This window comes from Pseudorasbora parva, chromosome 15 (genome assembly GCF_024679245.1).
Source record: "Pseudorasbora parva isolate DD20220531a chromosome 15, ASM2467924v1, whole genome shotgun sequence".
Taxonomy (NCBI): Eukaryota; Metazoa; Chordata; class Actinopteri; order Cypriniformes; family Gobionidae; genus Pseudorasbora; species Pseudorasbora parva.
The window spans coordinates 32,682,178-32,754,266 of record NC_090186.1 but is presented as its reverse complement, the minus strand read 5'-3'; the positions used below and the strand labels follow the sequence as shown (position 1 = coordinate 32,754,266).

At 43.5% G+C, this 72,089-nt stretch overlaps 1 protein-coding gene across 1 annotated transcript; it reads left to right on the top strand.

The window, feature by feature from the left end:
- The first annotated feature begins 19,840 nt into the window (after positions 1-19,840).
- On the top strand, positions 19,841-59,206 carry LOC137041473 (adhesion G protein-coupled receptor F4-like). The gene is made up of 16 exons (XM_067417825.1): positions 19,841-19,961; positions 40,372-40,434; positions 50,292-50,351; positions 50,698-50,798; positions 51,362-51,426; positions 51,534-51,688; positions 51,773-51,970; positions 55,599-55,799; positions 55,907-56,050; positions 56,145-56,320; positions 56,421-56,591; positions 56,969-58,315; positions 58,594-58,635; positions 58,790-58,852; positions 58,945-59,011; positions 59,097-59,206. The coding sequence occupies exons 2-16, from the start codon at positions 40,422-40,424 to the stop codon at positions 59,177-59,179; spliced, it is 2,886 nt and encodes a 961-aa protein (XP_067273926.1). The 5' UTR covers positions 19,841-19,961; positions 40,372-40,421; the 3' UTR covers positions 59,180-59,206.
- Positions 59,207-72,089: the final 12,883 nt, after the last annotated feature.

Here is a 72,089-nt window from a genome sequence, read left to right as displayed (position 1 = left end):
CCTTTAATTATTAGCTAGAGTTTATCCTTGTGATTTTTTACTTTGGATAACATTTTTGTAAATAAATCAATCTGTTGTAAAGATGCCAAAGAATGAGTGATCCAAACTGTTATTTTCCTCTGAACTTCCTTTTACTAAAGATGTGGATGAATGTGTCGAGAGATCAGAGGTCTGTGGTCCAAACTCAATCTGCAACAACACTTTTGGGAGTTACAATTGCTCGTGCAAGATTGGATATAATGTAACAGACCCAAACCTCCCTATAAACAGCAATAACACATGCAAAGGTATGATTTATGGAAAAAGCTCATAGTATACATGTGATAAAGAACAGTATTTGGAAATGGATACAGTAATTATTTTTCTGTTAGTTGTGTTCGTTTTTTTTTTTTTTTTTTTTTTTTCAAATCTACTGTTAACAGTAACATCTGAAATTATGCTTTGAATACATACAAATTGGTGATGTTAGTCAAAAATCTAAGAATTCCCCACACTCCCTCAATAATTTGTCATTTTAGTGCAAGTGTTACCATACAGGAGGTATGAAAGTGTTTTTGGACATTTTCTTTAAACAATTTGACAAAATGTAGATGCATTTTTAAAATCTTAGTTTTCTGGGGGGGGGTTTGTGTTTAAAAAATGTTGATAATGTCCTTTGTTGGTTCTTATTCTTCTAGTATACACTCACATAAAGGATTATTAGGAACACCTGTTCAATTTCTCATTAATGCAATTATCTAATAAACCAATCACATGGCAGTTGCTTCAATGCATTTAGGGGTGTGGTCCTGGTCAAGACAATCTCCTGAACTCCAAACTGAATGTCAGAATGGGAAAGAAGGGTGATTTAAGCAATTTTGAGCATTGCATGGTTGTTGGTGCCAGACCGGCCGGTCTGAGTATTTCACAATCTGCTCAGTTACTGGGATTTTCATGCACAACTATTTCTAGGATTTACAAAGAATGGTGTGAAAAGGGAAAAACATCCAGTATGCAGCAGTCCTGTGGGCAAAAATGCCTTGTTGATGCTAGAGGTCAGAGGAGAATGGGCTGACTGATTCAAACTGCAAGAAGAGCAACTTTGACTGAAATAACCACTCATTACAACCGAGGTATGCAGTAAAGCATTTGTGAAGCCACAACACACAACCACGAGGCGGAAGGGATACAACAGCAGAAGACCCCACTAGGTACCACTCATCTCTGCTACAAATAGATAAAGAGGCTACAATTGGCACGAGCTCAGCAAAATTGGACAGTTGAAGACTATAAAAATGTGGCCTGGTCTGATAAGTCTCGATTTCTGTTGAGACATTCAGATGGTAGAGTCAGAATTTGGCATAACAGAATGAGAACATGGATCCATCATGCCTTGTTACCAATGTGCAGGCTGGTGGTGGTTGTGTAATGGTGTGAGGGATGTTTTCTTGGCACACTTTAGGCCCCTTAGTGCAATTTGGGCATTGTTTAAATGCCACGGCCTACCTGAGCATTGTTTCTGACCATGTCCAACCCTTTATGAGCACCATGTAGCCATCCTCTGATGGCTACTTCCAGCAGGATAATGCACCATGTCAAAAACCTTTAATCATTTCAAATTGGTTTCTTGAACACGAGAATGAGTTTACTGTACTAAAATGGCCCCCACAGTCACCAGATCTCAAGCCAATAGTGCATCTTTGGGATGTGGTGGAACAGGAGCTTCGTGCCCTGGATGTGTATTCCACAAATCTCCATCAACTGCAAGATGCTATCCTATCAATACGGGCCAACATTTCTAAAGAATGCTGTCAATACCTTGTTGAATCAATGCCACGTAGAATAAAGGCAGTTCTGAAGGCGGAAGGGGGTCAAACACGGTATTAGTAGGGTGTTCCTAATAATCCTTTAGGTGAGTGTAGATGTTGATGTTGTTAGACACAAGATGTCTATCCAGTTCTCCTGTGTTGATATTTGTATGTACATTACATTTGCTTCCCCCGTAGATATAGATGAATGTCGGTTTGGTCCATCTGTATGTGGTCCACATTCCAACTGCACAAATGAAATACCAAGTTACAATTGCTCATGTTTGGATGGATTCACTGCAACAAACTCAAATCTTACCATCAGCATCAATAACACATGTAGAGGTACAGTTCATATCTGTTTATTCTAACCTTACATAATTATCTACAGTTTTTGTCCTTATCATTTTTACTTTGAATTTTGTAAATTAAGCATTCTATTGTAAAAATGGCAAGAAATAAGATTAAACTGACCCAAACTGTTAATTTTCCCTAAACTTCCCTTTACTAAAGATGTGGATGAATGTGTTGAGAGATCAAACGTCTGTGGTCCAAACTCAATCTGCAACAACACTGTTGGGAGTTACAATTGCTCGTGCAAGAGTGGATATAATGTAACAGACCCAAACCTCCCTATAAACAGCAATAACACATGCAATGGTATGATTTATAGAAAAAAAAACTCTTATTCCAAATTCATTACAAAGATTCTGTGTACTGTGAGTGGAAAAATAATGTTTGTTAGTTTGTTACTGTTGCACATGCTAACGCAGCTGTTCAAAATCTTTATTTTCTGGTCTTTTGTGTTTAAAGATGATAATATTATACTTTCTCCATCCATATTCTTCTTATATGCCTATAGTTATGTTAGTGTATTACTTGGTGAGATGCCACTTGTTTTTCATATTTTATGCCTTTATATGTGTATGTATTAAAACAAATGACAATTATTTTTCCACTCTAGATACAGATGAATGTCGTTTCAGTCCTTCTATATGTGGTCCAAATTCCAACTGCACAAATGAAATCGGAAGTTACAATTGCTCATGTTTGGATGGATTCACTGCAACAAACTCAAATCTCACAATCAGCCTCAATAACACATGTAGAGGTACAGTTAATATTCAGATTTGTTTACTCTAACCTTTAATTATTAGCTAGAGTTTATCCTTGTGATTTTTTACTTTGGATAACATTTTTGTAAATAAATCAATCTGTTGTAAAGATGCCAAAGAATGAGTGATCCAAACTGTTATTTTCCTCTGAACTTCCTTTTACTAAAGATGTGGATGAATGTGTCGAGAGATCAGAGGTCTGTGGTCCAAACTCAATCTGCAACAACACTTTTGGGAGTTACAATTGCTCGTGCAAGATTGGATATAATGTAACAGACCCAAACCTCCCTATAAACAGCAATAACACATGCAAAGGTATGATTTATGGAAAAAGCTCATAGTATACATGTGATAAAGAACAGTATTTGGAAATGGATACAGTAATTATTTTTCTGTTAGTTGTGTTCGTTTTTTTTTTTTTTTTTTTTTTTCAAATCTACTGTTAACAGTAACATCTGAAATTATGCTTTGAATACATACAAATTGGTGATGTTAGTCAAAAATCTAAGAATTCCCCACACTCCCTCAATAATTTGTCATTTTAGTGCAAGTGTTACCATACAGGAGGTATGAAAGTGTTTTTGGACATTTTCTTTAAACAATTTGACAAAATGTAGATGCATTTTTAAAATCTTAGTTTTCTGGGGGGGGGTTTGTGTTTAAAAAATGTTGATAATGTCCTTTGTTGGTTCTTATTCTTCTAGTATACACTCACATAAAGGATTATTAGGAACACCTGTTCAATTTCTCATTAATGCAATTATCTAATAAACCAATCACATGGCAGTTGCTTCAATGCATTTAGGGGTGTGGTCCTGGTCAAGACAATCTCCTGAACTCCAAACTGAATGTCAGAATGGGAAAGAAGGGTGATTTAAGCAATTTTGAGCATGGCATGGTTGTTGGTGCCAGACCGGCCGGTCTGAGTATTTCACAATCTGCTCAGTTACTGGGATTTTCATGCACAACTATTTCTAGGATTTACAAAGAATGGTGTGAAAAGGGAAAAACATCCAGTATGCAGCAGTCCTGTGGGCAAAAATGCCTTGTTGATGCTAGAGGTCAGAGGAGAATGGGCTGACTGATTCAAACTGCAAGAAGAGCAACTTTGACTGAAATAACCACTCATTACAACCGAGGTATGCAGTAAAGCATTTGTGAAGCCACAACACACAACCACGAGGCGGAAGGGATACAACAGCAGAAGACCCCACTAGGTACCACTCATCTCTGCTACAAATAGATAAAGAGGCTACAATTGGCACGAGCTCAGCAAAATTGGACAGTTGAAGACTATAAAAATGTGGCCTGGTCTGATAAGTCTCGATTTCTGTTGAGACATTCAGATGGTAGAGTCAGAATTTGGCATAACAGAATGAGAACATGGATCCATCATGCCTTGTTACCAATGTGCAGGCTGGTGGTGGTTGTGTAATGGTGTGAGGGATGTTTTCTTGGCACACTTTAGGCCCCTTAGTGCAATTTGGGCATTGTTTAAATGCCACGGCCTACCTGAGCATTGTTTCTGACCATGTCCAACCCTTTATGAGCACCATGTAGCCATCCTCTGATGGCTACTTCCAGCAGGATAATGCACCATGTCAAAAACCTTTAATCATTTCAAATTGGTTTCTTGAACACGAGAATGAGTTTACTGTACTAAAATGGCCCCCACAGTCACCAGATCTCAAGCCAATAGTGCATCTTTGGGATGTGGTGGAACAGGAGCTTCGTGCCCTGGATGTGTATTCCACAAATCTCCATCAACTGCAAGATGCTATCCTATCAATACGGGCCAACATTTCTAAAGAATGCTGTCAATACCTTGTTGAATCAATGCCACGTAGAATAAAGGCAGTTCTGAAGGCGGAAGGGGGTCAAACACGGTATTAGTAGGGTGTTCCTAATAATCCTTTAGGTGAGTGTAGATGTTGATGTTGTTAGACACAAGATGTCTATCAAGTTCTCCAGTGTTGATATTTGTATGTACATTACATTTGCTTCCCCCGTAGATATAGATGAATGTCGGTTTGGTCCATCTGTATGTGGTCCACATTCCAACTGCACAAATGAAATACCAAGTTACAATTGCTCATGTTTGGATGGATTCACTGCAACAAACTCAAATCTTACCATCAGCATCAATAACACATGTAGAGGTACAGTTCATATCTGTTTATTCTAACCTTACATAATTATCTACAGTTTTTGTCCTTATCATTTTTACTTTGAATTTTGTAAATTAAGCATTCTATTGTAAAAATGGCAAGAAATAAGATTAAACTGACCCAAACTGTTAATTTTCCCTAAACTTCCCTTTACTAAAGATGTGGATGAATGTGTTGAGAGATCAAACGTCTGTGGTCCAAACTCAATCTGCAACAACACTGTTGGGAGTTACAATTGCTCGTGCAAGAGTGGATATAATGTAACAGACCCAAACCTCCCTATAAACAGCAATAACACATGCAATGGTATGATTTATAAAGAAAAAAAAAACTCTTATTCCAAATTCATTACAAAGATTCTGAGTACTGTGAGTGGAAAAATAATGTTTGTTAGTTTGTTACTGTTGCACATGCTAACGCAGCTGTTCAAAATCTTTATTTTCTGGTCTTTTGTGTTTAAAGATGATAATATTATACTTTCTCCATCCATATTCTTCTTATATGCCTATAGTTATGTTAGTGTATTACTTGGTGAGATGCCACTTGTTTTTCATATTTTATGCCTTTATATGTGTATGTATTAAAACAAATGACAATTATTTTTCCACTCTAGATACAGATGAATGTCGTTTCAGTCCTTCTATATGTGGTCCAAATTCCAACTGCACAAATGAAATCGGAAGTTACAATTGCTCATGTTTGGATGGATTCACTGCAACAAACTCAAATCTCACAATCAGCCTCAATAACACATGTAGAGGTACAGTTAATATTCAGATTTGTTTACTCTAACCTTTAATTATTAGCTAGAGTTTATCCTTGTGATTTTTTACTTTGGATAACATTTTTGTAAATAAATCAATCTGTTGTAAAGATGCCAAAGAATGAGTGATCCAAACTGTTATTTTCCTCTGAACTTCCTTTTACTAAAGATGTGGATGAATGTGTCGAGAGATCAGAGGTCTGTGGTCCAAACTCAATCTGCAACAACACTTTTGGGAGTTACAATTGCTCGTGCAAGATTGGATATAATGTAACAGACCCAAACCTCCCTATAAACAGCAATAACACATGCAAAGGTATGATTTATGGAAAAAGCTCATAGTATACATGTGATAAAGAACAGTATTTGGAAATGGATACAGTAATTATTTTTCTGTTAGTTGTGTTCGTTTTTTTTTTTTTTTTTTTTTTCAAATCTACTGTTAACTGTAACATCTGAAATTATGCTTTGAATACATACAAATTGGTGATGTTAGTCAAAAATCTAAGAATTCCCCACACTCCCTCAATAATTTGTCATTTTAGTGCAAGTGTTACCATACAGGAGGTATGAAAGTGTTTTTGGACATTTTCTTTAAACAATTTGACAAAATGTAGATGCATTTTTAAAATCTTAGTTTTCTGGGGGGGTTTTTGTGTTTAAAAAATGTTGATAATGTCCTTTGTTGGTTCTTATTCTTCTAGTATACACTCACATAAAGGATTATTAGGAACACCTGTTCAATTTCTCATTAATGCAATTATCTAATAAACCAATCACATGGCAGTTGCTTCAATGCATTTAGGGGTGTGGTCCTGGTCAAGACAATCTCCTGAACTCCAAACTGAATGTCAGAATGGGAAAGAAAGGTGATTTAAGCAATTTTGAGCATGGCATGGTTGTTGGTGCCAGACCGGCCGGTCTGAGTATTTCACAATCTGCTCAGTTACTGGGATTTTCATGCACAACCATTTCTAGGATTTACAAAGAATGGTTTGAAAAGGGAAAAACATCCAGTATGCAGCAGTCCTGTGGGCAAAAATGCCTTGTTGATGCTAGAGGTCAGAGGAGATTGGGCTGACTGATTCAAACTGCAAGAAGAGCAACTTTGACTGAAATAACCACTCATTACAACCGAGGTATGCAGTAAAGCATTTGTGAAGCCACAACACACAACCTCGAGGCGGAAGGGATACAACAGCAGAAGACCCCACTAGGTACCACTCATCTCTGCTACAAATAGGTAAAGAGGCTACAATTGGCACGAGCTCAGCAAAATTGGACAGTTGAAGACTATAAAAATGTGGCCTGGTCTGATAAGTCTCGATTTCTGTTGAGACATTCAGATGGTAGAGTCAGAATTTGGCATAACAGAATGAGAACATGGATCCATCATGCCTTGTTACCAATGTGCAGGCTGGTGGTGGTGGTGTAATGGTGTGGGGGATGTTTTCTTGGCACACTTTAGGCCCCTTAGTGCAATTTGGGCATTGTTTAAATGCCACGGCCTACCTGAGCATTGTTTCTGACCATGTCCAACCCTTTATGAGCACCATGTAGCCATCCTCTGATGGCTACTTCCAGCAGGATAATGCACCATGTCAAAAACCTTTAATCATTTCAAATTGGTTTCTTGAACACGAGAATGAGTTTACTGTACTAAAATGGCCCCCACAGTCACCAGATCTCAAGCCAATAGTGCATCTTTGGGATGTGGTGGAACAGGAGCTTCGTGCCCTGGATGTGTATTCCACAAATCTCCATCAACTGCAAGATGCTATCCTATCAATACGGGCCAACATTTCTAAAGAATGCTGTCAATACCTTGTTGAATCAATGCCACGTAGAATAAAGGCAGTTCCCTTTCGTTCAGTCACTCCGACGTAACGTCAGTGACTGACGAATGGGGGTTTCGCTTAGAAGCCTGTCATCTCCGAGACTAGAAAGCGCCCAATGGCAGTGCCAATGCCATGGGCATGCGAGATTTGCATGCGTAACTCCGCCTACCCACGTGGGTATATAAGGAAGTAGCTGGCATCATCGCATTATGTTTTAATGCTTCGGAGCCAAGGGTTACATACCTTTCACTCCTACAAGCCTTCTGAGTTAAGTCAGTTCTTCGAGACGATCAGGATCTTCCAGTCGGTGTTGGTGTTCGGCGCGTTCCAGCGGTCACATACTTCCTGCCTGCTGGTCAGACGATTGGTTTCCAGTTGGTGTGTGGTCCCCTGGGCGCTTCGGCATCGACTGCGAGGTTAATCCTCTCACAAAAAAGCTCACACGTGGCACGTCCTTTTCAGGATGTCTCGCCCGTGTGCTTCTGGGTGTGGCCGGTCTCTACACTCTTCTGATGGGCACTCGCACTGTCTGGCATGCTTGGGCTTCCAGCATGCTCAGGCGGCGCTTGTGGATGAGTCATGTTCTCACTGCGGGAACATGGCCATCTCCGTGTTGCGGTCGAGACTCAATGATCTCCGTGCGGCCGCCGGAGTGAGAGTCCCCTCCGTCACCCCCCGATCTGACGTGTCCGCGGCCTCGGTCTCATCCGGTCCGCGGGGCGTCTCTTCGGCTGGTGGCCAGGGTGACCTGAGGGTGATGGTGTGGAATACAGCTCCGACGCTCACGCCTCGGCCCACACCCCCCTCTGTTGCACCGGTACCCGCGAGCGTTGTGATGGAGCCCGCGGCCTCGGTCTCGGCCGGTCCGCGGGTTTCGTTCGGCGCTCCAGAGGAGGACGAGATGTCAGTGACCGCATCGCAAGGTGGGCTAGAGTCCTCCGAGGATGAGGATTCGGCTTTGCTGCCGCCTCCGGGCGCGCCAGCATTGTCCGAGTCGGACCCGGAGTTGACAGCCATGCTTGCCCGGGCTGCCGCGGCGCTCGGTCTGGAGTTGAACCCTCCACCCCGGCCGGAGCGTTCGCGGTTAGATGATTGGTTTTTGGGTGCGCCACGACAGGACAGCCGTCCTGCCGTGCCCCCAATTCCTTTCTTCCCGGAAGTGCATGAGGAGGTTGCGCACTCGTGGAGGGCCCCCGTGTCTTCTCGCGAGCGTTTGGCAACCTCTTCCGCCTTCTCCGCCCTCGATGGGGCGGCGGCTAGAGGGTACACTGGGGTCCCCCCGGTGGAGCGTTCTGTGGCGATGCAACTGTGTCCCCAGAGCGCCTCCTCCTGGCGTGGCGACCCTAAGCACCCCTCCAAGGCCTGTAGATTCACATCTTCAATGGTGTCGAAGACCTACAGAGCTGCGGGGCAGGCCGCCGCTTCTCTGCATGCCATGGCAACCCTCCAGGCCTACCAGGCCAAGTTGCTGTGCGACATGCACGAGGGTGGAGCCGACCCAGGGCTCAGAGATGAGCTGCGTGCCGCGACCGACCTCGCTCTCCGGGCGACGAAGGTTACCGCACGCACCCTGGGCCGGGTGATGTCCACATGCGTGGTCCAGGAGAGACATCTATGGCTCAACCTGGCCGATATGCGGGACGCCGAGCGGACTCGTTTCCTCGACGCCCCCATATCCCAGGCTGGGCTATTCGGCGGTGCGGTCGAGAGCTTCGCCCAACAGTTCTCGGCCGCCCAGAAGCAGACTGAGGCTATTAAGCATATACTGCCCCGGCGGCCCGCTGCTGCACCCCAAGCGCCGCCGGCACAGTCGCCTCAGCTGCCTCGCCGCCGAGGGCGGCCTCCTGCGGTCCCCCCCGCTCCCGCGCGGCCACAGCAGCAGCCTTCACCCGGGCCGCGCCGCGGAGCGCGCCGCAAGAAGCCGCCCCAGTCCGCGCCAGCCCCGCGGCCCGCTAAACGCCAGGCCAAGCGGCGCTCCTGACGCGGACAGCTCAGAGATGGGCAGTTCTTTCCAGGAGACGGCAGCAGGGCCGCTCCTTCCCCCGGTGGAGGGCCGGGGGAGAATCTTTCGTTCCGCTGCCGCCCCCCGGGGTGGCAGCACCCTAATGTGGTTAAAGAAAGAACTGACATACCCATCTCTGAGCACACAGAGACCGGTGACGGCAGTGTGCGCCGCCCCCGTGCCACGCCGCTCTCGTCCCTCTCTGTCGCCAGCCCCCTCTCAGAGCAGACCCCAGTGGAACGCGAGTCCTTCCCTGGTCTCCTCTGTCAGGGCGCAGCTGTTACCGCCGCCCCGACACCGGGCCGCTACGCCACCCGAGTCCGGGCCGGTAACGCTGCCTCGCTGCCCCACCGAGGGTACGCCGGTGCTCCGCATGACCCCGTTGGTACACTCCCTGGGAGCGTAACTACAGCTGCCGGGACTGTCCCGCTGGGTCGCACGGACCATCCGGCTCGGCTACGCGATTCAGTTCGCGCGAGCTCCTCCCCGCTTCCGGGGTGTCCGGTACACCGTGGTGGGGTCCAATGCCCCAGTCATGCGTGCGGAGATCGCAACCCTACTGGCGAAGGGTGCGGTCGAGCTCGTCCCTCCAGCCGAGATGAAGTCCGGCTTCTACAGCCCTTACTTCATTGTACCGAAGAAATCCGGTGGGTTACGACCGATCCTGGACCTTCGCGTCCTGAACCGATCCCTTTACAGGCTTCCGTTCAGGATGTTGACTGCGAAACGCCTTTTCGAATGCGTTCGTCCATGCGATTGGTTTGCAGCGATCGACCTGAAGGACGCGTACTTCCATGTGTCCATCCTTCCGCGACACAGACCGTTCCTACGGTTTGCGTTCGAAGGGCGGGCATATCAGTATGCTGTACTACCATTCGGGCTAGCTCTGTCCCCTCGCGTCTTCACGAAGATTGTCGAGGCAGCCCTTGCGCCACTCCGGCAACAAGGGGTTCGCATCCTGAACTATCTCGACGACTGGCTCATACTGGGCCACTCTCGGGACCGGGTGTGCGAACACAGAGACCTGGTTCTCCACCACTTAGCTCGTTTGGGCCTTCGGGTCAACTGGGAGAAGAGCAAACTCTGCCCCGTGCAGAGGATCTCTTTTCTCGGTATGGAGATCGACTCGGTCGCCATGTGCGCGCAGCTTACCGGCTTGCGCGCGCAGTCGCTGCTGACTTGCCTCAGGCAGATAGAGAGCAAGCGTGCGGTTCCACTGAAACTGTTTCAGAGGCTCCTGGGGCATATGGCATCTGCAGCCGCGGTAACGCCGCTCGGATTGCTTCATATGAGACCGCTTCAGCACTGGCTTCGCGATCGAGTCCCGAGATGGGCATGGCGGTCTGGCACGCTCCGGGTCCCAGTGACTCAGGCCTGCAGACAGACACTCACCCAGTGGTCGAACCTCAGTTTTCTACGGGCAGGAGTGCCCTTAGAACGAGTTTCCCGGCATGTTGTTGTGTCAACAGATGCGTCCACCACGGGTTGGGGTGCCATGTGCAATGGACATGCAGCCGCCGGCTCTTGGTCAGAGAGCCAGAGCCGCCTGCATATCAATTGCCTCGAGTTGCTGGCAGTACGGTTCGCCCTGCACCGCTTCCGAGCGTTGCTGAAGGGTCAACACGTACTAGTCAGATCGGACAACACGGCCGTAGTAGCGTACATCAACCACCAGGGCGGTCTACGCTCCCGCCGCATGTCTCAACTCACCCGCCATCTCGTTTTATGGAGTCAGAAGCGCCTGAGGTCCCTTCGTGCTGTCCATATCCCGGGGATCCTGAACCGTGCAGCCGACGAGCTCTCACGGGTTCAGCCAATCCCTGGGGAGTGGAGACTCCATCCCCAGTCGGTCCAGCTGATTTGGGATCAGTTCGGGGACGCACAGGTAGATCTGTTTGCCTCCCACGACTCGTCCCACTGCAGCCTGTACTATTCCCTGACCGAGGGCACGCTCGGCACGGATGCACTGGCGCACAGCTGGCCACGGGGCCTACGCAAGTATGCGTTTCCCCCAGTGAGCCTTCTTGCACGTGTTCTGTGCAAGGTCAGGGAGGACAAGGAGCAGGTCATTTTGGTCGCCCCGTACTGGCACGGCCGGACCTGGTTCCCAGAACTAGTGCTCCTTGCGACAGCCCCTCCCTGGCCAATCCCTCTGAGACAAGACCTACTCTCTCAGAGACGGGGCACCCTGTGGCACCCGCGTCCCGATCTTTGGAGCCTCCACGTGTGGCTCCTGGACGGGACGCGGCAGGTTTGAGTACCCTACCACCTCCGGTGGTGGCTACTATCACTTCCGCTCGGGCCGAGTCCACGAGACAGGCCTATGCGTTGAAGTGGAACCTCTTCGTCAATTGGTGCTCTTCTCGCCAAGAAGACCCCTGGAAATGCCCGATCGGGTCGGTGCTCTCTTTCCTCCAGGAAGGGTTGGATCGAAGGCTGTCTCCATCCACCCTGAAGGTTTATGTAGCCGCTATCGCCGCCTACCATGACCTCCTGGACGGGAAAACGGTAAGTAAGCACGACCTGGTCATCAGGTTCCTGAGGGGTGCGAGGAGACTACATCCTCCTCGTGCTCCTCTCGTACCCTCTTGGGACCTCTCAGTAGTTCTAAGTGCTCTGCAGAGGGCCCCATTTGAGCCTTTGCGGTCAGTAGATGTTAAGTTCTTGTCTATGAAGACAGCGCTCCTGACCGCACTGGCCTCCATCAAGAGGGTAGGGGACCTGCAGGCATTTTCGGTTGACGAAGCGTGCCTGGAATTCAGGCCGGCCGACTCTCACGTGATCCTGAGACCCCGGCCTGGATATGTGCCCAAGGTTCCCACCACTCCGTTCAGAGACCAGGTGGTGAACCTGCAAGCGCTGCCTTTGGAGGAGGCAGACCCAGCCTTGGCACTGCTCTGTCCAGTACGCGCCCTTCGCGCTTACGTAGACAGGACGCAGTGTTTCAGGACCTCAGACCAGCTCTTTGTCTGTTATGGTGGGAAGCTGAAAGGGAAGGCTCTCTCAAAGCAAAGGTTGTCTCACTGGATAGTGGACACCATTGTTTTGGCTTACCAGCAGCAGGGACGCCCATGTCCCCTTGGGGTCAGGGCCCATTCCACCCGGAGTGTGGCCTCCTCTTGGGCTTTAGCACATGGCGCTCCGCTGACAGACATCTGCAGAGCTGCAGGCTGGGCGACACCAAACACATTCGCCAGGTTTTATAACCTCCGAGTGGAGCCTGTATCCGACTATGTACTCGCCTCTACAAGTGGCCGGTAATGGATTGGCTCAGGTGTCTTCGCTTGCTCGCCATTCCACTCCACGGACTGGATACGTGCGATATTCTTCTCAGGTGAGTTCCCCGAGAGCCCTGAGCTCCTCCAGCACTGACGACGCCGACGCCAGTAAGTCTGCCCTTAGCCCAGACACTCGTGTCCGGCCAGGTGCCCCATGTGCATGGTTCCCCTCTGGCGACCCCCACATGTGTATTTCCACCGTAAGCCTCCCTGAGCGGGTGTATTCCCTTGGCAACCTTGCCACCTCCTGGGGTTAAAAATCCACCTTCGGCTGGTACCCCAGTGATCTTCCGTATGCAGCCCCCCGGGGTCATACGTGTATCCCTAAGTCCTCCCTACGGGCAGGCATCTTGGCGCATATCTCCTCCTGGAATATGCCTCCCAGTGTACCTTGGTATTCCTGCGTTAAGTAGAGGCCTTTGACCGTCCTAACTTGCATCAGGGTTCTCACGCTTGCGCAGGGCACTGGAAGACAGCCGAGTGGCGTTATTGCATTGGGACCCCCATTCGTCAGTCACTGACGTTACGTCGGAGTGACTGAACGAAAGGGAACGTCTCGGTTACGTATGTAACCCTCGTTCCCTGAGGAGGGAACGGAGACGTAACGTCCCGTTGCCACATCCGCTGTACCGCTGGAACGGAGTTCAACTTGGCTCCTCAGCAGGTAAAACATAATGCGATGATGCCAGCTACTTCCTTATATACCCACGTGGGTAGGCGGAGTTACGCATGCAAATCTCGCATGCCCATGGCATTGGCACTGCCATTGGGCGCTTTCTAGTCTCGGAGATGACAGGCTTCTAAGCGAAACCCCCATTCGTCAGTCACTGACGTTACGTCTCCGTTCCCTCCTCAGGGAACGAGGGTTACATACGTAACCGAGACGTTCTGAAGGCGGAAGGGGGTCAAACACGGTATTAGTAGGGTGTTCCTAATAATCCTTTAGGTGAGTGTAGATGTTGATGTTGTTAGACACAAGATGTCTATCAAGTTCTCCAGTGTTGATATTTGTATGTACATTACATTTGCTTCCCCCGTAGATATAGATGAATGTCGGTTTGGTCCATCTGTATGTGGTCCACATTCCAACTGCACAAATGAAATACCAAGTTACAATTGCTCATGTTTGGATGGATTCACTGCAACAAACTCAAATCTTACCATCAGCATCAATAACACATGTAGAGGTACAGTTCATATCTGTTTATTCTAACCTTACATAATTATCTACAGTTTTTGTCCTTATCATTTTTACTTTGAATTTTGTAAATTAAGCATTCTATTGTAAAAATGGCAAGAAATAAGATTAAACTGACCCAAACTGTTAATTTTCCCTAAACTTCCCTTTACTAAAGATGTGGATGAATGTGTTGAGAGATCAAACGTCTGTGGTCCAAACTCAATCTGCAACAACACTGTTGGGAGTTACAATTGCTCGTGCAAGAGTGGATATAATGTAACAGACCCAAACCTCCCTATAAACAGCAATAACACATGCAATGGTATGATTTATAAAGAAAAAAAAAACTCTTATTCCAAATTCATTACAAAGATTCTGAGTACTGTGAGTGGAAAAATAATGTTTGTTAGTTTGTTACTGTTGCACATGCTAACGCAGCTGTTCAAAATCTTTATTTTCTGGTCTTTTGTGTTTAAAGATGATAATATTATACTTTCTCCATCCATATTCTTCTTATATGCCTATAGTTATGTTAGTGTATTACTTGGTGAGATGCCACTTGTTTTTCATATTTTATGCCTTTATATGTGTATGTATTAAAACAAATGACAATTATTTTTCCACTCTAGATACAGATGAATGTCGTTTCAGTCCTTCTATATGTGGTCCAAATTCCAACTGCACAAATGAAATAGGAAGTTACAATTGCTCATGTTTGGATGGATTCACTGCAACAAACTCAAATCTCACAATCAGCCTCAATAACACATGTAGAGGTACAGTTAATATTCAGATTTGTTTACTCTAACCTTTAATTATTAGCTAGAGTTTATCCTTGTGATTTTTTACTTTGGATAACATTTTTGTAAATAAATCAATCTGTTGTAAAGATGCCAAAGAATGAGTGATCCAAACTGTTATTTTCCTCTGAACTTCCTTTTACTAAAGATGTGGATGAATGTGTCAAGAGATCAGAGGTCTGTGGTCCAAACTCAATCTGCAACAACACTTTTGGGAGTTACAATTGCTCGTGCAAGATTGGATATAATGTAACAGACCCAAACCTCCCTATAAACAGCAATAACACATGCAAAGGTATGATTTATGGAAAAAGCTCATAGTATACATGTGATAAAGAACAGTATTTGGAAATGGATACAGTAATTATTTTTCTGTTAGTTGTGTTCGTTTTTTTTTTTTTTTTTTTTTTCAAATCTACTGTTAACAGTAACATCTGAAATTATGCTTTGAATACATACAAATTGGTGATGTTAGTCAAAAATCTAAGAATTCCCCACACTCCCTCAATAATTTGTCATTTTAGTGCAAGTGTTACCATACAGGAGGTATGAAAGTGTTTTTGGACATTTTCTTTAAACAATTTGACAAAATGTAGATGCATTTTTAAAATCTTAGTTTTCTGGGGGGGGGGGGGGTTTGTGTTTAAAAAATGTTGATAATGTCCTTTGTTGGTTCTTATTCTTCTAGTATACACTCACATAAAGGATTATTAGGAACACCTGTTCAATTTCTCATTAATGCAATTATCTAATAAACCAATCACATGGCAGTTGCTTCAATGCATTTAGGGGTGTGGTCCGGGTCAAGACAATCTCCTGAACTCCAAACTGAATGTCAGAATGGGAAAGAAAGGTGATTTAAGCAATTTTGAGCATGGCATGGTTGTTGGTGCCAGACCGGCCGGTCTGAGTATTTCACAATCTGCTCAGTTACTGGGATTTTCATGCACAACTATTTCTAGGATTTACAAAGAATGGTGTGAAAAGGGAAAAACATCCAGTATGCAGCAGTCCTGTGGGCAAAAATGCCTTGTTGATGCTAGAGGTCAGAGGAGAATGGGCTGACTGATTCAAACTGCAAGAAGAGCAACTTTGACTGAAATAACCACTCATTACAACCGAGGTATGCAGTAAAGCATTTGTGAAGCCACAACACACAACCACGAGGCGGAAGGGATACAACAGCAGAAGACCCCACTAGGTACCACTCATCTCTGCTACAAATAGATAAAGAGGCTACAATTGGCACGAGCTCAGCAAAATTGGACAGTTGAAGACTATAAAAATGTGGCCTGGTCTGATAAGTCTCGATTTCTGTTGAGACATTCAGATGGTAGAGTCAGAATTTGGCATAACAGAATGAGAACATGGATCCATCATGCCTTGTTACCAATGTGCAGGCTGGTGGTGGTTGTGTAATGGTGTGAGGGATGTTTTCTTGGCACACTTTAGGCCCCTTAGTGCAATTTGGGCATTGTTTAAATGCCACAGCCTACCTGAGCATTGTTTCTGACCATGTCCAACCCTTTATGAGCACCATGTAGCCATCCTCTGATGGCTACTTCCAGCAGGATAATGCACCATGTCAAAAACCTTTAATCATTTCAAATTGGTTTCTTGAACACGAGAATGAGTTTACTGTACTAAAATGGCCCCCACAGTCACCAGATCTCAAGCCAATAGTGCATCTTTGGGATGTGGTGGAACAGGAGCTTCGTGCCCTGGATGTGTATTCCACAAATCTCCATCAACTGCAAGATGCTATCCTATCAATACGGGCCAACATTTCTAAAGAATGCTGTCAATACCTTGTTGAATCAATGCCACGTAGAATAAAGGCAGTTCTGAAGGCGGAAGGGGGTCAAACACGGTATTAGTAGGGTGTTCCTAATAATCCTTTAGGTGAGTGTAGATGTTGATGTTGTTAGACACAAGATGTCTATCAAGTTCTCCAGTGTTGATATTTGTATGTACATTACATTTGCTTCCCCCGTAGATATAGATGAATGTCGGTTTGGTCCATCTGTATGTGGTCCACATTCCAACTGCACAAATGAAATACCAAGTTACAATTGCTCATGTTTGGATGGATTCACTGCAACAAACTCAAATCTTACCATCAGCATCAATAACACATGTAGAGGTACAGTTCATATCTGTTTATTCTAACCTTACATAATTATCTACAGTTTTTGTCCTTATCATTTTTACTTTGAATTTTGTAAATTAAGCATTCTATTGTAAAAATGGCAAGAAATAAGATTAAACTGACCCAAACTGTTAATTTTCCCTAAACTTCCCTTTACTAAAGATGTGGATGAATGTGTTGAGAGATCAAACGTCTGTGGTCCAAACTCAATCTGCAACAACACTGTTGGGAGTTACAATTGCTCGTGCAAGAGTGGATATAATGTAACAGACCCAAACCTCCCTATAAACAGCAATAACACATGCAATGGTATGATTTATAGAAAAAAAAAACTCTTATTCCAAATTCATTACAAAGATTCTGAGTACTGTGAGTGGAAAAATAATGTTTGTTAGTTTGTTACTGTTGCACATGCTAACGCAGCTGTTCAAAATCTTTATTTTCTGGTCTTTTGTGTTTAAAGATGATAATATTATACTTTCTCCATCCATATTCTTCTTATATGCCTATAGTTATGTTAGTGTATTACTTGGTGAGATGCCACTTGTTTTTCATATTTTATGCCTTTATATGTGTATGTATTAAAACAAATGACAATTATTTTTCCACTCTAGATACAGATGAATGTCGTTTCAGTCCTTCTATATGTGGTCCAAATTCCAACTGCACAAATGAAATAGGAAGTTACAATTGCTCATGTTTGGATGGATTCACTGCAACAAACTCAAATCTCACAATCAGCCTCAATAACACATGTAGAGGTACAGTTAATATTCAGATTTGTTTACTCTAACCTTTAATTATTAGCTAGAGTTTATCCTTGTGATTTTTTACTTTGGATAACATTTTTGTAAATAAATCAATCTGTTGTAAAGATGCCAAAGAATGAGTGATCCAAACTGTTATTTTCCTCTGAACTTCCTTTTACTAAAGATGTGGATGAATGTGTCGAGAGATCAGAGGTCTGTGGTCCAAACTCAATCTGCAACAACACTTTTGGGAGTTACAATTGCTCGTGCAAGATTGGATATAATGTAACAGACCCAAACCTCCATATAAACAGCAATAACACATGCAAAGGTATGATTTATGGAAAAAGCTCGTAGTATACATGTGATAAAGAACAGTATTTGGAAATGGATACAGTAATTATTTTTCTGGTAGTTGTGTTCGTTGTTTTTTTTTTTTTTTTTTTTTTTTTTTTTTTTCAAATCTACTGTTAACAGTAACATCTGAAATTATGCTTTGAATACATACAAATTGGTGATGTTAGTCAAAAATCTAAGAATTCCCCACACTCCCTCAATAATTTGTCATTGTAGTGCAAGTGTTACCATACAGGAGGTATGAAAGTGTTTTTGGACATTTTCTTTAAACAATTTGACAAAATGTAGATGCATTTTTAAAATCTTAGTTTTCTGGGGGGGTTTTTGTGTTTAAAAAATGTTGATAATGTCCTTTGTTGGTTCTTATTCTTCTAGTATACACTCACCTAAAGGATTATTAGGAACACCTGTTCAATTTCTCATTAATGCAATTATCTAATAAACCAATCACATGGCAGTTGCTTCAATGCATTTACGGGTGTGGTCCTGGTCAAGACAATCTCATGAACTCCAAACTGAATGTCAGAATGGGAAAGAAAGGTGATTTAAGCAATTTTGAGCATGGCATGGTTGTTGGTGCCAGGCCGGCCGGTCTGAGTATTTCACAATCTGCTCAGTTACTGGGATTTTCATGCACAACTATTTCTAGGATTTACAAAGAATGGTGTGAAAAGGGAAAAACATCCAGTATGCAGCAGTCCTGTGGGCAAAAATGCCTCGTTGATGCTAGAGGTCAGAGGAGAATGGGCTAACTGATTCAAACTGCTAGAAGAGCAACTTTGACTGAAATAACCACTCATTACAACCGAGGTATGCAGCAAAGCATTTGTGAAGCCACAACACACAACCTCGAGGCGGAAAGGATACAACAGCAGAAGACCCCACCGGGTACCACTCATCTCTGCTACAAATAGGAAAAGAGGCTACAATTGGCACAAGCTCACAAAAATTGGACAGTTGAAGACTATAAAAATGTGGCCTGGTGTGATAAGTCTCGATTTCTGTTGAGACATTCAGGTGGTAGAGTCAGAATTTGGCATAACAGAATGAGAACATGGATCCATCATGCCTTGTTACCACTGTGCAGGCTGGTGGTGGTGGTGTAATGGTGTGGGGGATGTTTTCTTGGCACACTTTAGGCCCCTTAGTGCCATTTGGGCATTGTTTAAAGGCCCTTTATGACCGATGTCCTCTGATGGGTAATTCCAGCAGGATAATACACCATGTCAAAAAGCTTCAATCATTTCAAATTGATTTCTTGAACATGAGAATGAGTTTACTGTACTAAAGTGGCCCCCACAGTCACCAGATCTCAACCCAATAGAGCATCTTTGGGATGTGGTGGAGCTTCGTGCCCTGGACGTGCATCCCACAAATCTCCATCCGCAAGATGCTATCCTATCAATATGGGCCAACATTTCTAAAGAACGCTGTCAATACCTTGTTAAATCAATGCCATGTAGAATAAAGGCAGTTCTGAAGGCGAAAGGGGGTCAAACACGGTATTAGTAGGGTGTTCCTAATAATCCTTTAGGTGAGTGTCAATGTTGATGATGTTAGACACAAGATGTCTATCAAGTTCTTCAGTGTTTATATTTGTATGTACATTACATTTGTTTCCCCCATAGATACAGATGAATGTCGGTTTGTTCCATCTGTATGTGGCCCAGATTCCAACTGCACAAATGAAATAGGAAGTTACAATTGCTCATGTTTGGATGGATTCACTGCAACAAACTCAAATCTCACCATCAGCATCAATAACAGATGTAGAGGTACATTTTATATTCAGATTTGTATACTAACTCTCTGTATTAAATGGATAGCTCTAGACTTCACTTCTTAGTGGTCATTAGAGTTTAGGCATCCTCATAATTAAGTCTTTAACTGGCAGTAAGAAATTAGACAGATTTAAATTTCTTTCTAAACCGATCAATGTAATTTTTCAATTAGTTTGCTGCATGGTTGAAAATATGCAACACATATAATTTTTTTTAAATAAATAAAAAAACAGCATTTTATTATATTAACGAGCCCCTATTATACATTTTTGAAAATTACCTTTCATGTAGTGTGTAAAGTCCTATTCGGACTGGATTAGATTAACATGAGGACGTGGGGGTAAAGTAATTATTACCAGAAGTTCTTGGTGATTTTAGTCCCGTCCAAATGTGCCATCTCGGTAATCATTACGGAAAATAGCCCTATTCGGACTGGATTAGATTAACATGGGGACGTGGGGGTAAAGTAATTATTACCAGAGGTTCTCTGTGATTTTAGTCCCGTCCAAATGTGCCATCTCAGTAGTCATTACGGACAATGTCAGTAAAGATTACCAAGACTCTTACCTTCTGTAAAAAGGTCCGGAAAAATGACCTGGGGTAATACTAATCCGGTTCGAATAGACCCGCTGTAAAAATGTGAGGTAAAATTCCATCATTTCCTTTTTAAAACTTTAAAGCTTTTTTAAAAAACGCATTTTGCGAGATTTGAGGCGCTTGAAGCATTCGGTTGCGTTGTAGGTGGAGGGACAACTCTGTGGCAAACCTCTAGTATTTTCATTTAAAACAAAAGATCAAAAGCACTTATTAGAGGCACAACACTTATTTTAGCTCTAGGAAAGTGTCTATTACCAACACAATCCAATCAGAACCGTTAGTCTGGATCTAACTGTTTATTAAAACGAACATTATATTGTAGACGGAGTTCAGACTGGTGCTCATGTTGTGTTTGCTCACAAGATAACAGCAACGTCATACGCACATGACGACACGGAGGTTACCCTGCTGTGTAAAGCGAGTTACTCCTCCCACTTCTGCTAGTTCCCTTTCGAAAGGGAACTCGCACTGCGTCAGCTGACGCTACGGGGAACGCCTTCAGCGTGACAGGTGTCTGAAATCGCTATCAAATCACAATCCTACTGACCGTCGGCAGCTGGTGATGTCATCACCGTGCGACCAGGAAGTATAAAAAGGCACCGTGCCAACATGACAACATCCTTTCGTCTTCAGGGACTGTTTTGTCTGGTTCGCTAGAAAGTCTTTCTAAAGTGGAATGAAGTGCACACGCAAAGTGAAGGGAGCGTACAGGAAGTGCGCTGATCCGTGTCCCAGGTTTCTCACGCCTGGGGACACGCACACCCTTTGTGTGCTCTGCCTGGGGGAAGAGCACGCGCGGGAGGTTCTCGAGGGGGCTTCCTGCGCAAACTGCGAGCGTTTTTCCGACTGAGGACGCTCCGCTCTCGCTTGGCCTTCTACTCGAGGGAAGAAGAGCCAGCATTTGGGAGCGGTCCCGCTCATGCCGAGGCTGAGCGGCGCCGTTTGTCCTGGGGCTCCCAGATGGATCTGGCTCATCGTCTGGGGAACACAGTGCTCGCGGACGATCAGCCAGGTCGCGAGAGCAGGCGGACGGAGGAGGAGTCGGATGGAGACTCCTCCTCTTCTTCAGCCCGTGCTTTTCCAGTTGGCCTACCCCCTGATGCGATGGCTGAGTGGCGCACCACGGATCTCTCTCTCCGGGCGGCCAAACAACATAGCAGTCGCCATCGGACGGTCGATGGCGGCTAGGGTCACCACGGAGGAGGCATCGGTGGATAAACTTGGTGGGCATCGGGGTGAAAGAAAAGGCTTTTCTCCTCGATGCCCCGGTCTCGCCCTCTGGGTTTTTCGGCACCTCCGTCGAGGCGGTGGTGGGAAAGTTCAGAGAGGCGAGGGCGCGCTCAGCGGCGTATAGAACGTGTATTCCGCTGAGGTCTGGGGCGGCGCCCAGGCAGGAGGGTGTCCATGGCCCATCAAGATCCAAGGATCATCAAAAAAAAAAAAAAAAAAAGGGCCAACGCAGTAGCGTGGCCTCTCGTGCGCCCCCTCCGTGGAGGAGTAGGACGTGGAAGAGGAGGAGGGACATCGGGGAGATCCGCTTCCAGCGCCCAAAGCGAGGTGGTGAGTCTCCGCCCCCGAGGGCGCGGAAGTGATGTTGTGTCCCCTCCTTTGTTGTTCTGTTGTTTTTCTTTTTTCTCCCCGGGCACGCTTTACACCAGGCCGCGCGGGCTGATGATGAGCGGAGGTGAGACTCTGACAAAAGCCTGCCAGGCCGGTGTGTGCTCTGCCCGCACACAGTGCATCGTCTCTGGGAAAAGCGGGATTTCGCGGCCGCCTCCTCGGCCTTACATGTGAGAATAAAGCGCCCCGCCCTCAGGTTAGTGCGCCGAAGCATGCATGTTACATGAAGCGATGAGGCACTGAAAACAGCGGGTGAGTCCCCTTTTAGGGCAAACATTCTTCTTTTTTGCCGTATGTTTGGACTCTATGCTTCCCTGAGGGATATTTTGTCTACAAAAGATGAAGAAAAGAATGTAACAGTTGGAGAAGTGGGCCTGTAGTTCCCCGGTAAAGGTGGCTAGAACGGTGTTTGTATAAACACAGTGTGTTTATGTAGGCTGTATGTTTGCTAGTGTAGCAACAGTAGTTTATAAGGCTGTTTCTCTTCTGGATATGTGTAATATGAGCAGTTGAGGCCACCGCACATGCCGCGGGCATGTAGCGGCGATATAAACTGACGTATGTTCTCCTGGCGAATGGTTTTTAGCTGTAGCCACCTCTGGGTAGCGTTGGCACCTCTGCTAGTGAAATATCTAGATGAATTTGTGAGGTTAGGCTAGCGCATGAACTACAGTAAGGTCTGTCCCAGTCCTTTTTAGGGCCGTTGTTGTGGGATTATCAGACCGATGCTAGTGCATCAGGTTGGCCTAGGCTGTTGATGGGATGACGGTGGCGTCGTGCGGTGGCATATCGCCCTGGCAGTTGCCCCGGGCTCCTGTCGGTATCCCCGCAGGGGCTTTGTTTCCCTACCCGGCCTCCCCGTAGTAGGGTCGTCCGGCCAATGCCCACCCCCCTTCTGCATTTGGGGGTTGTTATTAATGCAAAAAGGTGTATAGCAGAATGAATCGCGACTCAGCCAGTGGTCGTGGGGACGGGGTAGGCGTCTCTGCGCGGTGCGCAGTCAGACTGGTTTTGCTAGCCCCGCCCCCCAGAGCTAGTGCGGCCGCCACTTCTGGGCGGCCCCCCGGCTTGGTTCAGGGAATGGCCGGTTGTGTGTGTTCAATATATTTCACTTTTTGCTCTGTGTCTTCTGCTTCACCTTTTAGGCTCGGGTCGAGCTGTACTTCGCAACCATCTGAAAGCATCGGTTGGTAGGATGCTCCCCTGGAGTCGAAACACTGTCACGGCTGACGCCCTTGCGCGGACGGCGGACCGCTGGACGACCAGACGGCCGCCCTGGAGGCAGGTGGCGTAAGTTGTACTCCCCTCGCTTTAAAGGGTTCAAGGCGTTTTATGCTGAGTGCACTGCTGTGGGCATTGTGTTTTAGGTCCACGCTGGTAGGCGCTGCCTGAGAGACTGCGCCGTCGCAGAAGGCTGCTATGGGCCGCTGGGGCGGACCGACTATAGAAGGCGGGCTGGCGGGAGACGCCAGCCGAGGCAGTCCGGGCAGTTAACTCTGGGTCAGGTGGTAGGCCTCAGTAGGCCTCCCTGCGGGTGAGTTCCGACATCGTGGCCCATGTGAGCGGGGAGGGTTCTCCCCAACGATGTCGGCTGCAGCAGAAACCTTGTCATAAGTAGGCCCCTAACGGCCTCCCTGTGGATGAGTCCCCAGGTAGTGACTGGATACCCAGTCCTCATCAGCCAGCAGACAGCCACTGTCAGCCCGACTCTAAGGGCTCGCAGAGTTTCAGCAAGCCTCACATGGCGTCCCATGAGGGGGTGACCTAGGGTTCCGACCATTGGTTGACAGGATCTAGGCCGCTTTAGGCCTCCTGTAGGGTGTGCCCCGGTTCCCAGGTCTTGCGACAGTGTGCGTGGGTGCTAGCCAGGCGGCTAGCATAGTCTGCTATCTGGGACGGGCCGCTGCAGGCCGTCCTATGGTCGTTTCCCGGCCCTGCGGGGTTTCCGGTGGGATTTGCCATCGGATAAGCACCGTATGTCACCAATCTAATAGGGAACTGCCATTCGGCAATAGGCCTCTCCAGGCCGCCCTAAAAGGACCGGACTGTACGTGGCATCAAACAGGCCTCCCTGGAGGCGAGCCCCGGGAACACAATAGCTCCCGACAGTTTGCACGTTGGCTGGCAGGAAGTAGGCCGTTCTAGGCCACCTGAGGGTGAGCCCCCGAGCTGGGACGCTCGGTAGGCCAGTGTATTATGCTGTCAGGCCTCTTCGGGCCTTTTTGGGAGGGGATTCCCGGACCAGGTCTCGGTGACAAGCTAGCCATTAGCATAGGTGGCTTCTGGCGTTATAGCCTCATGAGCCCCTGAGGAACCAGTAAAGCCACCTTCCTGCGGCTCTTAACAGCTAGCACTAACGGTGCCAGGTAGAAGCGCCTCCTGGCCTCCCTGGAGGGGAAACGGTTCCCCTAAGCGGGAATGTAGAACTGGCTTTGGGCTGACAGCTAGCGGCTGCCTGCCGTTGGGTCCCGGCCTGGGCCGGTATAACTCAGTGGCGGGCTCGTGCCCTAGCACAACGAGACTCCGTTTCTGCTGCGCAGTCCCTTCAGGACAGGGAACTGGCTAGCCTACAGCATGGTTTACCTACCAAGCTGGCTTAAGAGCTCCCCTCATTGAGGGTCGTCTGCGAGCTTACGGCCGCTTGAGTCTGATCAGACGGGCAGGCCCCCCTCGGGGCCTCCCGGGTAGATCAGTCCATAGGCCTTTTTAGGCCTCCTGAGCACCCCTGTAATAAATGTGCTCAGTAGATCCTAGGATCGAGCAGAAGAGACTCCCCTCGATGGCAAGGGTAAGAAGCACTAAGCTGAGTACTGCTCTCCAGGATTCCCGTCTCCGAGTTCCGGTCTGAGGAGGACATTGCCACTTTGCAGTCCCTCAGTCTGGATGCTCATAAGTAGAGCGATGTCCGGAGGCTCTGTTTTGACAGACAGGGTTGGCCAAGCTGGGGTGTCCCACAGAAGTGATGCCAGGTGAGGCCTCCCTGGTGGCATTCGGTGAAGGGTTTCCCGAATTAGTGACGGCTGGTGGCGCCCTCGGGTCCCCTAGCCACATTCCCTTAAGGGACTCCTTCCTTCGAAAGTAGTAGGTCCCAGGCCCTCGAGCAAGCCGAGAGTAGGAAACCTCAGTAAAACTTGTTTAGGTTCTCTCTTAGGCATATAGCTTGGGCTATGACCGTAGGGAATGATGTCACTGGCAGCCTGTGTGGCTAGAGGGGGAGTGGTTCAGACTTTCCGCGAACACTCGTCCAGGCAGTTCTCACTGCCAGTAAGGGGCGTGCACTCCCCTCAGCATGGCGGCATGGGTATATCGTTCCCCGTAGCGTCAGCTGACGCAGCGCGAGTTCCCTTTCGAAAGGGAACGTCCCCGGTTACGTATGTAACCTTAGTTCCCTGAGAACAGGGAACGAGACGCTGCGTCACATGGCCATGCTTCAAGGTGTGCCTGCCCACAGTCCCTTCAGACGAAGCGGATGTTGTCATGTTGGCACGGTGCCTTTTTATACTTCCTGGTCGCACGGTGATGACATCACCAGCTGCCGACGGTCAGTAGGATTGTGATTTGATAGCGATTTCAGACACCTGTCACGCTGAAGGCGTTCCCCGTAGCGTCAGCTGACGCAGCGTCTCGTTCCCTGTTCTCAGGGAACTAAGGTTACATACGTAACCGGGGACGTTTTACTGAGATGTCTTAATCCCGTGCGAATTGACCATTAATATTACAGACGTCCTGAGGTAAAATTACTTTACCCCGACGTCCCCATGTTAATCTAATCCCGTCCGAATAGGGCTAATGTCAGTGAAGATTACTGAGAGTTTTACCTTCTGTAAAAAGGTCAGGAAGACCTTCTTTTTTTAAATCCTCGACTAAGGATTTAGACATTCGAATCAGAATTGTCGAATCTTTCTATAGTCGACCGATAGTTGAATCCTCTATGTGTATGTGTGAATGGGTTGGGAGGGGCACGACACTTGTCAGCAGAAGGGTAAAACTATTTTTATTTTCCTTTACACACTGCACACAGCAACAACTTATTAAATTTAATTATTTAATAAAGCGACCAAAACTGCCTGCCAACTGACAGACAAACTGGCAATGGCTTTTTTATTTAGGTTTAAATAAAAAATAATGTGGTGAATAAACATTCGTAAACCGTTTTCTCACAACATGTTAAAGCCGCGATCGAATTACAGAACATCACACAAGTATATAAAAGAACATTTTGATAAATAAAATGAAATACCTGCCTAGAGAGGAAAAGAACACTTTGAGTGTGTTTGCTTGTATGTTCTTAAGCCGGAGACACACTGCAAGTGTGACGCGAGCATGGCGTTTCTGTTGCGTGTCAGCTGCGGGCGGCTGCCTGGCGTTTTCTTATGGCGTTATTTCCCTGTCAAATGTCGAGAGCGCTTTATTGTAGCGCGAAAGTACATTAATATAGTGCGCAAGTGCGAATCTCTCTGCTCGTGCGCGGAATATAATGCGCGAGCACAAATCTCTCTCTGCTCGCGCCCAGAATGTAATGTGCCGAGCGCGAATCTCCCTGCTCGTGCGCGAGAACTCTGCTTGCGCTCTTAGATACGCTGCTCTTGTTAGAATGTTCTCTGGGCTCACTCAGAGAATATGCCTGCACTTAAAACGTGTCCAGTGCAATCGCAAATCTCTCCTCTTCGCTTAAACTAAGCCTGTATGTGCACAGACTGTGTTCCGTGCGCTTGCAAGAAGAGAAAAACTCTTCTTTACGGTTTCGATCTCTTTGCTCTTGGCATAAACGCCATCAAAACGGCAACATCCAATCAGAAATAGGCTTCAATGACTGACCAATGAAAACACGACATCGTACATGAACTCTTATATTGAACCCCACATGGAATCAGAATCACTTGAGTTCAGTGACTTCAATAAAGATGAGTGAGATGGATCCGCCAAATCGATGATATTTTTGTTTTTATGTAAAATAGGCCTATGTCAAATATATCTTAGAAATGTCTGGGAAGAGGGCGATTGGATTATTTTACATATTAACCTAGACTGTCTACTCTAGCCTATCTGCACAGCCACTTTGTTCACACTACAGGTGCCATGCCCATTTGAAAGTGAGATTTTTGAGCCAAATGGATTTAAATGCAGATTCCAAAAGGCAAAAATAATTAAAATCTTAACAAAATGCCCCCTAATAGATATAATCAGAGCCGAACAGCCCTATACGCTCACTACGCAAGCTGCGTAGGGCCCCGCAATTTACTCAAGGCCCCGCCTCCCCCTCGTGTCAAAGCGCGTCAATCAATGTCAAACACTGATGATAAAATTAAGCGGAATTATCCTTCTGGCCATGCAAAGAAGGAAAAAACACCACGACAGCGAATTTCAGGAACAGCAATCAGGTAAACTTGTGTTCTCTCCTCTCCAAGTTTGATGTCAGCAAATAACAGTAAAGTTAAGTTGATGTGCATTCTGGACAGGCAAGCTATGCATCTCTTGGTCTGTCTAGCTAGCTAATGCCAGCCGCTTTCAGGGCTGTGTTCTGTGTCTTTGTGCTTGAGAAATACAATTTTAAATAACGTTTTTTTTTTTTCTTTTCTTTTTTCCGGATAAACGGCAACAGTGTTTGTTTACTGCAGCTCGGAAAAGATCCGCGTCGCGCAAGAACATGCGTTCATATGCGCGTGCACAAAATGAAATGTGTATTTTCCAGCAGAAATATCTCTGTGGATACCAGGCATGATGGTCCTCCTCCTCATCATAAGTGCACATATTCTACATAAGACAATGATTATCTAGTCAATGTTTAGTTACAACTCTAAACTACTGCACAAATTATGCAAGATGGAAAGCAATGTATTGACAATTTGACATTGGTTGAATATAGATTTATAGGCTATATTGAATGTAAAATGTTGATATTAATTAGCTGGACATACTGGTCAATATGGATGCACATCCCTCCGTAAATAATAACAATAAATCAAATATTGCTTTAACATGCATAATATAAAACACAGTAGCATCCTATGGCAAGCCATTTTAGTTTTTTTTATTCACAAATTATGCAGTTTTAATGTCAATAAATAAATGTTCACTATTTACAATATGAATTCTTGATATAAGGTATGGAATTTTTACAAGTAACATAATGTCTTTTTGATATCAGGGATTACATGTTCATGTCACAGGCCGGAGCGGACCGCCACTTAGCGCTCCTCCCGCTCCTCCCTTAGTTTCCACCCCGAGGAGGTCCCGGAAACACCCCAATGACCAGACAGACGAGGACGGTTAAGTTAAAACCAATATTTATTAATTTAAAAGAGATTTATGGGAAAGGGGAAGGAGAAATACTACAAAGGGGGACACCAGTCCTCCTGGACTGGGGCCTTGGGATCTGAGTCGCTCCTGATTTTCGACAGATTTTCCCGGTCTCTTCTCTCTCTTCTTCGTACAAGCCGAGTTTTGCAGGTGACTACGCAGGCGGTACACTGGGCTCTCAGCTTTGGGCATACAGGTGAGTATACAGGCGGTACACTGGGCTCTTAGCTTTGGGCATACAGGTGAGTATGCAGGCGGTACACTGGGCTCTTAGCTTTGGGCGTGCAGGTGAGTATACAGGACAGTACACTGGGCTCTTAGCTTGAGACGTACAGATGAGTATACAGGACCGTACACTGGGCTCTTAGCTTTGGACGTGCAGGTGAGTATACAGGACAGTACACTGGGCTCTTAGCTTTGGACGTACAGATGAGTATACAGGACCGTACACTGGGCTCTTAGCTTTGGACGTGCAGGTGAGTATACAGGACCGTACACTGGGCTCTTAGCTTTAGACGTGCAGGTGAGTATACAGGACCGTACACTGGGCTCTTAGCTTTGGACGTGCAGGTGAGTATACAGGACAGTACACTGGGCTCTTAGCTTTGGACGTACAGATGAGTATACAGGACCGTACACTGGGCTCTTAGCTTTGTAGTCAGACAGATGTCGGCTTTAGTGCTTCCTCTGATGCAGGGCTTTCTCTTCGACCTAAGGAGGGATCGCTGACAACGTTTGCACAGCACAACACTATAATTCTTCAGGTGGACACACATCAAAAGAAAGACTCACCCACTGTACTCCACACACACTCACAGTGAATTAGGGTCAGGATCACCACGTTGGGCCGGGAAATAAGTCCTGGATAGTAGAAAGGGCCAGTGCAGAGGATGACCATATGAAAACGTCAAGACCACGATCTTTCAGCACGCTCCTTCCTCTTTTCAATACGTTCCCAATGACTTCTTAATGTAAACAATCTCTTCAAGGCAGTAACAATACATATCAACACAGTTGTTTCAACAACGAATGCTTCAAACACTTAGCTCATGTTTTCTTCAGCCCAGTACTTTGTTCTCACTTCGCCCAGTCTGTATCATCCGCCTCAAGACTTCCCCCTGATTCACCGATCGCTCCGTCTCACCCACCGCGATCGCCCAAATCAACTTCACTCACCCTGCAGCATTGGCCCGAATCAACTTCACCCCCCCGCCCCCGTTTGCCGGAATCAACTCCACCGCTTGCCCGAATCAACTCTTCTCTCCTGTTCTCCCAGTACCTTCTTTATATGCCTCCTTTGCTCTAATTTGCCCAACCATCGATCGCCACGTCCATGCACACACCTGCTCCCAATAACACGCTCTTTTCGTTGTCTGGAGTTACCGGAACTGATCGTGTGTTCCATGTGCAATGGTCCGGGCGGACAATTTCCGCCATTTCAAGTTCCGCCCTTTTAAGTTCCGCCATTTTAAGTCACTCCGTGACATTCACTTGTACAAAAGTGAATGATTGATATCAACAATCATGTCATCACTCACAGAGATTCTTGATATCTGAATCACTAGTTTATTAAACATTACAAGAGCCAAGTCATAGTATAAATAGTATTTTATATTTGAAAATGTATAAAAGGAAATCTGGGGGAGCCAGTTTGAATGGGTCTGATGCAGCTTATACAATGTATCTATAATTTGCAAGTGCTATGCTTAAGTTTGTATGTAGAGGAGATGCTGGATCATCTGCCAGTACAAGCACAGACCCAGATGATCCACATCCAGCCTCAGCCAGTACTAGCTCAGACCCAGATGATCCACATCCAGCCTCAGTCAGTACTAGCACAGACCAAGATGGTCCACATCCAGCCTCAGCCAGTACTAGCACAGACCCAGATGATCCACATCCAGCCTCAGCCAGTACTAGCACAGACCCAGATGATCCACATCCAGCCTCAGCCAGTACTAGCACAGACCCAGATGATCCACATCCAGCCTCAGCCAGTACTAGCACAGACCCAGATGATCCACATCCAGCCTCAGCCAGTACTAGCACAGACCCAGATGATCCACATCCAGCCTCAGCCAGTACTAGCACAGACCCAGATGATCCACATCCAGCCTCAGCCAGTACTAGCACAGACCCAGATGATCCACATCCAGCCTCAGCCAGTACTAGCACAGACCCAGTACAGCCAGATTCACCAACAGTAAAGCCGTCTTCAGCAAGTACTATCTTAAGATTCTATAGAAAATACTCTTCAATAAATATTGTTTGTTTAAACCTCATTCTTTGACTGTTTTGTTCAAAGGAGGGAGGATTGTATTGGGAGCACTAAGGTGTCAGGTGTAACTGCATGGCAATGTCAAATGGTTTAAATAGCTCATGGGTCAGGTAAGAGGGCCCCTTAGCAGAATTTTGCTTAGGGCCCCAGGGAGTTCAGGATCGGCTCTGGATATAATATAATAATATATAATGTAATAATAGATAAGGGGGGCAAAATGCCCCAGTAAAATTATGTTATATCAAACACAAATGCAACAGAATAAAACTAATTAAAAATACTGACTACAAAATTAATGAAATCCATTTTGTTGGAAAATGTTATTGCAATTTGTGAATTAAGTTACCTTTTACCGCAAAAGTTGGCATAAATTTCGAAATAATCCACTGGCAGTAGCGGAACTAGACTTTTAGACTTTTAGACATTAAATATGTAACAATAAATAAGCACCCACAAGAGTAGATATCAGTGAAATTTCACAATTCTCAGCCTAATAATATAAATGTAAAACATTATTGAATACAAGTGAACAGTTGAAGTTGCAGGACACAGTGATTCAGGTACAGAAATTAAATAATCAAACATAATAACTGCATAATCTTCACTGTATATATTAAATATAGATAAATGCATGTTAAAACTAGCTAATAAAGTTTTTGTTGTTGTTGTTGTTCTTTGATTAACATGATAGACTGAATGATGTAGGCTATATGCTGTTGCGGTCACTTTAAGACCGAATGCACAATATTGAGTCTAATACCAGACACGCATTTTATTTGCAACTGTAGGCTAAGTGCATGTGGATTGTAGTGTTAAAACATTTGGGGATTTTTTTTCTTTCTATTCTAATGCATATAAGAATCTTTGAGAGAAGGATATAATTGAGAGCAAGATGTGAATTATTATGTGCAATTCAAGTTTTTCCAGAAAAAAGGTCTAATAACTACTTCATATCTGTTTAGTAGATTTTGAGCAAATGGTTTGATAATGTTTAAAATTATTTAGACACAGTGGACAGGCAGCCTTAAAACACAATAATGCAAATCCCCCCCCCCCCCCCCAAAAAAAAAAAACACTTATAAATATCACTTAAAGCTAAAGTGCATATTATTCGATTGTTATATTGTGATATATTATCGATGTTAAAATACCCATATACTGACATTGTCATATGTAGAAACTGTAAATATGAAATTCATTAGCTGATTTCTTTGCTAACTGTACAAATTGTCTCTTTATTGCTAAATGAATATTATTATTTCTATATTTGTTTTAAGTGACATCTGCACCCAACATATGAGTATGAGTTTGTCTGTATGTTCATACAGTGGTGCAAAACATACTTTAGCTTTAATGAATAAAGAACTCTATATGCTGGTTAGTAGTGGTCTGGTAGTTCTGTTCATTTGATACCTCATTGTTTGATTTATTAGTGCTAGTGCTGGCTTCTGCTGACAATCCAGCAGTAGTGGCTACAGGAAAACAATGCAATATATTAAGAGTCATCAGCAAGTCGATCAATCCACCACTAAATATCATGAAAATAAATAAATTAAACATATTATCAGTGTTAGGTAGTACTATTTATTACCCAAAGCGGTTCAATATCAAACAATAATATTCCATGTACGATGTCGCGGTTCTCTTCTTGCGAGCGCACGGAACACAGTCTGTGCACATACAGGCTTAGTTTAAACGAAGAGAAGAGATTCGCGATTGCACTGGACACGTTTTAAGTGCAGGCATATTCTCTGAGTGAGCCCAACAAAAATTCTAACAAGAGCAGCGTATCTGAGAGCGCACACAGTGTTCTCGCGCACGAGCAGGGAGATTCGCGCTCGGCACATTACATTCCGCGCGGGAGCAGAGAGATTCGCGCACTATATTAATGTACTTTCGCGCTACAATAATGCGCTCTCGACATTTGACAGGGAAATAACGCCATATTTTCTCTGTCTTTGCACACCTTTGCAAAATAGAATAGGACAATTATGTTTGTATGTCATTTTGACACGAATACATATTAAAGGGGGGGGGGGTGAAACACTCAGTTTCAGTCAGTGTCATGTCAATCTTGAGTACCTATAGAGTAGCATTGCATCCTGCATATCTCCGAAAAGTCTTTATTTTTTTTATAATTATATAAGAAAGATGCGCTGTTCCGAGTCTTTCCGAAAAAAGCAGAGCGGGTGGGGCGTATCGTGTGAGCGGAGCTAAATAATGACGTGTGTGCGCCGCTGTTTTGTGTTGAGTGCGTCGTAAAGCTGTGTCATCCCTAACAGCGGGAAAAAAACTTTATTCAAAATAAAAATATGGCTTTTAATCAGATACAGCCATACATCTATGATCCGGAATCAGACCCAGAGGCTGAAGTTGAACAGGAGCAGCAGCAAAAACGACTAGAGCAGGACGTCTCTATGTGGTACAAGTTATACACTAACTATATAATATGCTTAGCGGCTTGTGTTATTTACATATTTATACTTGAATTATATCGTCGTATTTTTGTCTTTGAAGGTGTACATGTGGGAAGTGCAGTTGTGCACGTGTGTGTGTGTGTGTTTACGCGTGGTTTGTGTAGACAAGTAAGCGGCAGGCTAGTGTTTACATAGAAAGACATGGAATAGTAGCGCATTTGAATGAAGAAGCGTGCTTATTTAGTTCAACATATTTCCCCACTCTTTGTGTATTGTTGTTTGGAGTGCTTTTACAATACACAAACATAAAGTTACACATATAGTGGCCAGCTAAACAAATGTACACGCACTACACATCGCATGCTCCATTGATCAATTAACTATACGTGATCATGTTTGGGCTACTTGATGAGCATAGGCAATAACACAGACATTTGAAGCAGTCTTACTCACAGCCTGCGGTTCTAACGTTGGGACCTTTATCGTTGGGACTGCTCCTTCCTTCAGCATTAGGCGATCGGAAAATCCGGTGTCGAGCTGGGCCTTGTTTATGAAACAGTCGGCACCGAAATGCAGTGAACAGACATAAACCATTGCGCAACTCAGTTGCTGATCCGGAAAAGCAAATTCCATCCACTGTTGCCTTAACGCGGGGTTTTTTGGCAATCAGTACAGGACTGTCTTGGTCTGGCAACCAAAAACGCACTTTTTTGGTGACATTGTTAGTTTCTTGAAGTCACATCACCTGTGTGTGCAGCTCAGCCTACGAGCCAGCGCTTTGATGGGCGTAGCCTGTTGCTTTCGCACTCTCCCTCTCTCTCTCACGCTCTTCCGGTAGAATTGCCCGTACGGCCCATACAAGGAAATTCCGAAACTTTAACGTCAAGTGGACCCATGATCGAAAAAAAATTGCACAACCTTATGACTAACCGGAAGTAGTATTTTTGACAAAGAAATACTCCCATCAAACGTCCACCTTAACTTTTGAAACTTTGTCTATGTTTAGTATAGGATTCCAAGTCTTTAACAGTGTAAAAAGATCAGTATGCATGAAACAGCATTTCACCCCCCCCCCCTTTAAGAAATAACATTTTCATGTTTGAAAGTCTATAGGTTAACATAATTGCAGATATAGGCCTAATTTTAATAATACAAAAATTATCGATTTAATATAGAACGAAATATTCTGCAGCCTATTTTGCTGCCAATACCATAGATATGTATGGTCAATAGGCTACTGCCGACGTTGTCTTTGCTTTATGAATAGGCAATATATTGATATTTAACATGAAGTAGGCCTATAGAGATTCCCAGTACATCAATAACAGCAGCAGTGCTGCGTTAGACACGCTTCTGGTGTGCAGAGAAAACACCACGCAGATGCCCGTGGCTAACACGCAACAGAAATGCCACGCTTGCAGAGTGTCTCTGGCTAGCCAGGGATACACTGTAAGCGTGGCGTGAGCGTCTCGGCTGTGTGGCGTGACCGTTTTTATTTCGGCTCCCATGTTAACCGGTTAGAACTTGCACACTGCCTGCGTGACACACGGCTCACGCATGCATACTTGAAATAGAAGAGACGCCTATATTTCACGCGACACGCAAGCGTGTTGGAAGCGTTTCCAGACAATATAGAATAGGAAAAGATGTTTATATGTAATTTTGACACAAATGCATATTAATAAATTACATTTTCATGTTTGAAAGTCTGTAGATTAACATAAATGCAGATATAGGCCTAATTGTAATAATAAAAAACAACATAATTATCTATTTTTAAATATTACACCTGTCAAAACAGAACAAAATATTCTGTAGCCTATTTTGCCGTCAATACCATAGATATGTATGGTCAATAGTTTACTGCCAACGTTGCTTTGCTGTATCAATAGGCAATATATTTAACATGAAGTAGGGCTTCCCAGTATATCAATAACAGCAGCAACGCTGCGTCAGACACGCTTCTGGTGTGCAAAGACAGAGAAAATGGCAGGCAGCTGCCCCGCGGCTGACACGCAACAGAAATGCCACGCTTACGGTACTCTTGCAGTGTGTCTCCGGGGGTGAAGGACGCGAGGGACACCGGACGCGATGCTCAGCGTCCCGCCTCATGTATCTCACAACGCCACCTGATGCGTACATTACAAGGCAAGCTCAATTTTGAATTGACCTGAAGAAGAGCTGCACGATGAGTGTATCTTGTAGCACAGGGTTAAATCAGTGTGTACATTGACATTTTGAGGGAAGTATTATATAAATTTAATATAAACCTTGAAATGGCGTTCTGCGCGGCACGGTGCTGAGCTTCGCTTAGAGATCGCGAAGGCCCAGTGCGATCTCAGCGCCCTTAAAGGTGTTTCAGAATATATATAATTTCAAAATCAACTTAAATTGGAAAATCACATTCCACTATTCATAATAAAAACTACTGAAATATTATGTAATATTGTTACCATATTATTTAAAGTAGATACTGTGTAATATTTTTACATTGTAGATGTGTGTATTGAAATTGTGTTATTAAATTACAAAATGTATGTAATTGTTGTATATTTGTTGTAATTGTTCAGTTTGCGTCTCAAATCAGCGCTGATCACACAAGTTACTTTAGTTACTCACTTTCTGACATGAGTGACAGTCCCTCCGAATAGAAATACACGCATGCCTTGAAGTATATGTTTTAACACCGTTCACTGAACCGAGACATGTTTTGCTGAGAGAACCGATGAACTCACGAGCAGCTGATACTGAGCAAGCGCGTGTAACTGAACGGGCAGCGATCCTCGGATCAGCAGGACAGAATCGAAAACCGTTTCTCTCGGACACGTTCAATACTGAGAACCGATGAGCAGAGCCTCGTCATAAACACAATGCTCTCCCAACTGCACTATTTTCCCGGCTCCAAAGGAGTTCCCACGGGACTTCAGCACGAGATTACAACTAGCCATCTAAAACAGGTGAATTTAAAGGGGGGGTGAAATGCTGTTTCATGCAAACTGATCTTTTTACACTGTTAAAGACTTGGAATCCCATACTAAACATGGACAAAGTTTCAAAAGTTAAGGTGGACCTTTGATGGGAGTATTTCTTAGTCAAAAATACTACTTCCGGTTAGTCATAAGTTTCGGCAAGTTTTTTGCGATCATGCGTCCCCTTTGACGTTAATGGGGGCGGAATCTCCTTGTATGGGCCTTACGGACAATTCTACCGGAAGAGCGTGAGAGAGAAAGAGGGAGAGAGCGAAAGTAACAGGCTACGCCCATCAAAGCGCTGGCTTGTAGGATGCGCTGCACAGGTGATGTGCACAATTACAATGTCACCAAAAAAGTGTGTGTTTGGTTGCCAGACCAAGACAGTCCTGCACAGATTCCCCAAAAACCCTGCGTTAAGGCAACAGTGGATGTAATTTGCTTTTCCGGATCAGCAACTGAGTTGCGCGAATGTTTATATCTGTTCGCTGCATTTCAGTGCCGACTGTTTCATAAACAAGGCCCAGCTCGACGCCGGATTTTCCCGATCGCCTAATGCTGAAGGATGGAGCAGTCCCAACGATAAAGGTCCCAACGTTAGAACCGCAGGCGATGAGTGAGACTGCTTCAAATGTCTGTGTTTTTGCCTATGCTCATCAAGTAGCCCAAACATGATCACGTATAGTTAGTTGATCAATGGAGCATGCGATGTGTAGTGCATGTACATTTGTTTAGCTGGCCACTATATGTGTAACTTTATGTTTGTGTATTGTAAAAGCACTCCAAACAACAATACACAAAGTGTGGGGAAATATGTTGAACTAAATAAGCACGCTTCTTCATTCAAATGCGCTACTATTCCGTGTCTTTCTATGTAAACACTAACTTAGCCTGCCGTGCAAAACCAGTCCGCTTACTAACGTCTACACAAACCACGCGTAAACACACACACACACGTGCACAACTGCACTTCCCACATGTACACCTTCAAAGACAAAAATACGACGATATAATTCAAGTATAAATATGTAAATAACACAAGCCGCTAAGCATATTATATAGTTAGTGTATAACTTGTACCATATAGAGACGTCTTGCTCTAGTCGTTTTTGCTGCTGCTCCTGTTCAACTGCAGCCTCTGGGTCTGATTCCGGATCATAGATGTATGGCTGTATCTGATTAAAAGCCATATTTTTATTTTGAATAAAGTTTTTTTCCCGCTGTTAGGGATGACACAGCTTTACGACGCACTCAACTCAACACAATAGCAGCAGCGCGCACACGTCATTATTTAGCTCCGCTCACACGATACGCCCCCACCCGCTCGGCTTTTTTCGGAAAGACTCGGAACAGCGCATCTTTCTTATATAATTATAAAAAAAAAAAGACTTTTCGGAGATATGCAGGATGCAATGCTACTCTATAGGTACTCAAGATTGACATGACACTGACTGAAACTGAGTGTTTCACCCCCCCTTTAAACAATGGCTAAGTGGCTAAATGCATCTCGTTGTCATGTAAGGGACCTGTTCATGTTGGACAGACATTTTAATTGCATTTTGTGTCTGTTAAGAGGCACAAAGACACCCTTTACATTTATGCCGTTTTAGCTGAGTGGGGGCTCTGGGCATTAACTGTAATAACTCTGTGTTGCAAGCACCAATCCAGTGCGTTTTTTTTTTTCTTCTATAGACTGTACTCACAAAGGTATAACGATCAAGATAAACTTAAAAATTTGCCAGAGTTGTCCTTTAAGGACATCAAAACCTACAATAAAAATCCAGATAAGTGTACAATGTGATCTTTAACACCTTCTGTTGACTTTTAAAGGATTAGTTCACCCAAAAATGAAAACGTCTCGGTTACGTATGTAACCCTCGTTCCCTGACTGACGTCAGTGACTGACGAATGGGGGTTTCGCTTAGAAGCCTATCAACTTTGAGATCTAGGAAACGCCCAATGGCAGTGCCAATGCCATGGGCATGCGAGATTTGCATGCGTGATTCCGCCTACCCACATGGGTATATAAGGAAGTAGCTGGCATGATCGCATTATGTTTACCTGCTGAGGAGCAACAAGGGTTAAATATATAACCGAGACCTTCCCTTCCATTCAGTCACTCCGAGTAACATCAGTGACTGACGAATAGAGGGTCCCAATTTAATCACGCCACTCGGCTGTTTTCCAGTGCCCTGTGGAACCGCAAGTGCCCTGGCGTAAGACTAGTGTGTCGTCAGTGCTGGAGGAGCTCAGTTCTAGAGGAGAAGCTCACCTGAGAAGAATATCGCACATATCCAGTCAGTGGAGTTGAATGGCGAACAAGCGAAGACACCTGAGCCCAATCCATTACCGGCCACTAGTAGAAGCGAATACATAGTCAGATACAGGCTCCACTCGGAGATTGTAAAATCTGGCTAATGTGTTCGGTGTCGCGCAGCCTGCAGCTCTGCGGATGTCTGTTAGCAGAGCGCCATGCGCTAAGGCCCAAGAGGAGGCCACACTCCAGGTGGAGTGCGCCCTGACCCCAAGGGGGCATGGTCGCCCCTGCTGCTGGTATGCCAAAACAATGATGTCCACTATCCAGTGGGACAACCTTTGCTTTGAGAGAGCCTTCCCTTTCAGCTTCCCACCATAACAGACAAAGAATGAATGAATGAATGAGGCATTTATAATAGCGCTTTCATATGTACTACTGTACACCCAAAGCGCTTTACACTCATGTCAGGGGTCTCTCCTCAACCACCACCAGTGTGCAGCATCCACTTGGATGATGCGACGGCAGCCACAGTACAACGACGCCAGTGCGTTCACCACACACCAGCGATAGGTGGAGAGCTGGTCTGAGGTCCTACTGAGCGTACTGGACGGAGCAGTGCCAAGGCTGGGTCTGCCTCCTCCAAGGGCAGCGCTTGCAGGATCACCACCTGATCTCTGAACGGAGTTGTGGGAACCTTGGGCACATATCCAGGCCGAGGTCTCAGGATCAGGTCACCCTGGCCACCAGCCGAAGTGACGCCTCGCATAGAGAAGTCAGATCGGGGTGTGGCAGAGGGGACTCTCGCTCCTGCACGGAGCTCATTGAGTCTCGACCGCAACACAGAGATGGCCATATTCCCGCAGTGGGAACACGACTCATCCACAAGCACTGCCTGAGCGTGCTGAAAGCCCAAACACGTCAGGCAGTGATTGTGCCCATCAGAAGGTGGCAGAGACCGACCGCACCCAGAAGCACACGGGCGAGACATCCCTTAAAAGGACGTGCCACGTGTGAACTCTTTTTGTGAGAGGATAACCTCGCAGTCGATGCCGAAGCGCCCAGGGACCACACACCAACTGGATAATGTATCGTCAGACCAGCAGGCAGGAAGTATGCGATCGCTGGAACGCACCGTTGACACCAACACCGACTGGAAGGTCTTGTCGTCTCAAAGAACTGACAGATAATTCAGAAGGCTTTTGGAGTGAAGAGGTATGTAACTCTTGGCTCCAAAGCAGAAACATAATGCGAACATGCCAGCTAATTCCTTATATACCCACGTGGGTAGGTGGAATCACGCATGCAAATCTCGCATGCCCATGGCATTGGCACTGCCATTGGGTGTTTTCTAGATCTCAAAGTTGATAGGCTTCTAAGCGAAAAAAACCCATTCGTCAGTCACTGATGTTACTCGGAATGACTGAATGAAAGGGAACTGTAATTACTCACCCTCATGTCGTTTCAAACCTGTAAGACCTTCGTTCATCTTCTAAACATAAATTAAGATATTTTTTTATGAAATCCTAGAGGTTTCTGAACCATCCATAGGCAGCAATGTCATTCAGTCATTGCAACTTTCAAGGCATTTACTACCGTAGTTCAACCATGATGCAGTTCATGTGAGCACTACAATGCATTTGTATTAATGCAGCTTTAAAGTGTGTGTAATATGTAACACATAATAGAACCTTTTAAAAAGTTGTATCATACTGCACGAAGGGATTATGAGTCCAGGCAGTGAGTATTGGGAAATGAGTTAGTGAGGGAGTGAGTGAGTGTAGTTGGGAGTAGAGTGACCTCTAGTAGAAATCACAGGCACTCTCACTATTGATTGTAACACAAGTGAAGTTTCTATTTATTGTTTTAGTTTTCTAACCATTTATTTACGTTGTTCAGATGTCTGTACTGTTTATAGAATCATTTCTCTTTTGTTTTGATTGATTGTTTTTGGTGTCATCATCACTAGCACTACCAACACCCACGACAACTGCAACTACTACAACATCTACACCTACTATGACAACATCAGGTATGTACTGTTAAAAATAATGATATACCAAACAATGTATTTGACTGACAACACACATATTACTTTTTTAACAGTTTTTAGAAGTTAAGTTTAAAGGTCCCGTTCTTCTCGCATTTTCGAAGCTTTGATTATGTTTACAGTGTGCAATATAACATGAGTTCATGTTTCGCGTGTAAAAAAACACAGTTTTTTTCACACAATTTACTTATCTGTACACCGCTGTTCCCTTTCAGTCGGTCACGTTCGACGTACGTCAGAACTGAACCGACGAATTGGGATCTGACTTCAGAGACCTATCCACTTCGAGTGTATCGAGCATGTGATCCACACATTCCACGCTCCGCCCCGCAGCGCGGGTATAAATAGGAAGTGGAATGGCAGATCAATGCTTTTCAACTTCGGAGACGAACAGTAGTGTTTGCTGTGGCCACGAAGAGTGTGTAAATTGAGTCTCTCTGAAAGGAAGGAGAACTGCCAGTGCGGGTGAAACGGCGCTTCAGCGAGAGACCGATTTGACGTTGCAAGCGTTTGCATTCAAAGAGAGCAAAAGAGCTTTATTGTTGGTTCGCTGGGCGTTTTCCCTTGAGTGTCACACGCAGGCTTGCACTGTCGACTGCGTGCTGACCGCGGTCATCTCCCTGAGTGCTTCAGCACATCTAAAAGAGCAGTTTTTCCATTCTAAAAGAGCAACACGGTTTGACCCTGCGTCTTTTTCAAGATGTCATTCAAACCGTGCATTCCTGGAATGCAACTGTTTCCTGTCCTCATTGACGGCCACGATCGCATGTCAGATTGCGATCATGGGTGATTCATGTTCTCGCAGAAGAACATGGTCACATCGGCGCGTTGTTCGTCTCACCCTTTCTCATAAAAGGCTTGGGTGTTCAGCGCGCCGTGTGCCATCGAGCGGCCGGCTGACAGCGGTGGTTGTCACAGCAACCGGCGCGCGTCAGTCGGTGCTCTAGATGCGCGGCCGAGACTATGAAACCTCAGATGGGGTCGAGTCCCTTCGCCTATCCCCCGATCTAGTTCATATTCTGGTGTTACTGGAAAAAGGGCTACTTTGGCTGATAAGCGCTGGTGGCCTGAGGATTACAGTGGGAATTCCCCGCCGGGTAAACCCCTTCGGGCCCCCACTCCTCTATTGCATCAAAAGCATGCTGAGACTCTGTTCGTGGGTGGTACGGAGTCTCTCATGAGAACATGACCACGTCAGGGCATTGTTCGCCTTGCCTTCTTCATTGAGGCTTGAGCGTTCAGTGCGCTGTGTGCCGTTCTGACGGCCACGTTCACTGTCTCACATGCCTGCTTGTAGTGAGAGATGGAATCGCTGATCCTGAAAGAGAAAGGGTCTTAGCGTTTCATTTTTTGCTCTGGCAGAGGACAGATGTCAATTGCTGCATCGGAGAGAGGGAAATATGGAGGGCCAAAAGGGACAAAAATGAGAGAAAAAAAAAGTATAATTGTTTTCCCTCTCTCACTGCCCTCTGCCCTGCACGCACGAGGGTAGTCCCAGCCCAGGGGTTGTGCAGGAACTGCGTGCGGTGTTGGACCTCGCCCTAGGGGGCGATGAAAATCACTGCACGCTCCCTGGGTCAGGCGATGTCCACACTAGTGGTCCAGGAACAGGGGGCTAACTCGGCAGATATGCGTAAGGAAAGCCTGTCTGTCGGGCTGGCCTCCTCGGCGACACCGTCAAGAACTTTGCCCAGCAGTTCTTGGTGGCCCAGAAGCAGACGGAGGCGTTGCACCAGGGTGCCGACGACGAGCTGCTCGGTCGTCGGTCGCGGCGCCTCTGCCGGCTTGTCGCCGAGGGCATCCCCTCCTGCGTCCGCCTCCACCCTGCTAGAGCCGAGCAGCAGCCTCCACTGGAGGAGCAGGGTGCCGGGTGCCCAACCCGTCCAGGGCCCCGCTAACCGGCAGGCAAGTGCAAGGGGACGCGGCCCTGAGACGGACAGGCTGGGGAGAACAGGAGCTGCTCGGGGGGAGGTAATATTCGTATCCCTCCCCCACCCCCCCCCGGAGGAGGACCGGGGGGCCCTGACTGGTTAACGTTCTGCCACTGGGTCTCCGGAGTCCAGCGGTACCCACATATTCAGAGCAGTTTCCTCTCTCTCTGGGCCTCAGAGGGCCAGGTTGGACACCCCCGGGCCTTGCTACTTCTTTCCTCCCCTCCCTCGCCAGGGGGCAGTAGTGTGGGCATCGAGACCGCCCCTGGGCCTTCTCACCCACACTCTGCCCCAACCTGGAGTACTCGGACAACACTCCGGGCCGCCTTCGGGCCTCCCGAGTAGGGTCTGAGTGCCCCACCTCCCTGCCTTCGGGCAGCAGGCAGCAGGGTGGGCTTTGAGGATGCCTCTGGCCTTCTCACCCACTCTCTGCCCCTCCCGGGAACACTCAGATAACACTCTGGGCCGCCCACGGGCCTCCCGAGTCGGGTCTGATTCTCCCACCTCTCTGCCTCCGGGCAGCGAGCAGCCGAGTGAGCTCGAGGACGCCTCCGGGCCTTCTCACCCACTCCCTGCCCGCACCAGGAGTACTCACGCGACACTCCGGGCCGCCTCCGGGCCTCCCGAGTCGAGCCAGCGCACTCCGTTGCGCTGCCCCACCCCGGGCATGTCTGTGGTGCTGTTGGTCCCGCGCGGGCGGTCCCTGGGAGTGTGGCTACAGCTCCCTCGACCGCCCCGTTGGCTCATCAGTACCATCAGACTCGGCTACGCGATTCAGTTCGCTCGCCGGCCACCCAAGTACAAGGGCGTCCTCTTCACCTCAGTGCGAAGCAGCGACGCACGAGTCTTGCGGTCAGAGATCGAGGTCCTACTGGCGAAGGACGCGATCGAGCCGGTTCCTCCAGCCGAGATGAAGACGGGGTTCTACAGTCCCTACTTCATCGTGCCCAAGAAAGGGGGTGGGCTACGGCCAATCCTGGACCTGCGCGTCCTAAATCGGGCCCTGCTCAAGCTCCCGTTCCGGATGTTACGCAGAAACGCATTTTTCAATGCGTCCGTCCCCAGGATTGGCTCGCAGCGATCGACCTGAAGGACGCGTACTTCATGTCTCGATTTTTCCTCGACACAGACCGTTCCTGCGTTCTGCATCCGAGGCACGGGCATACCAGTACAAGGTCCTGCCCTTCTTGCTGTCCCTGTAGCCTTGCGTCTTTACTAAGATTGCGGAGGCAGCCATTGTTCCACTCCGAGAACGTGGCGTTCGCATTCTCAACTTTCTCGCCTAGTCTCGGGAGCAGTTGTGCGAACACAGGGACATGGTGCTCAGTCACCTCAGCCTGTTGGGCCTTAGGGTCAACCGAGAGAAGAGCAAGCTCTGTCCTATTCAGAGAATGTCTTACCTCGGTATGGAGCTGGATTTGATCAACCAGACTGTGCGCCTCACGGAGGAGCGAGTCAGGTCGGTGTTGAACTGCTTGAAAATGTTCAAAGGCTGAACAGCGGTCCCACTGAAACTTTTTCAGAGGCTCCTGGGGTATATGGCATCTGCAGCCACGGTGACGCCGCTCGGATTGCTTCATATGAGAGCGCTCCAACACTGGCTTCATGGCCGAGTCCCGAGGTGGGCGTGGCGGAGCGGCCAGCACCGGGTCCCAGTGACTCCGTACTGCCGCCAAACTTTCAGTCCTTGGTCAGACAGGACGTTTCTCCGGGCCGGGGTGCCCTTAGAACGAGTGCCCAGGCATGCTGTGCTGTTCACGGATGCCTCATCCACGGGCTGGGGGTCCACGTACAACGGGCATGCAGTTGCGGGTCTGTGGACGGAACCGCAATTGCATTGGCATATCAATTGCCTCGAGTTGCTAGCAGTACACTTGGCACTACGCCGCCTCAAGGGGCTGCTACGTGGCAAGCATGTACTGGTCCGTACGGACAGCATGACGGTCGTTGCGTACATCAACCGTCATGGTGGTCTACGCTCCCGTCGCATGTTCCAACTCGCCCGCCACCTGCTCCTGTGGAGTCAGAAGCAGCTGAGGTCGCTTCGGGCCATTCATGTCCCTGGTGCGCTCAACCAGACAGCCGACGAGCTCTCTCGGCAGCCAGCACCTTCGGGAGAGTGGCGACTCCACCCCCAGGCGGTCCAGCTGATATGGGACCAGTTCGGAGCCGCACAGGTAGACCTGTTTGCCTCTCCGGACTCGACCCATTGCCAGTGGTACTATTCCCTGACCGGGGGTACCCTCGGCACAGATGCACTGGCGCACAGCTGGCCCCGGGACCTAGGCAAGTATGCGTTTCCCCCAGTGAGCCTTCTTGCACAGACACAGTGCAAAGTCAGGGAGGACGAGGAGCAGGTCTTGCTAGTTGCACCGTATTGGCCCAACCGGACCTGGTTTCCAGAACTTACTCTCCTCGCAACAGCCCCTCCTTGGCCCATTCCCCTGAGGAAGGACCTTCTTTCTCAGGGACGGGGCACTCTATGGCACCCGCATCCAGACCTCTGGAATCTTCATGTCTGGTCCCTGGACGGGACGCGGAGGTTCTAGATGGACTACCACAAGCAGTCGTAGATACCATCTCTTCAGCTAGAGCCCCCTCTACGAGGCGCCTCTATGTACTGAAGTGGAACCTGTTCGTTGAGTGGTGCTCTTCCCGCCGCGAAAAACCCCCGAGGTGTTCGATTGGTGTCGTGCTTTCCTTCCTGCAAGACGGGTTGGAGCGAAGGCTGTCTCCCTCCACCCTCAAAGTGTACGTCGCCAAAATAGCGGCGTACCACGACGCAACTGAAGGTAAGTCCGTAGGAAAGCACGACCTAATCGTCAGGTTCCTCAGAGGTGCGAGGAGACTAAATCCTCCTCGTCCATCCTCTATACCCTCTTGGGACTTAGCTCTAGTGCTCAGAGCACTTCAGAGCCCTCCCTTCGAGCCTTTGGAGTCAATTGAGCTTAAAATCTTGTCAATGAAGACAGTGCTCCTGACTGCATTGGCCTCTATCAAGAGGGTAGGGGACCTGCACGCAATTTCGGTCAGCGAATCGTGCCTAGAGTTCGGGCCTGGTAACTCTCACGTTGTCCTGAGACCCAGGCCCGGATACGTGCCCAAGGTTCCTACCACTCCCTTCAAGGACCAGGTGGTGAACCTGCAAGCGCTGCCTTCGGAGGAGGCAGACCCAGCCCTGGCTTTGTTGTGTCTGGTCCGCGCTCTTCGCGCTTACATTGACTGGACCCAAAGCTTTTGTACCTCAGAGCAACTCTTCGTCTGTTACGGAGGCCAGCAGAAGGGAAAGGCTGTCTCCAAGCAGAGGTTAGCCCACTGGATAGTGGATGCTATAGTCTTGGCTTACCAGTCCCAAGACGTGCCTTGCCCGTTCGGGTTGCGAGCTCACTCCACTAGGAGTGAAGCATCCTCCTGGGCGCTGGCTCAAGGCGCCTCGCTGACAGACATTTGTAGAGCTGCGGGCTGGGCGACACCTAACACGTTCGCTAGATTTTATAGCCTACGTGTAGAGCCGGTATCTTCCCGCATCCTCGCCCCTGGTGGCCAGGAGCGCTAAGTGCCCGTTCCAAGTGTCGGCTTGCAACGCCACTCCCGCCCTCTGGGCCGGATACGTGCGTTTATTGTCTCCAGTTGTGTTCCCCGGGAAACCGGCTAACCCTGTCGAGCTCCTCCGTCACCCCATGCGGTGTCAGACGTTGCGGACCGTCTGACGCTAGGCCTGCACCCGTATGCTTGTGGAACGTGGTTGTAGGCTGGGTTCCATATGTAGCAGTTCCCTCACGGCAACCCCAAATGTGTATTCCTCCATGGTACCAGCTACCCTTCGGGCTAGCCCCGTGTCTTTCCCTTGACAGAGCCCGCTCTGTCGTCTCTGGGCGTGTTCTTTCCCCCCTACAATTAGGTTGGAACCACCCCAGAGACTGCCATATGTTGCACTACCCTGCCAGGTTAGTCCTTATGTGTATTCCGCCACCACTCCTTCCCTGAAGGACGTGGCCCCACAGCGTACTGTCTCCCGAGAAGAGCACGCTTCCCAGCGGTCTATGGTCACTCTAAGTGGGTCTTGCAGAACAGCAGTGACTGACCTCCCTGCTTGGAGCCTTGACTTCCGTACCATACTAGATGGTCCAGTGTGCTCAAGCAGGACGCTGGAAGGGCCAGCATCCTGGCGTTTTCCAGAGGGATCCCAATTCGTCGGTTCAGTTCTGACGTACGTCGAACGTGACCGACTGAAAGGGAACGTCTCGGTTACGTATGTAACCCTCGTTCCCTGAAGAAGGGAACGGAGACGTACGTCCCGTCGCCAGGTGCTGTGCTTCAGCTAGGAGCCCAGTCACGTAGTCGGCTCCTCAGTTGAAAAAAGCATTGATCTGCCATTCCACTTCCTATTTATACCCGCGCTGCGGGGCGGAGTGTGGAATGTGTGGATCACATGCCAATCTCCGATTGGCTCGTTTTTATACACTCGAAGTGGATAGGTCTCTGAAGTCAGATCCCAATTCGTCGGTTCAGTTCTGACGTACAACTCCGTTCCCTTCTTCAGCGAACGAGGGTTACATACGTAACCGAGACGTATTCTCTGTCCTAAAAACGGCCTGATGATTTCCTTGTTCTATGAAGTCCCTCCTTCAGAAATGCGTAACGAGTTCTGATTAGGCCAGCGCTTCCCGTGTTGTGATTGGACAGCAGCTTAGTGCACTTTGCCTGGAAAGGTCCCACCTCTTACCATAACGGGGAGATGCAAGCGCTTAATGTGCACCCCCTATTTTGCGTATTCTTGTGGGCGGAGGGTTAGTCAACAAACAAACTGTTCCAGTGACGTCATTCCTGAAGGAAGTGCAGGGGTGTAGTCCAAACCGGCCGTTTGCTGTAGGCTTTGAAAGGGAACTTCTGTTAAATAAAATATCTCGCTTGGCAGTGAACTTTGAGCTTTATAATTTTGCAGGTTTTATTTATGCTCTAACAGCAACATTACACACTAACTAAAGTTTGAAAGATGGAATCGCGAAGAACGGGACCTTTAATAATGATAGCTTTAAATTCAGCCAAAATGACCAAGTTGTTTTTGTTTTTAACTAGGGCCGGGACTCGATTAAAAAAATTAATCTAATTAATTAGAGGCTTTGTAATTAATTAATCGAAATTAATCGCATTTTAAGCGCATATAAATATTTGACCTGAGAACAATGAGAAGTAATTTTTCACATGTATTTTTAGTATACCATTGAATAATGACTGAAAACATAAGCTTAATCAACAAAATATTCTTTATTTATTTCAGTCCAGCAGACCAGTGCAATGTTTGCCATTAAGTTAACCAAAAGCATATTTGTGATATCTGAGGCTCGATGTGCTGCGGTGATACGCAAATTCCTTGTTGTATAGCTTGCACACTACCATGCTCTTGACGACGCTTCCATTCTTTCGTTTTTTAAAACAAAATTTCCCATCCACGGGGCCAAGCAAAGCAGTCTCATCAGCTTCTTCGTTCATGTTCACGCATGCCCTGCGTCTCAATCAGCTCCCTAGTTCCCTAGTCAGGGCACTGATCAAGACATAAGTCAATGGGCTGACTCCCTGATCAGTGCCCTGACTACTGAACTAGGGAGCGGATTGAGACGCACCCATGGTTTGTTGTTGTAGTTGTCGCGCTAGTTGGTGTTCCAGTATAATCGGTCCGTCGAAACTGATTCATTGAAAAACGTTCCGCGGTGCAAAAATAAATGCGGTTAAATTTTTTTGCGTAATTAATTAACGCGTTAAAGTCACGTAATTAATTAATCTTAATTAACGCGTTAAAGTCCCGGCCCTAATTTTAACTTTACAATTTTAATGGATGGCTTTGTGCAATTCATGATATTGCTTAAATGCAAAAAAAATGTTTTACATATTCAGAAATGTTCAGATGTTCATTGTTACTTGGATCATTTCTATTTTGTTTTGATTGATTGTTTTTGGTTTCATTATCACTAGCACCAACAACTACCACAACACCACTATTACCCCTTTTCCACCAGAATGAACTGGGTGCTAGTTTGGAGCCAGTGCTAGTGTCAGTTCTAAGTTGGTTCGACTTGAGAGCCTTCTAAGAACCGTTTGCTTTTCCACATGCTAAGAGCCACAACAGAGCCAGGTCTTACGTCATACCAGAGTCCTGCACGGGTCCATCCCAGACCCATTAATATTTGCCCGTTACCCGATCCGTGCCCGCAATAAATCACACACGCTAAAATCATTCCAATTAAAATGCTTTATTTTTTTTTATATTGCACTTCTCTCATCATCAACAGCATCATGAATGGGCTAAAGAAACAGGCTAAAGTGCCTTTATAGACTCGTTGTCAACAATTTTATATACTTCACTCACCAACTTTACTTTTACTTCATCCATTGCTAATCCTGCAACGCTCGCTCCATCTGGGCTACGAGTGGCATCAACAAATGTCGCAGTGGTGGTGACGTGATGGATCATATGGCATATCGTTGTTGCGTGTATGTGTAATGGTAAATTGGACATAGAAATTGTAATACATTATGTTTGGGGGGGAAGAAGGACGACCGGATCGTTTTGATCGTTTTTCGAGAACCGGCGAACATTTAAAAGACTTAACCAAACTAAGCGAAAGTAACGCGGCCCCTCACGGACATCTGCCGCCACGCACACACATAATAAAACAAACACAACTCAACGTAAAATCCAGGTCTGGTGATCTCTCGTCCTTATATGCCGCCGAGCTCCCTCATGAGAGGATTTGAGACCGGTGTGGCTCACAGGTGACACTCATTCGCCATCACGCCCCGGTCTCGCTCGCTCCTCCGCCTCGCCACAGCACAGAAAAATATTGCACATATTTTTCATCCGTGCTTCTACCCGCTCGCACGGAATTAATTATCCGCCCGCACCCCGCCCGTGTATTTTATAATTTATGTCACAATCCACCTGTTTTAGCCACTTTTATGCCCGCGGGTACCCGACCCGTTGCAGGACTCTCCTGCTAGCGAGGCAGCGGGAAACACACACACACACACAATTTCCAGGCGTGTTCTATCTAATGCATTGACGCTGCGCAGACCAACCCACATATGATATCCAAATACTGCGCGAGCGATTCAAAAGCATAAGGAGTCGTTGGCGCTCGCTCTACTTTGATGTCATACGCAATCAGTCTGCACAGCGCGCGCCGATGCATCTCGAACAAGCCTTCCCTCAGTGGCTCATGGCTTAATGATCCTACATCAGCATTAAAATGCCGCAAATCCAACGCATTTGTGCAGCTCTCCATGATTTGTATAGACAGAAATTACAATCCAGCAGCTGTTAGCTTGATTAGCTGCTATTGAAAAAATGGCGGTCACAGGTTTGTGTTCATCTTGTTGATCACGGTAACGCCGCCCCCAGCCTGTGACGCAAGCGGTTCTTACTTCTAGCCCAGCAATGTTTTGGTGTTACTTAAGAACCACTTTTCCTGGCTCGGAGCTGGTGCTTTGGCTGTGGAAACACAAAGAACCGATTTGAAACTAGGCTCTGGCTCTGATTTAGCACCAGCACTGCCTTGGTGGAAAAGGGGTATATGTACTGTAAAAAAAAAAAAAAAAAAAAAAAAAACAGATATACCACACAATGTATTTGATGACAACACACATAATATAACTTTTTAATAGTAATTAGAAGTTTTAAGTTTAAGAATGATAGCATAATTTCAGTGACCAATCCTATCTCTAATGAAGTGAAGTACCTATTTGTTATTGTTTTTTGATAGATGGCTTTGTGCAATTCAAGAAATTGCCTAAATGCAAACTTTAAAAAACACTGATTTATTGTTAGCATGTTCAGAAATGTTCAGATGCTCTTTGTTTATTGGATAATTTCTCTTTTTGATTGATTGTTTTGGGTTTAATTGCCACTAGCACCACCAATACTTACAACTACTTCACCACCAATACCTGTAACTACTTCACCAACATCAGGTATGTACCATATAAAACTAATTACCAGAAAATAAATATAATGACAAAACATATAACAAATGTTTTTAAAATTATTAAAATGTCATTGATACCTTCATATATTGATAGCAGTCCTGTCAACTCTTTAAAGTGAAGGTCTAATTTTGCACAGAATTTAGTTTAAAGCAGTTTTTTATGTAAATTTGCTTACTGACTAGTGAATACAATAAAAGTTAGTTTTATAGTTACTGACATTATTTTTACCTTGCTGATTGTCATAAATATGGTGAATTAACAAAAACATCCACATGACTGAAATAGATGAATAAATGCACTTATTTTTTGTTGTTGTTGTTTATGGTTTTAGTTCGTAAATGGTCAATGACAATAAATAAAGATTTTGATAGCAGCCTCAGCGACTCCACTGATGATAAGTTCAAACGTTATGTTAATAAAATTAAGTTAGAGGTGAGTATTTCAAATTTTACATATTAAATATATTGATTGTTTATGCGTAGTTAGAAAAGAAAAGGACGTTTAACCCAAACATGAAAATGTTGTCATCATTTACTCACCCTCATGTTGTTTCAAACCTGTATGAGTTTCTTTCTTCTGCTGAACACAAAACAAGATATTTTAAAAAGAATATGGGTGGTAACCAGACAGTTGAAGGTAGCCATTGATTTCCATTGTATTTTTTAATTTTTATTTTCCTGCTATAGAAGTCAATATCCACCAGCAAGTTTGATTACCCATATTTTTCAAAATATATTATTTTGTGATTAGCAGAAGAAAGAAACTCATACAGGTTTGGAACAGGTTTGGAAAGGATAAAATGTTCCATGTCAAATGTCAAAATAGACATTTTCTGAGGATATATGATTAATTGTCAAGCTAAATCACATTTGATAAATAATTCATAAAAAACGATATACGTCTGGTTCTTGTAATTTCATCTTGAAAACTATATTGTTTATTTCAGTTTTACCATAGGTCTAGCATACTTACTAATCTACACTGGTTTTTAACAGATTGATAAAAGTTACAAAAATGTGTCTTCCTACGTTAGTGGTTCACTAACCGTGACTCGCTTCAGGTAATGTCTATGATCTGAACATTCACTCCAAAATTTCCATTTGAGTTTTTGCCTCATGTTAAAACAGCATCTTCTCACATTGTTGTGTTTTTTGTGTTGCTCCATAGGCCTGGTAGCATTATAGCAGACTTTGAATTTCAAGTAAAAACTAACAGCCTCAGCGACCCCAACGGCAATGACTTTTCATCAGCAAACTTAAATGTTTTTAAAGCTCTTGAGAATACAGAAATCCCTTTAGTTCAGAATCCTTTTTCTGAAAGTGGTAAGGGTTGTCATTGTCTAATTCTTAACATTTTAAACATATTCATATTCTCCTTCATGAAGCTGTATACATTTTTGCTTTCAGTACAAACAAACCTGTCAAATGCTGAAAAATGGTATCCTTTTCAAACAATGAAGCTGAGATGTACTCGCCCAGAGTCTGTTCAGGGTGCAATGACATGGAGAGTGAATGACCAAGATCCTACAATTGACACCAGTAAATACTTCATTTCACCTGACAGTACAACTCTAACTGTACACAATGCTACTGAGAGAGACAATGGTGAGTCACACATAATTTATCTTTGTCCTTATTTATCTTTGTCCTCTCTATCAGTGATATCTTACATGACTGATTGATCTTGTCTTGTTTCACAAAAGAGGGCACCACAATGGTATGCAGGTATACTTATTTTAAAAAAATTCTCATGTCCAGGCCTGCACTGACCATCGGGAGCATTTGTTATTTTCTTTGTTATTATTTAAATTATATATTATTGCCTTTTTAATTATATATAATTGACCCAATGTACTAAAGTGATAACTTTTTAATTTGGCCTTCGACAATTAATCAATAATAAATCATGAAACGGTTAGTCTTGACTTGCAACTCTACGTTTCGTTCATGTGCGCTCTGTGCGTCTGCTAAGTGGTTTCGAGTGATTAATGTGAGGGACTCGAAGAAGCTGAGGAAGCAGTCAGGTGGAGCATTGAGGGAAAGTAAAAAAAAAAAAAGTAAAATGTAGCAAAATGACGGGCCTCTGCAGGACTTCAAATGCAGGTCAATTTCACATGTAAATATGCTACAGTGGTTAAGTAAGGGATAATGTACACCCAGCCGGTTGTTATCGCAGAATAAGCCCTGGCAGAGTGATCAGGAGTCTTGCGTCACTCTGAAAGGGCTTATTCTGCGATAACAACTGGCTGGGTGTATATTATCCTGCTTGTTACAAGGCTTGTCTCAAGTAATTTAGACACAAAATATTGTCTTACGCAAAGCTTCTGTGAAGAAAAGTTCCAACCTGCTTTAAGCCTTTATCTATAGCTGAAGATTTGTTTTTACTTTATGTTGAAATGAATGCTGAAAGGGTTAGTTCACCCAAAAATGAAAATTAGCCTATGATTTACTCACCCTCAAGTCATCATGGGTGGATATGCCATTCTTCTTTTTGATGAATATAATCGTTTTTTTTTTAAAGTCCTGGCTAGCATAAATCTAAACACGGCTCCTATGTGTTAACAGAGGCCTTCTGTATCGAATCCAATCGATGCAATTGTGTAAGAAAAATATTCATATTTAACATTGTATAAAGTAAACCTTATAAGTCTTCCATTGAAACCCATGGCGATTACGTTTTTTACAGCCACCACAAGATGGCGCCAGAATGTCAACAACAGCGTTAAGCAAAAAGGCTGACTTCAGGTTGAATGGGACACTTTTTCCCAATCATCTCAATGACAAAACGTCTCCCAATCAACCTGAATTCACCCCCAAGTAGTACCGGTCAAGATAACACATATTATCCAGATGAGCAGTGTTATTCATTTTGGTGGTTGTTATCTGGGAATAACATGCCGCTGGAATGCGCGACTGACCAATCAGAATCAAGTATTCCACAGAGCCATGTAATAAGATAAAATCACAACAACATATTGTCCTAACGTGATACTTTAAATTTACAAATTTAAGATTTTTTTAAATGATGGCCTTACAAAAACTATGGTTCTCCTTTCTCTGTGGTTTCAAATAATTTTGTGGGTGTATGGGATGGCCTGGATAGGTGTGAGATTACCCGGCCTGAAGTCCAGCCCTGCTCATGTCATTCCAAACAAATGACTTTCTTCTATGCAGCACAAAATTATAAATGTTAATGCGGTGGTGATGGACAAGCTGACAGATGAGGTCAGACAGGAATCTCCATGGACTATGATGTTTGCGGATGACATCGTGATCTGTAGTGAGAGCAGGAAACAGGTGGAGGAAAGTCTAGAGAGGTGGAGGTTTGCTCTGGAGAGAAGAGGAATGAAAGTTAGTCGCAGCAAGTCAGAACATGTGTGTGAATGAGAGAGAACCAAGTGGAACAGTGAGGTTACAGGGAGAAGAGGTAAAGAAGGTGCAGGATTTTAAGTACTTAGGTTCAACAGTCCAGAGCAATGGGGAGTGTGGAAAAGAGGTGAAGAAGCGTGTGCAGGCAGGTTGGAATGGGTGGAGAAAAGTTTTAGGTCTGTTGTGTGTTAAAAGTGTACCAGCAAGAATAAAAGGATAGGTGTACAGGACAGTAGTGAGACCAGCGATGTTGTATGGTCTTTTATGGAAAAGACAGGAGGAAGAGCTATGTAGCAGAGTTGAAGATGTTGAGGTTCTCTTTGGGAGTACATCAGAGATGTGAGATGTTTTGGAGACAAAGTTAGAGAGGCCAATTTGAGATGGTTTGGACATGTTCAGAGGAGGGAGAGTGAATATATTGATAAAAGAATTCTGAGGTTAGAGCTGCCAGGCAGGAGGTCGATAGGAAGACCAAAGAGGAGGTTTATGGATGTAGTGAAGGAGGACATGAAGGTAGTCGGTCTAAAAGAAGAGGATACAGAGGATAGGACTAGATGGAGGAATGATTCGCCGTGGCGACGCCTGAAGCGAACAGCCGAAAGAAAAAGAAAAGAATGTACTAGCCAATCCAGGCCGTTGAGGTCTGAAATTACAGAGAGAGAGAAAACATTGCAAAAATGTATCAGAAATTGTTCAAACCAATTATCTGCTATATTTTAGCCTTCTGAAAATAGTCTTCTGAAACCATTCAATAGTTCTGTGAGATGAATAGACCTAAATTTAAGCTGTTCAGTAAAGATCTTGCCCTCTACTTTCCACATGCACATACATTCAAACTGCGCCACATCCAGGACAGCCGTAGTAAGTGGACTGTTAAATCTCTATATAGGGAAGACTGAGCCTATAATATTAATTACCTGTCCAGTCACAGTACTCGGTTGATATTAATAAATCCGCTTTTCCCTTTGTACTGTTCATAAACTGATATCCTGTGTAGTTACAGATGTATTTGAGATGTATTGTCACTTTTATACAGTTTATCAGTTTAGTTGGAAAAATATACACAATTTAATATCAGGTAATAGAAAGTTCACTTGAATTGCAAATAAAGTGTGATTAGTATGGCAAAAAATAACATTTTGCTCAATTCACAAGCATAAAGTTTGCTGACTTAGATAGATGCGTGAATATACACTTGGATATTAGTGTAAGGGGCAAATTTGGGCACTTTTATGCCGGGTGTACACAGAAAGATAATCAAGGTGATCTTGGGCCGATTTCTTCCCTTCCGACAATCCTAAGTAAAGTTCCGACTATTTTGATGGTTCTGCAGATTATCTTGTCATATTTTCCTGTGGTGTGAGGTGTGTTACGAGTGATTGAAAAAAAATTGAAAGAACGATGGAGCCACCCCAAACTTGAACCATAAATTTTTAACATGTATTCAACAGAAATCCTGACACAAGGACACAAGCACGCGCACTATGGAGATTAGCACGTGAAACAAAACAATATACCAAATCAGAAAGCAAGCTGCGATGGAAGACTCACCTCCAGCTTGCTGTAACCAAGGGTTTTTTTTTGTCTATGGCTGTAACATGTACATTTTATTTTCACACTGTCTCCATGACTTCTTCTAAAGATTTTCCTTTTCCCCTGCAAATTTCCTGTACAAAGCATCCCATACACTATAATTTCTGCTTGACGGTCATTCGCCATGTTTGTTTACTTGAAAGTCACGTTTGAGATGTTTTAGTGCGAGATATTTTTTTTTTGTAGAAAGTAAACCACTAGATTTTTTTTTTTTAGCTTTAGAAAAGAATAACTTAAAAGTTACATATGTATGCAATTTTTTCACTTGCAGGTAAATACTCCTGTATTATCGAAAGGCCCTCATTACCTTATGTACAGTGGCAAACGATATTTCTTGAGCCACGTCCCAATATCCTGATGAATATGACGAAGAGAAAGATTCAGTGTAATGCCGAGACAATTCGACTGTCTTGCTGTGAAGATAATTATGATGTTCTGTGGGACGAAATCAATGGGATGAATATTTCAAAAGGTTTGTACAGATATTTATATAATTATTATCAGTTGCACTGGAGGAAAAAAAGCCTCAATATTCTAAATATGTTCCAACTCTTGTATTTACCCATTTAATGCAATCAGATGGCAGCTGTCTCATATTAAAATATCAAATCCAGAGTGATAATTGTGGGGAAAAAACCTTTACATGTCGAACCAAGAACCAACCAGCGCTACAAACTTTCAGTTACAGCTGGAACAGTGTCACAGTTAACTTAGTTACAGGAGGTGAGGCAAAATTGTTCTTTACATAATTCAGAAGCAAGTTCATTTATCTGTTTCAGCTGTATTAAACAAATAATCGATTTTTGCTGACTTACAGCATTTGACTGTAATGACTACCATGGAGTTGGAAACATTGATGAAACTGTAACGGGAGCCTGTGAAAAAGGCAAAGAAGGCACTATAATTTATAAGTGTTCCCTATCAAAAAAATGGGAAGAATTACAGAATGACTGTGTAGTTAAAGTAATCAAAGACCTTCAAAGGAAAGTTGAGGTAATCTATTGTTGTCTATTTAATAGTAAAACATAAAGAAAAGAAACTATGATCCACTTTAAATATTTCTGAAATGTCTTGTTTTTTAATTGTAATTTAGGGCTTGGGTGTGGAGCAGATACCAGGGTTTGTGGCTCAGCTCAGTAATGCTACATTACAATATAATCAGGAGATAACACAGTCTCCTCTCACTGTCAAAATAATAGTTGGGATACTCGTAAACATTGCTAGTCTCTCAAAAAAAACTGCCATCAATAAGATTGTGATGGAGGTATGTATATTCAAGTGTGTTTGTTTTTTGTTTTCTTGGCAAATTGTGCGTTCCTCACAGAAGAAAAAAGTGTGTTGTATAAAACTTGTATAGCTTGTATAAATTTTTTGTTGTTGAATACAAATAGCTGCTAACATGTGGCCAGTATTTTTCATTAGCAAAAAGATAATGCAAATCTTTAGTCATATTGATGCATCATACATCATTTTCTGAAACAATCTTTTGATTCTCTTTTATAATTAATTGAGAGTTAAATGTTTATAATTCATTTTAAAATCTGATTTTTAAATTCTAAAATGTCTATTCAATTCTGGTTTTGAATAATATTTATCAGATGAAATACAATTGTTTCTACTAAGCATGAATTTATTTTACAGAATTTCCTTCAAACAGTGGACATCCTTGTATCAAATGAGACCAATAATTCATGGGGAACAATTAATAAAATAAGCACATCAGGAGACACCAGCGTTAACCTTCTGGGCGCTGTTGAGAATATAAGTAAACGTCTCACAAATGACACTTTTGCGATTAATAGCACATCATCTCTTCAGTTAAACAGAACAATAGTAAATACATCATATAGTGGAATATCAAGCCTGCCAAACTCAAGTACTGAAATTCTGATACCACAGGTTTTTGGACCAACTGCCTTAACTGTTATAGTATTCACAAATCTCGACAAAGTCCTACCTACTAGAAATACTAGTAATAATGACAGCACAAACTCAGTTTCCATCATCAATGGAGATGTGGTAATTGTTAACGCTAACCAAACGCTTAGCAACATTTCTTTTGCCTTTGGCATTACTAATCAGTCTTTGGGAAATCCTCAGTGTGTCTTTTGGAACTTCAGTCTTGACGCATGGGATTCCACTGGATGTAAAGTAAAGCTCTCAGTGAATACAACAGTTACGTGTGAATGTAACCACACAACCTCTTTTTCAATCCTAATGTCACCATTTTCCAATCCTCACAAAGCCTTAGCCTATATAACTTACATTGGTGTTGCTATTTCAATGGCCAGCTTGATTTTGTGCCTCATTATTGAGACTATCGTATGGAAGTCAATAACGAGAAATGACACATCCTACATGCGACATGTCTCCATAGTCAACATTGCCGTGTCCCTGCTGATCGCAAACATCTGTTTTATCATTGGAGCCGCAGTCGCAGAACAAGAGCAGCCAACATCAGTTGTTCGCTGCAGTCCAGCGGTTTTCTTCATGCACTTTTTTTACCTGGCTCTTTTCTTCTGGATGTTAATTTCAGCACTGTTGCTCTTTTACCGGACAGTCATGGTCTTGTCCCAAATGTCAAGGGCCAGTATGATGGCCATCGCCTTCATAGTCGGTTATGGTGCGCCTTTGCTCATAGCGGTCATTACAGTTGCGTCGACAGCTGGACCACAAAATTATATCACGAAACAATATGCATGCTGGCTGAACTGGGATGAGTCTAAGGCCCTGCTGGCATTTGTGATTCCAGCTCTCACTATTGTAGCCATAAACCTTGTGGTTTTGATTGTGGTTCTGTATAAGATGTTGAGGAGAGGAGTTAGTGCTGCAACTCAACCAGATGAGAAACATGCCCTGGTGGTCATTGCCCGATGTGTGGCCATATTGACTCCTATTTTTGGATTAACATGGGGATTTGGAATTGGAACCATGGTGTCCCGGGAATTAGGCATTCATGTGGTGTTTGCACTCCTCAATTCACTGCAGGTATCACTTTGTCTTTCTGTTTTGAATTTTATATTAAGGTTATATTTTGGTTATTATATTATATTAAGGTTATACTTATTTATATGCTTACTTTAAAGCAATAATTGTAATGCAAATAATGCAGCAAGTATAATATTCTGTACTTACAGCAATCTATTTTAAAGCCTCACAAAAATGCAAAAAAATATTTCTAATGTTGTTATAAGTATAACACTGAGCAGCATTACAACTTGTTTTACTCATAACCTTTTCCTCTTATATTTGTAACCCTTCTGCAGGGATTTTTTATTTTGGTGTTTGGAACGCTTTTAGACAGCAAGGTATGAATTATGAATTTTTTTTTTTTTTTTTTTAGCTTTTACAATTTGACAAACCATTGTGTAAGTCACTGTGTCAATCTTTTTGTTTAAATGATCTTAGAGGTGTTCAGTTCTACTGCAGTCCTTTAACTCATTTTGTCACATCTGGTTACAGACCCGTGAGGCACTGGCAGGAAGGCTGTCACTAAGGAACTTTGCCAGCTCTGACCGTACCAGGGTAAATGACAACAAAACAATGTGTCTGATCCATTCTTCCTAATAATTGTTGTACTCAGTTTACAGCTGATATCTCAAATCTCTACATTACAGAGTACTAGTGAAGGACCATCATCTTCAAGTGGACCAGGTTTCTTTCAAAGGATGCGTAGGAGAAGAAGTATGTTTCACTATTAAAATGTATAGATTTTGTATACATAAATAAATTATTAAATAAATAAATATTTTTTTATCATTATTTGCAGATATGTACAACATATCTTCAGATATGCCTGCAGCGACATCTTCAAACATCTCCAGTGGCTCAGATACTGTTATGAATGCATAATCAACTACTTTATTAACTATCAGTATATGTGATCTGTTACTAATTACTGGGGAAAAGTGTTTTTATGTTCTGAAATATCAATAAAAATGGCTTACAGTCTACAGATCTAATGTTTAATCAAGGATACATTTTATAATAATGCTGTGATTTGAATGCTTGTGTGGCATCCACAAAGAGCTGACAGAAAAAAGGGTTTTCAAAAGAACAACCCCAAATAAACCATCCCTTAAAGGTGCAAAAACACTGTTTTGATCTTCGACTACGCCACCCTGGGAATTTCACCCAGAGAATATTACCAACGCACAGGTTCCCTACTAACGACAAGGAGAATGGAGACACAGGTATTCAATACAAAAAAATACAAAGTTTATTACAATTCTTTAAAATAGAATCTCAGGCACAAGAAAAGGGAAAAGCCTCAATCTATTTTTAAAAGAACAGAAGCTGCGGCCTCTCCCAAGAAATGCTTAGGCAAAAGGTAACCGTTCCCCCTCACACTCACTGCACACTCACACTCACAGCACACAGGCCCCAGTGAAGTGATCAGTCACGGCACACGGTGTAAACACCACCACCACAGAAGAGAAGGGAAGCATCAATTTCCCCACGCAGGAAGGCCGCAGCTCCTAGAGACAAACACTCCACACACACACAAAAGAAAGAGATGAATCAGTTGCATGAACAGGCAAGTGAGTGTCAATTGTTCATCCACCGCCAGCCCTTAGTAAAAGGAGACCTTACTGGCTGAGGTTTTTCACAAAACAACAAAAATAATAAACAACCAATTTTCAATTAAACCAAAAAGTGGTTGACCAAAAAAAGGAAGTTGTATATGGACATACAAATCAAAGTTTCAATTAAACAATACACAAAATAAATCAAAACTCAAAAAAAAAAAAAAAAAAGACAACTACAGGTGTATTATACACAGTTCACAAATCAATAATTAGGCCAGGATTCAAACAAGTGATCCAAAACAAAATTATAAAGAATGAAATAATGAATAATTAATGATAATGAACACAAACAAATATCTTAATCAAAAACAAAGAATATAAGGATGAAAATACAACTCGAGCAGCATGTATCAACACAACTATGACAAAACAGCGGTGACGTCACTGCACTGACTGCAATCCTCCTGAAATTCACACAATTTATTAAAAAGACAATTCATGTTATTCCTTTTAACAGGGAAAATTTAAATGCGAACCTACCGTCACTAAGCTGCGGAATCCGGTGTTGTGCCAAAATTCGACTGCCTGCCAGAATCAGACTGACCTCCGCGTGCACGCGGATGACGTCATTCGTTTACATTGGTGCAGCCAATGAATGTTTGTGTTGCCTTTTATTTTTTTTATTTATTGTATGTGGTTATTGCGTCCTTATGTTGATAAACATTCTTTGTTAAATGTCTTGAGAAAATACTGAATTGTTTTGTATTTTTGAAATTTAATTTAAAAAAGACGAATAAATAAATAAATAATACATAATATGTTCTTCAAAGCTTCTTGTAACGTTAAAAAAACGTTAAGAAATAGTAAAAAGTAGCCTAAAGTTGAACTGAAACGAATACTCCACTTAGGGATATGGTGTTGTTGTTGTATTGGTTTTATCAACGCAAAGTATAAGGGAATGTGAATTAACCCTAACATCCTAAGGACATTTTGTGTGTGTGTGTGTGTTTTTTTAAATGTCCCCATGTTAGTGCCAAATGCATACATTTTGGCAGAAGTGTGTATTTTTATAGGAATGTTTATATTCCACCCGTATATCCTTTCCTAAATATTTGACACAATAAACACAGTTACACTAATAGGGCCTTAATGACAAAACGTCCCCATTGAAAACAGCAATTTTTAATCAAAGGCCATTTAGCCATTTTTTGGCCATTTAACTAAAAATTATGTGGCTTTGTTCAAAACTAAGTTCAAAAACTTTACCAGATGGCACAAGCATGGTTTGGCCTATACTTGCTTTATCCTGTTTTCTGCTTCTGCTGTATTATACTGTAGCTTGATTAAATTATGCAGCTATAATTGTGTGGGTAGGCTATGTTGGTGCCGATATCAGAGTGTAGTTATGTGTGTACTAAAAAAATTGTGTGCATATAATGTTTGAGAGAGAAATGATACTGTACTGCGAATAACTAATCCCACATGTTTCCCAGTTGAGCTTTGCTAGCATCTAATGGAAAAGGTTTAGTACTGCGCCCAAATAAAATCTGACTGAAAGCTCACTTTTTGAGAGATCAACCTCAAATGTAGAACACAATTGTTTAGATTTATTTGATTTTATGAGTTCAACTTCAACATGTTTTATAAAGTACATATTTTATATAAAAAAAAGCATAAACTATTCTCATAAACTTTTCGATTTCTATTAGTGCAAAATAATCCCATGTGCATTTTTTTTCTGCTTCGTTCTGTACATAAATTACTATAATTTCTGCTGCCTATTACCCCCTGGCATAGCATATCAAATATAATATAAATTTTACAACAGTACACTGTAAAAAATGTGTGGTGTTTTTTGTTGGTTTAACTTAAAAAAGTAAGTAACCTGGTTGCCTTAAAATTTTGAGTTTATTGAAATTAAAAATTTGAGTTGATAAAATGAAGGAAATTAGTTTAACTGAAGTTTCACAAACTAATTTCGGGAGAAGCACGCGCAAACAATTAAATCTAATCAAACACAGGTGGAGCAGGCTCAGATAATTAACCCAATTGGAACACAAGAGGAGCACATTAAACTAATCAGTTAATCAATGATAGGAGGTGTATATAGACAGCCGATTTACCTTCCTGTCATTGACAGTTTCTCAGCATCCCACCACCACCCCTTCTCCGCACTTACTTAAATCAACTGCTATAAATATCAAAACAAATCACAAATTGCAATCTAGTTCTAAACTATCCATGTCGGGGGGGGGGGGGATACTCTGGGTTCGGGCAAATTTTCCGAGCCCGGAGCCCTCCCCGGACAGCACGCCAAATACGCTTAATCTTTACTCTATTTAAACTCGTGAACTCGTGAATAAATAGAAACTCAAAATATTTTTGAATCTGAACCACATAAAATGATAAATCATGAAAATAGCACTATTTGGCATGTTTCACTGCATCATCAGAAATAACACACACATAATTACCCAATATGCTTACAAAATCTTTTAATAATATTTTAATAAAGGTTGTCGAATCTCAAAAAATGTTCATTGTATTAACTCAAAATTTTAATTTCAATGAACTCAAAATTTTAAGGCAACCAGGTAACTTTTTTTCTAAATAATTTTTTACAGTGTACACCTGAGAGTGTTTGCTCAGAAGACTGTGACTAGACAAAAAGGAAAGAGTTTTCCACTGGTCCAGTATTATTTCATCAGTATAAAAAATGTACCTGCCCAAATTATTTTGCCCTCTACACCTCTAAATATTTCTGGCTGTGAAATGAGTTTGATGAGAAGATTGTGTCTAAATATATTGACAAAATATAAAATGCTGTAAAATATTATTACAATTCAAGATAATATAATATTTTAATATAGGCCTACTTCACATGTAATTCATTCCTGTGATCAAAGCTGAATTTATCATCATTAATTCAGTCTTCAGTGTTACATGATCCTTCACAAATCATTCTCATATGAGAATATGATAATCTCATATTTGATGCTCAACAAACAGTTATGATCATTATCAATGTATTTTTTGTGGAAACCGTATTACATTTGTCTTTCATGATTTTTTGAATAGAAATAGAAAAATCTATTTTTTATATCACATGAAATACTATAGACCTATTGCTCAAGTTTTAAAGCTGACGTTCACTGTGTTGAGTTATAGGCCTACATATGGTTGCTGTTATTTACAACCAAATAGGCCTTACAATATTACTTTTGTTTTTTTTTTTAAATGAGAAGATTTGAAAGCTTGTTGTGGTGTAACTTGGGAGGATTGATTTGGTTACAAAAAAAGCTTTGAATACAAACAATGTGAAAATTTATTTATTTATTTATTTATTTATTTATTTGTTTGTTTGTTTGTTTATTTGTTTTTTTTTACTTAAATACAAAACAATTCAGTATGTTCTCAAGACATTTAACAAACAATGTTCATCAGCATAAGGACACAATAACTGCATACAATAAATACAATTAAAGGAAAATGAAAGGGCAACACAAACATTCATTGGCTGCACCAATGTAAATGAATGACGTCATGTGCGTGCACGCGGAGGTCAGTCTGATTCTGGCAGGCAGTCGAATTTCGGCACAACACCGGTACACAAAAAGATGAGAGGTCCCTTTAATTGTTCACAGTAGTCATTCATACATCACAAACTACAAAATAAGACAAAAATGTTACTACCTGACCAGTTGTTACACTCTAAATGTCGAAGACAAGCCATTGAAACCAGTTATAACCGCACCTGAAGGGCACAAACACCCGCACAGCAGCCGGCAGATACAAACGGGAAGGTCCTAAAACCACGTCTGTGATGGACGCTAGATTACCACTTCAAACCGTTGCCCACTAAATAAAAGCAATAAACAATTCAGCTGCTACTACTACACGTAGTGATGTTACGTCTGACACCGTTGCTCCGAAGCTTGCTTCAAACTCGAACGGTACTTGCAGTGAACCACTGCTTCGGAGCTTGTATCATTACGTCAGTAGTCACGTAAAAATGCCATCTGAAGCAAACACACTCCTGTAGTGAACCACCTGACTGCTTTCACAGCCCAATCAGTGTTGACAGGTTTGAAACCTGCCGGTTGTATTTCTTATGTGCTTTCACACATGATACTGCCATGCTAAAAAACAAATAAAACAATAAATAAATAAATAAATAAAACTATAGAAACCATTACTGAAATTCTATTGCATTTAATGGTTTTCATGGGAATTTTATTGGTTGTAATGGGAATTATAGTGGTCTCTGTGGCTCTCTTCTGATAGGTGTTGGGTTTTATTGGTGGGTTCTATCACATCCTAATGGAATATGTCCCACACACGAAAAAAAAAAGAAAAGCTGGTCTGATCTTCTGTCCTTGTCTAAAGAAATAATTACACACACACATCATGATAATGTTTTATTATCAAGGTGAACACATGAAATTCATCAGTATCTGTAAAATGCTCCTACATAAATGAGTCTCACAGCACTAACACTGTTTCAGCTTTGATCGCCTCGGTAAACCTGTAATAAACGGGGCGTGAACATAAGCCTACTTGCATTTTATGGTTGTTTACTTCACCAGGAGATGGTGCTGCAATTTCTATCTGAATGAAGCTTCGAGTAATGAACCATTTTCGACACAATTGTATCAGAAAGCAATAATGCTTCGAAACGCTTCATTTGGCCATCACTAACTACACGGCGTGATCTCCATCTACCATGGTCTACTTACCTCAAAACGGTCGCAGCACCCCACTACACCACGCAGCACCAGACAAAGGCATGCTAACAACAGACGAGAACACCACAGGTGCGCTCTAACCTAAATACGGGCGCAACTTAATGACGTCATGCCATTTACTCCAACGCAGGCAAATGGGTGTCAAGCTCATCATGCCACAATCGGATGCACTTTCATTTATAACAAAAATAGTCGCATGCTTATTGTGGAATTAAGCAGTTGCCATTTATCTTATTAAACACAATTATTTTGTCATAATTTGCTATAACAAAAGTAAACAATCAGATTGAAGGCTGATTCTAATAAAAATGAAGCTATCGCAAGTTCTGCCAGGAAGACTGTTACGTCACTAATTACCTTCTCATCTATCCAACCATATCCTTTACCGTAGCATATAAAGGTTGTACTTACTCATGTTTGAGTTCGTAGATACTACCGCTTCAGCACCACCATCCTCCCCACCACCACCAAGATGGGACCTTTCCTCCATCCCCCCCTACACAACCAACCGGGCTTTCATATCATCCTCAACACCACCAGATGGGATCTCCCCTCTACCCGAAGACTTCAGGATTTTTCTCCCTCCATCCACCCCAGCACCACCAGGTGGCCGCCTTCCTTATTTTGCGGGGGGTGAGCTGCGCCCCTGCCTCCGTATTCAGGCAGGGTACGCAGATTCCGTACCCTCGGAATGCGAATTAAGAATGGGGCCTACGCTAAAGAACTGTACTTACTCATGTTTGAGTTCGTAGATACTACCGCTTCAGCACCACCATCCTCCCCACCACCACCAAGATGGGACCTTTCCTCCATCCCCCCCTACACAACCAACCGGGCTTTCATATCATCCTCAACACCACCAGATGGGATCTCCCCTCTACCCGAAGACTTCAGGATTTTTCTCCCTCCATCCACCCCAGCACCACCAGGTGGCCGCCTTCCTTATTTTGCGGGGGGTGAGCTGCGCCCCTGCCTCCGTATTCAGGCAGGGTACGCAGATTCCGTACCCTCGGAATGCGAATTAAGAATGGGGCCTACGCTAAAGAACTTGGTTGCTTGCTGAGCTCCTAAATAAATGCTATTGTTACAGCATTAATTCTCCCGAGTCTTTCTGGCAGAACTGTATTTTCTGCAAGCTTCAAGGATCATTGAAGACTCCAAAAGGAAACCAAATAACCAAATATAAGGAGTCCATATAATTCTATTATAAAATAAATTAGTATACACCTAAGCACCCAAAAAAAACATTACTAAAGAACCTTTACAGAATTCATCACTGTGTATAGTAGCTTGTGTACGGCGCAACAACAACAAGACTGTTTTCTTTTTAGTCATTTTATGTAAAATGGACATTTAAATGTAGACCTCTCAAGCTGCGATACCAAACAGAACCACACGGAGATGCCAAAAAAAAAACAAAAAAAAAATCTGAAATCAACCACTTTGACTGGAAAAACCTAAGATTACTAAACACAACAACATCGCTCCCTCCGCATCATGCATGCTCAGTATATCATCGGCTCTGCTGCTCAGATATCCCTGCAACTCAAAAAACTGGAGGCATTGTTGGACATGGAGCGTACAGAGGTAATTGAAATATTGAAACATTATTTACTATAATTAATAAAGGTTCATATAGATCATTGAATCAGTAAAATCAATATGTAAATGTTTACTTTTTTTTGATGGATAGCAGTTGGTCTGTTTCATTGAATGCTCAAATATAAATGTGTGTGTAACATATTGCATTTAACTTACATTTGCAGGATGCCACAAGTGTTTGAAGACGTTCAGCAAGATAATTTGTTGAAAAAAATGGACTACTCAGGATTTGAGCGGTCTTAGTGGGAGCCACGCACATCAAAGGGTCACAAACACTATGCTGGATTATCCAAACAGGCAAGGACGAATGCAGAACAGAAAAGAATTGAATGCAAGTATGGAGCTAGATGGTCAGAACTTTTCCGCTTGAGTTACTATGAAGCCATCAGATTTGTCGTCATAGATCCAAATACACAACCTTCTCCTTGGTACGGCAAGACATGTATTCAGATTGTGGACAGAATTAGGAATTTTAACAACAAATAGCCTTGATGAACTTCAAGCCAGAGTGAAAAACATCAAAGTACCTTATTAGGTTGGAAGAATTCCCGGTAACACTTTATAATAACGTTCAGTTGTAAGTCATTTATAAGTGGTTAGTTAATGATGAACTAATAATTTACAAAACATTCATAAATGATTATCAAGTGATATGCTAACATTTTATTAATGTTTTGTAAATTCCGTTACAAGTCTTTTACAAGTGATTAGTAAATAATTAACTACTCGATTAATGAGTGATTTGTTAATTATTTTACTTATATTTAGTAGATTCAGTTTTAAGTAGGCCTAATTTAAAATTGATTAGTTAATAATGAACTAATGATTTACAAAACATGACAATGCATTTCATAAATGTTACTTTTTTGTATGTTTTGTAGATTCAGTTATAAATTATTTACAAGTTATTAGATAATGATAAACTAATAATTTACAAATCATAGTTATACATTCATAAATGATTAATAGGCTAACAATTTACCAATCTGTCATAATTTAGGCCTATCTTTAAAAAAAAAAAACATTTCATAAAATAATCAAACAGATTCTTAGTAAATGGTTAAGTTACTAGTTAATATATTATTAAACACTGAAATTTCAGTGTACAATTATATCAATAAATTGTTAATCATGAACAAATGATGATCAAACCATTAGTAAATGATGAGTAGCCTATATAATGTATTGATGCATATCCCAATGCATAAGATCAAGACGCATTTAATTCTATGCATTTGTAAAAGTAGACATGATTTTATAAATATAAATAGGCTACTTTTTATTGCAAAAACTGACCAAAACAGTATAAAAGTATTAGCTCATGTTGCATTCAAAGTTTTCAGAAGTCATACGATATCTTTATGTGTGTGAAGAACAGAGTTGATCTTAATGTTTTAATCATTGAAATGATGATCTCTTTATGAACACATATTTATCATATTTATCATTCAAATAATACGCCTGTCCTGACTCTTTAGCAGGACGCAATCGGTCACATGACATATGAGAGCCAATGGCATTTTCCAACCAAAGCTGACGTAATGACGCAATTGGTCACGAGACACACGACAGCCAATAGCTGACGTGGCGTTTCTTCCGGCAAATTTTGAAATGTGTTAATCATTAATCATCGGCCGGTTGATGGACTCGCTGCTGATCGCTTCTGGGATTTACTTTACACAAACCAATCGTTTTGGCCAGCGGCGCAGCCGAGAAGCGGAACATCCCAACATCATGCCGGATGCCGATGACGATGGCCCGGATGATGCTAGCCCGGTGCAAACTTCAGCCACCATGCAGCTTAAGCCCAAGGGAGACCACCAGTGAGCAGCCGTGGCGAGAAACATCAAATGTCCTCCAAACCAGAACCAACTGCAGCAATTCAAACATAAACATTAGAGAAGCGGTGGAAAACGGCGAAAAGACGAACAACGTCCTCTCAGTGGCTGCCAGCAATCAGCAACACTCCCAATTGTAGCTCTGACTGTTAGACTAGTCACAAACATAAGGAAATAAAATAAAATCTAAATCTTATAGTACATTAACATGATTTGTGGGTGGAGAAGCAGCGAACAGACAACGCCAGCGTCCTCTCCCCCACGTTGCCTAGCAACCTATGACTAATAGGTTAGTCAGTAGGTAGTCTAGTTCATCATTAACTAATAAATTGTAAATTACTTATAACTGAATCTACTAAATATATGTAAAATAATTAACAAATCACTCATTAATCATTTATGAATGCTTAGTCATGTTTCATAAATAATTAGTTAATCATTTACTAATCACTTGTAAATGACTTGTAATGGAATTTACAAAACATTCATAAAATGTTAGCATATCACTTGATAATAATTTATGAATGTTTTGTAAATGATTAGTTCATCATTAACTAACCACTTATAAATGACTTACAACTGAACGTTATTATAAAGTGTTACTCGCTCTAACTCTGGTTTTTCAGCATGGTAGTCTGATGCTCTAACAATGTGGCTAAAGGCTGCAACATTTTGTGTGAGCCACTAGACTAGAGCGTCTCTTGACATAAGGAGACAGCTCTCACTAGCTCACCTCCATCACTATCATGACATATAATTCAGAAACAGCCACTATCAAAACAATCTGGCTGCGAGCGCAGGCCAGATATTATCACTGGTGGGACAAAATTATCTTAAAATGTTTCTGTTAAAGTGCTGCCCTCGTCTCTGCTCACAAGGAAATTAAACTTGTCTAGCATGTGACACACACACACGCAGTCTCATTATTGTAGTGACCTGCATAAAGATGTGTCAATTCCAGCCAGGCTAATTTTGTAGCTGGATCATTTGACAAGGAAAGACCCTGAGACACAAGTTCAGAATTTCCCTGTAGTTTCTAGTTAGGAGGAGTAATATATCAGTGTATTTATTCTTTTAAGCATTAAGCTTTTTTTAAAGGGGCGGTTCCATGTTTTTTTTCTAGGCTTATTTGTGTTTATGGTTGCGCAGTATAACATGCCTTAATACTTCTTCTTTTTTTTTCTACACCGTATTTTTCTTATATTTTACCTTTATTCCACACTATTGTCTCCACTGTACTTTGAACGGCTCATTTGCTTCCTGCTTCTATGAAGCCCATCCCTCCGAAAAACGCAATGGTCTTCAGTGTTGGGGAAGCTACTCTGAAACTGTAGCTTTACAAGCTACAAGCTACTTGTAAGTTAAAGTACAGATCATTCCCAAAAAAATTGCATATTGTGATAAAGTTCATTATTTTCCATAATATTTTAGATATATTTTATACATATACATATATTTTAGATTCATTGCACACCAACTGACATATTTCAGGTCTTTTATCGTTTTAATACTGATGATTTTGGCATACAGCTCATGACAACCCAAAATTCCTATCTCAAAAAATTGCCTTTTCCTCCGACCAATAAAAGAAAAGTGTTTTTAATACAAAAAAGTCAACCTTCAAATAATTATGTTCAGTTATGCACTCAATACTTGGTCGGGAATCCTTTTGCAGAAATGACTGCTTCAGTGCGGCGTGACATGGAGGCGATCAGCCTGTGGCACTGCTGAGGTGTTATGGAGGCCCAGGATGCTTCGATAGCGGCCTTAAGCTCATCCAGAGTGTTGGGTCTTGCGTCTCTCAACTTTCTCTTCACAATATCCCACAGATTCTCTATGGGGTTCAGGTCAGGTTCAGAGTTGGCAGGCCAATTGAGCACAGTAATACCATGGTCAGTATGCTGAAAAACGAAATCTTTATCTCCATAAAGCTTTTCAGCAGATGGAAGCATGGAGTGCTCCAAAATCTCCTGATAGCTAGCTCCATTGAACCTGCCCTTAATACAACACAGTGAACCAACACCAGCAGCTGACATGGCACCCTAGACCATCACTGACTGGGGTTCTTGACACTGGACTTCAGGCATTTTGGCATTTCCTTCTCCCCAGTTTTCCTTCAGACTCTGGCACCTTGATTTCTGAATGACATGCAAAATTTGAGCAACTGAGCAACCACTAAGCAACAGTCCAGTGCTGCTTCTCTGTAGCCCAAACGTGGCTTTACCTGGGGAATGCGGCACCTGTAGCCCATTTCTTGCACATGCCTGTGCACAGTGGCTCTAGATGTTTCTACTCCAGACTCAGTCCACTGCTTCCGCAGGTCCCCCAAGGTCTAGAATCGGTCCTTTTCCACAATCATACTCAGGGTCCGGTCACCTCTTCTCGTTGTGCAGCGTTTTTTTGCCACACTTTTTTTCCTTCCCACAGACTTTCCACTGAGGTGCCTTGATATCGCACTCTGGGAACAGCCTATTTGTTCAGAAATTTCTTTCTGTGTCTTACCCTCTCGCTTGAGGGTGTCAATGATGGCCTTCTGGACAGGGTCAGGTCGGCAGTCTTACCCATTATTGCGGTTTTGAGTAATGAACTAGGCTGGGAGTTTTTAAAAGCTTTAGGAATCTTTTGCAGGTTTTTAGAGTTAATTAGTTGATTCAGATGATTAGGTTAATAGCTCGTTTAGAGAACCTTTTCATGATATGCTAATTTTTTGAGACAGGAATTTTGGGTTGTCATGAGCTGTATGCCAAAATCATCAGTATTAAAACAATAAAAGACCTGAAATATTTCAGTTGGTGTGCAATTAATCTAAAATATATGAAAGTTTAATTTGTATCATTACATTATGGAAAATAATTAACTTTATCACAATATGCAAAAATTTTTAGAGGGACCTGTAGTTAAGTTACATTCAAGCTACCATTTTGAAAAAGTGTAAAAAAATTACACAAACTTAGTAATTGTCCCACATTTGGTTTGTTTGATGGTGTCAAACAAACCAAATGTGGGACAATTACTAAGTTTGTGAGGGAAAAAGTGAGTAATGTTACTAACACTAAAACATAACCTAAAACTGTTATATAATGTCTAAGTTAATAAAAAACATTTGTATTCTGCCTTTCAGCTGATAAAAATATTTTGTTCTTTAGTCCCTACCAGAAAAAAAACATTATATCACAATGTAACATAACATGTCTTTATTTTACATGTAATTTATTTCAACATCACTGAGCCCAAAGGCAGCAGGCATCATCTAGATAAACTATTTTTGAAAGAGTTCTAACCAAGTCCAACTAAAACCCAACAAAATAAATAATGAACAAATAAAACATAAATCAACATGAAATTAGTTCATTGACATTTATATATTAATTTATATAATATATTAACAATATAACCCATTTAACTAAGTATCCTGTAGTTTTCTGAACAGCAATCGACTTTTTATCCATTAAAAAAAGGGTTCCCTTCATCTCAGAGGAATAAAATTGTGTGACATTTCCCACATTATACAGCTATACGTACACAACAAAACTGGGCTTGATTCGGTTGTTCTGAAGGTATGTCATTTTTTTTTTTTTTTTTTTTTACTAATCTGGTCTTTGGGGTCAATATGACCCCAATTGAAAATGAATGGGAAATGCAAAAAAATATATATTATTTTTTTTCCATTTGTTCAAAATAAAATCTATAATTCCAGCATAAATCTGAAAATTTTCACACAGAAATGAAGGCTTGGTACTTGAGCACAAATGCAATGTATAAAACACATGCTCACACACACAAACATGTAGGACTTCCACAGCGAGAATTTGTATATCATTTGGCAAATAAAATCAGCCACAAATGCGGAGTGCAAATGGAACGAGGAGGCGCAGTGGGATCGATTCCTGCATGGGCTGGCTGACCATGTCCAACGAGAAATCTACGCGTTGGAACTGCCCGCCGGCCTGAACGATCTGATGGCTCTTGCGCTGCGAGTGGACTCGAGACTAGAGCAGCGCGACCAACGTTCATGCTCCCGAAGACCCCCTGAGGCGGGTGAGTTCCT

What these genes read in the sequence shown, in the direction of transcription:
- LOC137041473 (XM_067417825.1), top strand. An exon ending in TCAATAAGATTGTGATGGAG is followed by an intron (nt 56,592 to 56,968) that starts GTATGTATATTC and finishes TTTATTTTACAG; the next exon opens with AATTTCCTTCAAACAGTGGA. An exon ending in GAACGCTTTTAGACAGCAAG is followed by an intron (nt 58,636 to 58,789) that starts GTATGAATTATG and finishes ATCTGGTTACAG; the next exon opens with ACCCGTGAGGCACTGGCAGG.